Raw genomic sequence first — 72,089 nt, forward strand, 5'->3', positions numbered from 1 at the left:
TACTAAAATTTTTTTTTTTAAATTATCAACATCAATATTTCTTTATGATAGAAGTGAAGAAAATCTTCATTTCCTTAATTGAATATGTCGGACATACAAAACAGATATGTCTACTTTGTTTGTGACTTTAACAGTTTATTAAAGCCTGTCACGAATAATATCCGAAATAACACGACTTGACAGACAGGCTGAAATAGGTTTCAACATTTATCTTTGCAAAACAAACAATCTTTCCGGGTGTCTAATACATCCGATTTTTTATTTAAGAAAAATGTAAACAACGCAGTGACACTAAAATAACTAGTACAACACAAAACAATGATGAATAAACACAAGGGTCAAGGTTTTGTTGTTGATATCAGAGTCTAGAAATCAGCGTAGTACACACGTATTTATTTACTAAATTTCAAATTAGATTGCACACTTTTAAACCAGGTTTTATCCAAAATGTCTTACATAGGAAAATGCATTTACCAAGTCTGTAATATGACAGTCGTTTTTCATTCGTTTGGTGTGGTTGAGCTCTTGATTTTGCCATTTGAGAAAGGACCTTCCCGTTTGAATTGTCCTTGGAATTCGATTTATTTTTATTTTATCTTTAACCACTCTAACTAAAAAAAGGCTAATGTTTTCTGAAAAATTAAAGGTAATCTCGAAAGATAATACAAAGAAACAGTTTATTATCTGGCATGATATGTAGCATGAAATATATTTAAGTCATTCTCATTCACATGCATGACAACTCTGAACCTTATATTTCAAGACAAACTTTCTATGTCATCAATGTTTGTCAATCTTTAAACCTTAACGCCACTATGGTTCAAGGTTAACCCTTGTCCGGGTTTGATTTAACATTGATCCTCTTTAAATTCATATATTCTTTTTAACGTTTGTACTTAGTTTTATATTTTTTGAATATGAAAAGACATTAATTGACCTAATGAGCATCTGCAGCAGTAAAATTGGTACCGTTAATTTTAATCTAATAAGAGTGAAATTCTAATAAAAGTCTTAAGATTCCGGTTATGAAAATTAACATTACATAACTATTCTGCAATTAAGTATATTTGGAAATGTTGCACTTGATTATCATTGGTTTAAATTTACGATACAAAAAAATTCAAAATTCGAATTTCCTTGACGATTAAATTTTTCAAAAATATAAACTAAACTAAATGTATCAAACTATTGTTTTGTTTTGTTATATTTTGTACATGGAAAGTAAATGCATTTGTTAAACCGATGTGTACCATTAAACTTCAATCTGCTATAACAATTCAGTTCTATCAATTTTATGCACGAACAGGTTTTTTAATGTCTTAACAGTACAAGCGAACAGTACTTTTACCGTACGTTTCGTATTTTCATACTGTCTAGTGAATACTTCCTAAAAAGGTGACCGACATGAAACATCACAATAAAATTACTGTTTTAACATGATTAACCCTTTAATGCCAACTTTCCCCGAAGCAGCACAATTGTAAAATATTCAACGGCTTTGATTTTCAATTAGAGAGTGGCGTGAAAGGAAAACGGTTTTGTTAATATTTACCAACTTCTTTAAAATTCTTTTGTATTTTACTAGGATTTCCTTGAATGTCTGCATTATGATGTAATAAAAGTGAATTTAAACAAATGTATATTGGTTTTTACCATTAGATGAATTTTTATTGTGCCAATTAATCCGTATCAGATAGTATAACGATCTCAAAAAGGGAGATTAACTTTATATTTCGTAGTACATTAGATACAATTTTGTATTTGAAGGTTGATCAAATGTGAACAATAAATTATCAAATATTTTTCGGCTTATCTCAAGTACATTAGTCTACAATTGGGTTGCAAAAATTTACACTGTAATAAAGGCAACAGTAGTATACTGCTGTTAGAAAGTCATAAATCGATTGAGAAAAAAACAAATCCGGGTTACAAACTAAAACAGAGGGAAACACAACATGTTCTTGTGAATCCGCTGTTTTCTCAGTTTGGATATTTCTTATAATGAAGCAAAACTCAAGACGATAATTTTATTCAACAATACAAATTCGCGAAAAAAAACTTGGAAACCAGTGGTATATAATTTTATTTAATTATAAATATCATTATGCTCTGAATCGTGAATAGGTTCAGTTGTAGTAACACTAGTACTCAAGATCGAAATGCTTACTATTTGAACGAAGAGAAAAATAGGCAATCAAAAGAACTTATCCAATAAAATTAACACATTTATAAATCAGCAAAGATACAATATCATTTTCATGATGTAATTCCATTGTTATCATGGAGACAAAACGTTGATTTTATCAATCGACTCGTCCTGAGACGGAAGACATTTATCTATTTTGATTGCAATGATGTAAGACTACTGCAACATTTTCAGGTTTCTAAAAGTATAAAATTGGTTGTATTTCCTGCATATTCCGGATATGACGTAACAGTTTTCATGCAACCCTATTTACATAGTTTCTCTTTTCTAATAATGTTTATGAAACAGCTTTAAGCCAACATGTGTTATATATAATAGCTACACACTCGTTAATGTATGCATAAAATCCTTCAATTATGAAATGTGCTATGTGAAACATTTCTGTAATGTGTTGTGTGTACTATTGTTTGTGTTTTGATCTTTTTTCTTCTTTTTCAGCCATCGCGTTGTCAAATTTTTTTTGAATTGGCAGTTTGAATATCTCTTTGGTTTATTTCGCCTCTCATCGATAGGACATTTTGAAAGCATGAGCTAATTGAATCACTTGAGTAAAGGAGGACGTCGACACATATTCATTAAATTAAAGATCAGGGATTCTTTTTCCCAGTAAACCTGTATCTGCACGTCGAAGATGTTAAATTTTTCTTTTACTTGACGGCACGTATTGCGGGTGAAAGCGAGCTGATATAAATGTCTTGGCAGAGTGTGCACACACCATATTTTCTTCCAGCTAGTACCGAAGAATTAGTCTTAATGTAAACAAAAATCCTGACTTGATCACTTTTATATATTGGTGTTTATAGAGTCTTTAGTTTTTTAAATATACCTGCACTTTCAAAGTCTTCTGTTGTTTGCTCTATGGTCGGGTGGTTGTCGCTTTGACATATTCACCATTTCCTTTCTCAATTTTATTCTAAACGTTCAGGTGTGATAGTTCTTTTGGATCAACTTTTAACACCGAAATTTTCAGGATATATAGCAGGGAACAAAAACAGAACCATCTTGTACAGAAATATCAGCCACATTTGTTCTTTAAAACTGCTGATTGTCTAACTCGGTTAGCATTGAATTTAATCCTTTATTCATTTCGGTGACTTGTCAACAGCCAGAGTCTAAGTGTGGGGTTAGCATAAAAGTTAACAAGCTCTCTGATCATGATATGTATTCCCCTGTAATAAATCTTGTTGAACCCATCAAAACTGGGATACACAGTTTGTGGTATATATATTCCCTATTCTAATGCAATTATTTTGTATCAATGGTTCTGATTGGATGACAGTTAGCGTAAAATTCTCTATCTCCTTGTATGTAACCAAGGAAGCCGACATTTTGAATTGCTTTATGTATTGAAATGTTATTTTTACAATAATAAGCAAAACAACTCACATGTTGCAGCTAAAAATCTTCTTTTTATCAAATTTTATTACATTCTGAAGCGGCACAGAAGTCAGAAAACTCCCGGTGTTTATGTTTGACGCCGGAAGCATACCTATGACGTCACCTAGTGTAGGGACCAAAGAAGATTTTACACTGAAATAATGATTGAAATTTAATTATGAACTTGTTTTGCATTAGAATAGAGATAACTGTATTGCATTTGAAGCTTTGCGGACGTCCATCGGTAGCTTTACTGTCGAAAATACCCGTTTACCTGTATCCGCTACGCGTCGTCAGGTAAATTAAATTTGCGACATTAAATATACCGATGGACGTCCTTAAAACTTCAAATAAAATACAGTTATCTCTTAATTATTGCCCGCTTTTTTGTCGTCTAATTAACCAATGAGATGAAAGCTGTTTTCCTGCAGACTTTGATCAAGAACAGTATATTTCGTCTGAGAAAAACAAGTGTTAAGAGTTTTTATTCTTGTCTATATTTGAGATGTTAGTTATTCATTTTACCTTTGTAGATAGTTGTAGTCAAATTTATGTATAACTTGTACAATGTATAAGATATATTCACTTGAAGCAGTATGCGTGATTTGTATTCAATCAATAAGTTATATTCAACTGTACCATAACGTGTAATTTGTATACAATGTATAAAGTATCTTCAAATGTAAAATATTATGTAATTTGTATACAATGTATACATTATGAACAATTGTACCATAATATACAATTCTTATTCATGTTCAATTGTACCACATTGTGTAAAAGTAAATCTTCAAAAATACTGAACTCCGAGGAAAATTCTAAACGGAAAGTTCCTAATCAAAGGGCAAAATCAAAAACTTAAACACATCAAACAAATGGATAACAACTGTCATATTCCTGACTTGGGACAGGTATTTTTTAATGTAGAAAATTGTAGAATAAACCTGTTTTTTGTAGCTAGCTAAACCTCTCACTTGTATGACAGTCGCATCAAATTCCATTATATTGACAACGATGTGTACTTTGTATACACTGTATAAGTTACGTTTGATTATACCATAATGTGTGTAATTTGTATACAAATAAAAGTAATGTACAATTGTACCACATTGTATAATGTGTACACAATGTATAAGTTATGTTCAAAGTACATGTATCAAATTGTGTAATTTGTTAACAAATAAACAGGGTATGTTTTTTTTGTATCATATTGTGCAACTTGATGACATTGAATTGTACATAATTACACAACAGCGACATAAAAGAAAAACACATGCGAACACAAATAATTAAAGATCTATGTTGTCCCTTAAGAACATTATTTCTTACTCATTTTTGTAAGTATGTACATGTTTCTTAGCCATTGCTAGTCAGAAACCTTTGTAATTATGGTCTTTGTTGATAAATTTCGGTTTTATCAGTTGTAATTTTATAGTTCGTTTCTGTGTGTGTTGCATCTTCGTTTGTTTTTTTTTTGTTGCACTTCAGTGTTTCTGTTGTTTCGATGTTTTCCTCTTATATTTGATGTTTTTCTCTCTGTTTTAGTTTGTAACCCGGATTTGTTTTATTTCGATCTATATATGACTTTCAAACATTGGTATACTACTGTTACCTTTATTTTATACTAACATCTCAAATGATACATTACGTTCGTGTATCTTCCGTTTATATTGACTTCATTTAAAGGGGTGTGCTTCTAACCAAACCCTTAAAACGTTACTAGACCGACCAATAAAAAAGAGGCGAAAGACAACGAAAAGACATTCAAACTCATAAGTCGACAATAAACTGACAACGCAATGGCAAAAAATTAAATCACTAAAAGATAAACAATTACAGTACACAACATAGATCATTTGAGCAGGAAAAACGAACCACACAAAAACAAAGGGATTGATCGCAAATGCTTCAGAAGGGTAAGCATATCCTTCTCCACATCACGGTATCACCAGTTGCTCGTGTTAATAGACATTTGCGGAAACTAGGTCTATATATTGGATTACACTTTAGACTTACGATTACAGGTGACAAAAACATGGGGTCATCTCAAAATACAAAAACAAACCAACAATACAGATACAAAATAGCAAATGGTGTCTTCTATAAAAAAAAAAAAAAAAAGAAGATGTAAGCAGCACGTTAAAATTTCATGTGTCCGAAGCGCTTTTCTGGATTTACCATCAGGACCGAACAAAGCCGAATATTTGAAGACAAGGATTTATAAGGACCGAAGGTGTAGATAGATGAATGATATATATATATATATATATATATCAAATATCATTCATCTATAATAATAACAGTAACGGTACCAATTTTTCTACACCAGATGCGCATATAATAATATATTTATGAAGCTACTTTACTCTGTCAATTTGAAATATTTATAAATTTAGATCGTTCAGTGCTGTCTATTTGGTAATTTTATTGACGTAATCATTCTTGAACCATCATAAGTGTTGTTCCCGATAAAGTTTTAGAATTGTGCCAGTTCATATCGCACATTATAATTTGTATTTAAAGCATATGTTTGAACTCTCTGTTGTAATAAGCCATATAACCTATGTCATGTTTAACAAATTTTAAGAATGGTGCAAGCGTCTTAACTGATGTTTGGTTTGACTTTTTTATTGTATAAATTTCAATATTGTAATAGTTTAATCTAAGAAGACTTATAAAGATGATTCATTTAACATCAGAATCTTGCTGAGGAAGGATATCTGTAATCCGAAATATGTATAAATAATTACATTTATAGTTACCTTTTTTTGTATTTGGTGTTGTGTACACTTTTTTTAGGCGTTTATATAATTTATTAATTGTGTACATGCATCGTTACTCGTAACGATCCAGCGCCCACGTGGGGAAAATTGTTGACTACTATTCAGACGATTTATATATATATATAGCCCAGGTGGTCTAGCGCGCAGGTTACAGTGCAGGCGATTTGGTGTCACGATATCTCAGTAGCATGGGTTAGAATCCCGATGAGAACAGCAGGAGCAATAGACTTTCTCCGCGAAACAGAGTACTTTTAATGAAATGGTTAGTATACGAAAACCAGAAAAAAAATATTGTTCAGAGGATACTCTACAAACTCTTTCATTTGAAATAGTAATGTTGGTGTCGTTTTTGTTGTGCACGATTACAACTTTGTATCCGCAACTGTTCCCTAGCCGACTTAAGATTGTGATTTTGTTTAACAAATTCTTCTCGCCGGCTACACTTTTGTATTTTTCCTATCACTATCAATCAATTGAATAGATTTGCGTATAATCTTTGACAACGTCGCAGTAAGAGATCACGGGCTGATCAGGGGGTTGGAACACCCCTTTTCTTGCCCATCAATGCTTTTGAATAGGGACATATTGTCGGTCACCCCTTTTATCCTGGGTTGGAATCCCCTTTTGAAAATGGCTGGATCGACCCCTGCGTCGTCAGTGTACTCTATATTACAATTCCAGGAAAATAGTACCAGTCTCTGAACAGGGGTGAAGCTCATGTTTCGAGCATACCAGTCCCATCCGTGTTCATGGGGAATAATTATCGACACTGCAAAAAAAAAATACGTCCATACTTAATGATTCCCAAGATCTCGATTATAATAATTGCATAAAAGAAAAGCATCTCGGAACTCGTTTGTCATTTTTTGTTTGTTGCTGTTAAAAAAATAGATAGAAAGTTTTAGACTAAATTTGCATTTGAGTACACCTATTCGTACATTTCAACTGAGTCTGGCGAACAGTCTAAAATATATTTCCGACATAGAGAAGTTCGTTGATAACTAGATTTTTTTTTTTAATAGTTGTGATTTATTTCTATTGAAACCAAAAATCTAGACAAAAGTGTTTGTCCTGTTCAGGAAAAATAAAAGATTTCAAAATTATACACCATGGCAAGTTAAATCACGAAGAATACATAGCTCAAAAACACCCGTCCACTGTATTTCCTCATTCTCTTTTAAAAAAAAAGAAGAGAGGAAGTGTGTCTTGGCATAAACATGCTAACATGCTCCATGGTTGATTGCACCTTTTCTAACACAAAGTATTGCTGACTTTTTTCATCAATTTTACCAATCTACCTACTGCAACGAAACATGCGACATTTTGTGTGTCTTATTGTACATTTATTTTTTAAATAATATTAGTTCATTCTATCATCGTACAATTACAACATTTTTAATCTGGATAACACCGTATGCAATAATTAATGTTAACACATTGCTGCAAATATATTAAAAAAAAATGTTATTCAACTGCATAAAAAACACTACTATCGTTACATTGTTTTGGATCGAAGGTTTAATTTTACACTAGGGGTGATCTCAGGTGCTCCGGTAGGGTAAGCAGGTCCTGCTCCACATGTGGCATCCGTCGTGTTGCTTATGAGATAACAAATCCGGTAAATAGTCTTATTCGGTAGGTCACATTTATGATAGGGAAGGGGATTGTAGTTACGACGTAAGGGACATATCCGATATCATTTATGAAACGGTTATTCCATAACGGTCAACCAACTCGTGATGGCGTCCGTAAAATTTACGAAGAGATGATTTCAACTTCACCATTTGGAACTCTTGATTTAATAGCTTCCTTGTGAGCAACAATCCTCTATCAAAAAATTCATGATAGGAAATGCAGGCACGGGAATATTGTATCAATTGGGAGATATATACACCGTATGCAGGTGCTGCAGGAATGTTTCTACTTCGAAATGGAAAGTTCACAATTGGAAAGCTGAAGTTTTGTTTTCAATCGACCCTTATTGTCAATTTCTAGATGTAAGTCAAAATATGAGGCCGACTTAACTGTATCTGTTGTATCCTTTATCTCTAGTTCAATGGGATAGATGCGTTCGACATAGTCGACTAATTTTGAATTATTTAGTGAAAGAACTTCATCTATATAGCGGAAAGTAGAGTTAAAGGATATTTCTAACTCCTAAGAAGTTCCTGTATGAAGTCAGCCTCATAATAATAAAGAAACAAGTCGGCAAGAAGAGGGGCACAATTCGTTCCCATTGTTTTACGTTCATCATCATGAATTACTGTGGTTGTCCAAAATTACGCTCTCATTTAGTATCAATTCACAAATGACATCTTTTCGCGCTCTTAATATAAATCTTTATATGTTAGATAGGTCGTGTAATCATACCGATTGTTAACTACTCCTGGTTGTGACATTTCGACAGAATGTTTTTTTTAAATGCTTATGATGCATACATAGGCTCTCAATGCACCAGGTGTTGTTCATTTTTGGAATTCATGCAATTTGATTATTCTTATTGAATTTATGATATTTGAACATCGATAATATAATGTTTCCTCTAATTATAAATATATATTGACATTAGTGGTGACGCTTTATATATTTGAAGGGGTATTGGTGGCCGAGTGGTAAAGTAGTAGAACAGCTGTATTATTAGCCTGTTGAGATTGTCAGTTTTAATCCTGTTAGGGGCGGTGTACTCGACATGAGTCATCATAATCACTTTGTCTATTGAAGGTCGGCTATTCTCTCCAGTTTGCAACTCCAATAAAAACTGACCGACACAAAATAACACAATAGTGCTTAAATAGCACCAAACACCAATCAATCAATCAATCAACTACTAAATATTCGGTAGTTTTTGATCTCTGTTAGCTTTGAATACAACATTTAGGAAACGGTATTTTCACCTCAAGATGTCTTGTTGGTATAATATAAGTTACTTTCTAATATAATATTTTCAACACCTCAAAATGTGTTCATACTTTTCAAAAAGCAAATATAAATGTTTGTTGTATATTTTTTCTTGTTGTTGTTACATGATATAAGTATGTTTGAACCATAAATCAATGTAAGATGAGTAATAAGAAGCTCCGAAAAAAATATTAAAACCATCTCAAATTCGCAAGACAATTAGAAGCAGAAATTATTATAAGAAATTTCACCATCATAAAATATGAATAATAAAGTGATAGTAAATATACGAAAAAAGTAGGAGAGAAAACGTAAGCAAGTTGCAAGACAAATAAGACCATGGCTTTTAAAATACATAAAAAGATAGGACAAACGCGTACACGACATTAATATGATGTCAGAACTACAATGCCATAACTAAGATGAGAGAAACACGATCAATATAATACCAGAATGAAAGCAGGCGCTTTACAATTGTATACAGTTGTTGACATCTGCCGCGTTGTCGTAAAAATATAATATCCGGTCATAAGTTGCATTTGATGATGTTCCGAATGAAAGTTCAAGGAGATCGTTTTAGCTACGAAGAATATTATAATTAAAGCATATCTTTTACACTCGATAGCCTTTTATCTGTACATTATAAAATAATATACAAATCGGTATTAGATTGGAAAAAAGTAATAGTTAATATCAGGAGAGTCTTCAATGTATTTTGATTTCATTCTTTATTACTTTTATCGGTGTAAAATACCGTTATACAATAAGATCGCAGATGGCAACAGAGAGTACGCGTCGTTTGCAATGGTGATACGATATTCTTACACAGCAAGTTTTGCTCAGCTTCCCCTTCAATAAAAATCAACTATATCACCATTCCCTGTTAAGGACAAGACAGGATCACCAACGGATAAATTATCCCAAAGTGTTGAGATTATGCATTTCGACGCTGATAAGTTCAAAAAGAGGTCAAGTCCTTCTAATTAGGTATCTTTATGTTAAAATCAGATGCTTTGACAGAGTATGAAATCCTACTACTACAACCATGTAATTAGAAAGAGTAAGTTTCACATGTTCTATTGTCAAATTTATAGTATGCATTTAGGTGTAATACCACCAAATCATGATACGCCACATCCGGTTGCATACGAAAGTAGGTCTAAAAAAATATTCCCTTGAATTTGACAGTTGTAGAAAATTAACCCTGCATTTCAATGCACTTAAATTTTTCTGAGTCATAAACATGTATGTTGGGTGTCTGAAAGCATCATTCTTTTTTTATTTGATGGTCTTATAAAATATTTTGGAAAGTTAAGGTTACATAGTTGCCAAAGCAGGTAACCAGTAAATAACCTGGTAAAAATGTGATTGTTTACTTCCGGTGCAGGTTACTTTCTTATATGCAATGAAATGTAGTGTGAAATTTTCACTGTAGCACTGGAAAGGATTAAACTTTATTCATGCAAAGTATTTCTTTGGTTGAAATAAAGGTAAATTCTGTACATTTTTTTTAAAAGTACCAATTTAACAAAGACTAATAGGGAAAAATCAATGGTGGTATTACACCTATTTAGGGAAACTACATGTGCACTCGTGACCTTATTGTACTTTCATTTTTAAAAGTTATTAATAAACCAGTTCATACATTGTAAACATGGACTATTCGGAATGGATTGAGACACAGAAAGCACGTTTGAGGTAAAATTGCCTTGAAATGGGGGTTTACGGGTGTTTTCTAAGTCAAATGGGTGGACAGACAAAGCTGTATTTAGTTTACTGTGTTAAATTTTAAATAATACCCTAACAGTTTTGTTTATACAACATGTGAATTTTTTATTTCAGTGTTCACATGTTCTGAAGAGCATTCTGTTGAAAAATCTTATATGTGAATTGGTCTGCAGATGACACTTCAGCATTAAAGTAAGTATCAACTATCATCATGTTTTTTGTGTTTTTTTTGGCCGCAAAAGTTTACAATTTGCCATTGTGCCATCTACATTTTGCACAGACAATAAATCATCTAAACACTTATTTGCCCTGGATTTATACACATCAGAATCCAGTCTCACATACTTAAACTTTATAATTCTTACCAATTATTTTTTGCACCAGCATTCCAAGGGACATAACCCTTTTTAAAAACATTTTGAGGTATTTTTTATTACTCTTTCTCCCCATTTTCTAATGTAAAATACAAGAAAGTGGACACTTTGTGTAAATCTATTAGAAATATACTGTTATGAGTAAATAAAAAGACTTTGATACCAGTAACAATAAATGGTTGACTGAAAGGGAACCGTTATTTGTCACACTAGGCGAACAGACTAAAAACTCGAGTTACACATAAGGGCTTCTAGAAACTTCCGTGTAGACTGTTAACATTTATAGAGACAGTTCTTTCAGCTAAAACACTTTAATTATTGATTTAACATTACATTTATATCATTTTTGTGGGGAAATAATCACATTTGTTTTATTTTTTAGACAAAAGATATCAAGTTTTGATGAAAAAGGAAGGAAGGAGGAAAAATGGACCAAAACAGACCAAAACAGACCTTCAAATGAACTCTAAAAGGTGCAATAAAATTGTTTATCATCTAAAAGTTGTCTTTTGTATTCTATTTAATTGTTTGAATGCATAGATCATGAGTTTTTGATCAGATATTAGTCAACACTGCATTTTATAATGATACACTGAAATTTGGATTTGTCGTAGAAATAAGACTGAAATTGCCGTAGGATATGGCCTTACATTATAGTGATTTTCTCTGAAACTATAGATCTGACTGAGACAAAACTTGGCAGTTATGCTTGAAATAACTTGCAATTGGAGGGAAAAAAATTACATTAAGTTTATTTGACATTTAGGTGTTCTTTAGGGAAACTACATGTGCACTCGTGACCTTATTGTACTTTCATTTTTAAAAGTTATTAATAAACCAGTTCATACATTGTAAACATGGACTATTCGGAATGGATTGAGACACAGAAAGCACGTTTGAGGTAAAATTGCCTTGAAATGGGGGTTTACGGGTGTTTTCTAAGTCAAATGGGTGGACAGACAAAGCTGTATTTAGTTTACTGTGTTAAATTTTAAATAATACCCTAACAGTTTTGTTTATACAACATGTGAATTTTTTATTTCAGTGTTCACATGTTCTGAAGAGCATTCTGTTGAAAAATCTTATATGTGAATTGGTCTGCAGATGACACTTCAGCATTAAAGTAAGTATCAACTATCATCATGTTTTTTGTGTTTTTTTTGGCCGCAAAAGTTTACAATTTGCCATTGTGCCATCTACATTTTGCACAGACAATAAATCATCTAAACACTTATTTGCCCTGGATTTATACACATCAGAATCCAGTCTCACATACTTAAACTTTATAATTCTTACCAATTATTTTTTGCACCAGCATTCCAAGGGACATAACCCTTTTTAAAAACATTTTGAGGTATTTTTTATTACTCTTTCTCCCCATTTTCTAATGTAAAATACAAGAAAGTGGACACTTTGTGTAAATCTATTAGAAATATACTGTTATGAGTAAATAAAAAGACTTTGATACCAGTAACAATAAATGGTTGACTGAAAGGGAACCGTTATTTGTCACACTAGGCGAACAGACTAAAAACTCGAGTTACACATAAGGGCTTCTAGAAACTTCCGTGTAGACTGTTAACATTTATAGAGACAGTTCTTTCAGCTAAAACACTTTAATTATTGATTTAACATTACATTTATATCATTTTTGTGGGGAAATAATCACATTTGTTTTATTTTTTAGACAAAAGATATCAAGTTTTGATGAAAAAGGAAGGAAGGAGGAAAAATGGACCAAAACAGACCAAAACAGACCTTCAAATGAACTCTAAAAGGTGCAATAAAATTGTTTATCATCTAAAAGTTGTCTTTTGTATTCTATTTAATTGTTTGAATGCATAGATCATGAGTTTTTGATCAGATATTAGTCAACACTGCATTTTATAATGATACACTGAAATTTGGATTTGTCGTAGAAATAAGACTGAAATTGCCGTAGGATATGGCCTTACATTATAGTGATTTTCTCTGAAACTATAGATCTGACTGAGACAAAACTTGGCAGTTATGCTTGAAATAACTTGCAATTGGAGGGAAAAAAATTACATTAAGTTTATTTGACATTTAGGTGTTCTTTAGGTGTAATACCACCAAATCATGATACGCCACATCCGGTTGCATACGAAAGTAGGTCTAAAAAAATATTCCCTTGAATTTGACAGTTGTAGAAAATTAACCCTGCATTTCAATGCACTTAAATTTTTCTGAGTCATAAACATGTATGTTGGGTGTCTGAAAGCATCATTCTTTTTTTATTTGATGGTCTTATAAAATATTTTGGAAAGTTAAGGTTACATAGTTGCCAAAGCAGGTAACCAGTAAATAACCTGGTAAAAATGTGATTGTTTACTTCCGGTGCAGGTTACTTTCTTATATGCAATGAAATGTAGTGTGAAATTTTCACTGTAGCACTGGAAAGGATTAAACTTTATTCATGCAAAGTATTTCTTTGGTTGAAATAAAGGTAAATTCTGTACATTTTTTTTAAAAGTACCAATTTAACAAAGACTAATAGGGAAAAATCAATGGTGGTATTACACCTATTTAGGGAAACTACATGTGCACTCGTGACCTTATTGTACTTTCATTTTTAAAAGTTATTAATAAACCAGTTCATACATTGTAAACATGGACTATTCGGAATGGATTGAGACACAGAAAGCACGTTTGAGGTAAAATTGCCTTGAAATGGGGGTTTACGGGTGTTTTCTAAGTCAAATGGGTGGACAGACAAAGCTGTATTTAGTTTACTGTGTTAAATTTTAAATAATACCCTAACAGTTTTGTTTATACAACATGTGAATTTTTTATTTCAGTGTTCACATGTTCTGAAGAGCATTCTGTTGAAAAATCTTATATGTGAATTGGTCTGCAGATGACACTTCAGCATTAAAGTAAGTATCAACTATCATCATGTTTTTTGTGTTTTTTTTGGCCGCAAAAGTTTACAATTTGCCATTGTGCCATCTACATTTTGCACAGACAATAAATCATCTAAACACTTATTTGCCCTGGATTTATACACATCAGAATCCAGTCTCACATACTTAAACTTTATAATTCTTACCAATTATTTTTTGCACCAGCATTCCAAGGGACATAACCCTTTTTAAAAACATTTTGAGGTATTTTTTATTACTCTTTCTCCCCATTTTCTAATGTAAAATACAAGAAAGTGGACACTTTGTGTAAATCTATTAGAAATATACTGTTATGAGTAAATAAAAAGACTTTGATACCAGTAACAATAAATGGTTGACTGAAAGGGAACCGTTATTTGTCACACTAGGCGAACAGACTAAAAACTCGAGTTACACATAAGGGCTTCTAGAAACTTCCGTGTAGACTGTTAACATTTATAGAGACAGTTCTTTCAGCTAAAACACTTTAATTATTGATTTAACATTACATTTATATCATTTTTGTGGGGAAATAATCACATTTGTTTTATTTTTTAGACAAAAGATATCAAGTTTTGATGAAAAAGGAAGGAAGGAGGAAAAATGGACCAAAACAGACCAAAACAGACCTTCAAATGAACTCTAAAAGGTGCAATAAAATTGTTTATCATCTAAAAGTTGTCTTTTGTATTCTATTTAATTGTTTGAATGCATAGATCATGAGTTTTTGATCAGATATTAGTCAACACTGCATTTTATAATGATACACTGAAATTTGGATTTGTCGTAGAAATAAGACTGAAATTGCCGTAGGATATGGCCTTACATTATAGTGATTTTCTCTGAAACTATAGATCTGACTGAGACAAAACTTGGCAGTTATGCTTGAAATAACTTGCAATTGGAGGGAAAAAAATTACATTAAGTTTATTTGACATTTAGGTGTTCTTTAGGTGTAATACCACCAAATCATGATACGCCACATCCGGTTGCATACGAAAGTAGGTCTAAAAAAATATTCCCTTGAATTTGACAGTTGTAGAAAATTAACCCTGCATTTCAATGCACTTAAATTTTTCTGAGTCATAAACATGTATGTTGGGTGTCTGAAAGCATCATTCTTTTTTTATTTGATGGTCTTATAAAATATTTTGGAAAGTTAAGGTTACATAGTTGCCAAAGCAGGTAACCAGTAAATAACCTGGTAAAAATGTGATTGTTTACTTCCGGTGCAGGTTACTTTCTTATATGCAATGAAATGTAGTGTGAAATTTTCACTGTAGCACTGGAAAGGATTAAACTTTATTCATGCAAAGTATTTCTTTGGTTGAAATAAAGGTAAATTCTGTACATTTTTTTTAAAAGTACCAATTTAACAAAGACTAATAGGGAAAAATCAATGGTGGTATTACACCTTTAACCCAGGACATTTCAGGTACAGTAAATCTCAGTGTATGACATCAGAACATATGATGCATATGGTGGACATAAAAAGACCTACATTTAGGTAATGATTAATCCGATACATGTACTATGAATTCGAAAGAAATTATATCAAGTTATTATCAACTATGTACGCTTATTGTAAAGTTCACCTGAAAAGCTAACCAAACCTTTAAACAGACTTATTTAGAAGGGATATAGTTACGATACTGTTGTCAGATATAATTAAAGATGGCCTATTTTGGCTTTAATATTGATGCACTTATAGGGTCATAGCATCAGAAACACACACATTTATTCTAAATCCAGTTGATGGCATGATAAGGGTTATGTTCTTCTTATATATTTTAATGATGGTATAATACTAAACGAAAAGGACTGTGCTTGATATTCATATGATGAAGACATCATCTTTCAATCAGTTTAATTGATTTTAATTAAGGTTTGGAGATTGCATATCAGTAACTGCTAGAAGTCCTTTGTTAATGTATGTATCATTGTCATTTTGCTTAGTTTCCTTTGTTATATATTCTGAAATCGAACTTAGACTTCTTTTAATCCGAGTTAAACTATGCGTATTGCTGTGCGGTTTTTTATTCTACATTGGCTAGAGGTAAAGGTCTGAAATCTCACAAAACATGTTTAACCCTGCCGCTTCTTAGCGCCTGTCCCAAGTCAGGAGCCCCTTGCCTTTGTTAGTCTTAAATGATATTTAGTTTTAGTTCATTTATATGTTCGGAGTTTAGTATGACGTCCGTTTCCTTGAACTAGTACACATTTTTAGGGCCTTTCTGAAGCATGCATCCGGGTGGGGAATTTTCCCGCTGAGTTGAAGACCTTTTTATTGCCTTTGCTGTTTGCTGCTGTTTGATCGGGGTTTTGTCTCTTTGACACATTCCGAAATATTAAAGCCAGAATTTTCTATTTTAAATGACCTGACAACAGTATCGTAACTAGACGAACCTGGTCAATATGAAACATCAAAAGCAAAACCAAAAAATATGTTCAGCTACATCAAAAGCACACGATCTGATAACACTGGTGTTGCACCTTTGAAAAAAGACGGCAAACTAGTTACAGACACTGAGGAAAAGGCGAACATTTTAAATCAACAGTTCCAATCAGTATTTACAGATGAAACAGATGATAACATCCCAGACAAAGGTACAAGCCCCCACCCAAAAATGCCAAAAATAACAATCACTGAAGCAGGTATTACTAAATTACTGTCAAACATAAATCCACATAAAGCTTGCGGCCCGGACAATATCAATGGCAGAGTCCTTAAAAAACTAAAGGAACAAATCTCACCAATTCTTACATTGATATTTAAAAAGTCACTTGATACTGGAGAAACACCTAAGGACTGGAAACATGCTAATGTAGCTCCAGCTTTCAAAAAGGGGGGAAAATACAAACCCGTAAACTACAGGCCAATATCCTTAACCTGCATATGTTGCAAGCTAACGGAACATATCATTACAAGTAACATCATGTCTCACCTTGAAAAACATCACATATTATACGACTTCAACACGGCTTCAGAAAATCAAGGTCGTGTTCAGGAACTACATGCACGATCAAATAATAGTAACACACAAATTGACTTAATCATAATGGACTTCGCTAAAGCGTTCGACAAAGTCTCACATCGTCACCTCCTTTACAAACTCAAATTCTATGGTATTGAAAATAACACACTAAATTGGATTCAGGCATTTTTACAGGACATCACACAAACAGTAGTCATTAATGGCATTTCCTCCACCTCAGTACCCGTAACATCTGGTGTACCACAAGGAACAGTAGTGGGCCCGATACTGTTTCTTATCTATATAAATGACTTACCGGAATACCTAGAACAAAGTAAACTTAGACTCTTTGCTGATGACAGCATAATTTACAGGGAAATAAAAACACAAGATGATTGTCATAAGCTACAACTTGACCTTGACTCAGCAGCTCGATGAGAGTCAGATTGACTAATGGCATTTCACCCTGATAAATGTACAAACCTTTCCATCTCTCAAAAGAAAAATAACTACCGGCATAATTACATCCTCCACAATCACATTCTCGAATCAGTTACATCCGCAAAATATCTAGGCATTACCTTACAATCAAATCTGAAGTGGAACAAACATATAGACAACATAGTATCAAATGGGAACAGATCACTTGGTTTTCTAAAATGAAATTTTAAAATTACAAACACAGAAACAAAATCAAGAGCATACCATACTAGTAAGACCCAAACTGGAATATAGTTGTAGTGTCTGGGACCCCCATATGAAAGAACAACAGATACAATTAAAATGTCAATTGTTCTTGAACAATTGAGAGGTCTTTCCTTTTGTAATGTAAAATACATGTTCCAATTAACGTCGAATGTATTGAAAAGCTTAAAAACACACTGAAAATCCTTTAAATAAGGTCAAAAACACATAATTCGCTATATGGGACATGACCTTTGACCTTTTGACCTTTGTCAAGGTCATTGGTCCCCAATGTCATTGCTGAAGACCCCATGGGTCTAGGACCTTTGGTCATATAGTAAAAGCTGATTTTGCGTTTTCAGATACCTAAAACAAGAGTTATGCCCCTTACAGAAAGGTCAAATCTCTTCGGTCAAAATGTAACAAAGTTGCGCATGAATGACCCAAACATTTTCCACTATACAGCACTTCTGAAAGTATTAAGGTTGCTGAGATTATCCGCTAACAAAGTGTTAGGTCAAAGGTCAAGGTCAACATACACATTTGACCTTGAGGTATTTTTCAAAGTCACATGAATTGATGATGAGTGGTGAAGATCCTAGGTGTCTACGACTTACGGTTTCTGAGTTTTGTTGGCCAACCGACACCGGTTAATTTTAATAGGGGCATAACCCTACCAATGAGTTGTTGAATCTTTTCGATCCAAATGTGACGAAGAACCAGGGTCTGGTCCTAAACAAATTTCACCGTTCGTTTTTTTTTTTACCTATTACGGTTACGGTGTTGGAACGATAACAAGGTTTTTTGGTTTCGGAGGGATTACTCCGAACCAACAAAATATTTCGACTAACAGGGTGAGTTCCGGATAGGTATTCATGACACCGATACAAAGTGTTAACATGAAAGCGACACGTCTTACGGTTAAGGCTGCTAACTTCGTCAAAGTTTGGCGGAAAAGTTTTTGAAAAAGGAAAGACCTTAATAAGAAAAGGTACAGAGACGCGCTGCTCGTTTTTACACAACAACTACGATAACACGAGCAGTGTCACAAACATGCTAAATCAGTTGAAATGGCCACCACTAGCTGAGAGACGCTTAAAAACCAGACTTATTTTATTTTATAAAGTAATACATTGTCTTGTGGCCATTCCATCGCATATTCCTGAACAAACAGACAGTAGAACAATACAAAATCATACTCAGACATACAGACACATCCAAACTTCCAAGGACACATACAAATGGTCATACTTCCCGCGAACAATTATTCAATGGAATTTACTACCACAAACTGTAATTGAAACCACCACTGTTGACAGTTTTAGAGATGGGCTAACACCAGCTGTTCTCTCTAGCTTCAAATAAACAAATTCAAACAAAACATGTACATATATTTTTAATCACAATCTGTAAATACAAACACTCCAATTGTTATAAAATCTTTTTATAAATTTTGTATAAATTTTTGTCAATCACGCATGCGCAACAACATGTATTCTTCAGTATTGAAGCCTTGTTGGCCTTAAAGAAGAAGAAGAAGAAGTAGAGTAGTTGGTCGTGATACTATGCTTTAATTGTGCACACAATTCGGTTAAACTGTATAACAATTTCAAGAAACTGACCGAAAGTGATATAATGAAGTAGCATACTTCAGAGAAATTATACCAAGAATAAGTACGCCTCAATAGTTAAATGATAAGATCATTCACCTTGAGCATGAAGAATTTGTATTACCTCCTCCACTCAGCACGAAAGAAAAATTTGCTGCACTACTGGATATAGATTACACCACTTGCACATTATTTCTCATTCAACTTCTACATAATTTCTAAAGATATTAACTTCTCAACTTCTCAACTTTACAAATGCATCAGGTTTGCAAATCAAACCAGTTCAAGTCATATCCACGAACATTCGTCTCCTGTATATTAACCAATAGTCGAGCTGGTCGCATAAGGTCTTTAGAAGAATTTTCTGTCATCTACTAATGTTAAATTATACCATTTTTAGTATATCAAAGAAGATTATCCTGCTATTATAATTATATCTTAAAAAGTTTATTTAGAAAAAAAAACCTCCTTAAAGATTCCAAGCTATCTTAGACACTTGCTATTCGATATTTGATTCATCGAATTGATTTTAGAATATTTTTAATGAGTTAAATTTAAAGAACCTTGTGTATTTAATCCCATTAGTGCAGCAAATTCTCTAGTGATTAAAAGAACAGCAAGCCATTGACAAATGAGACATAATATTTCATTTGTCAATGTTTTTCTTGTAATTTACTGGTGTATGCATAAGATACTTTTCTTTAGGTTACAGTTGCAATTAAGACAACATCACGAATTCTTGTAACGTTGTAATTTTATTAATGGCTGTATGTAAATATATTACAACCTAATGGAAAGGTAAAACATGGCAAACACAATGTAATCACTTACAAATATCGTTAGATTTTGTGTTATTTTTCTGATCTTAATTGTACAAATCTAACGTTATACTGTATTGAACAAGTCAATATCACTTTCTCAAATCTCTATAATCAGATGGTCGTATTTTAGGAGTGGGAACAAACATCAACATTGTATTCGCCAATCAGTATTCACAGTAATTTGTTTGATGAAGATTTATTTTTGTTGGTTAGTATCAATGAGATGATATCGGAGGCAGGTTTATATATTACAATGAGCAATATTATACCTGATCTATACACTATAACGAGATCGAAGGCAGAAATCGATGTGTTTATTGTCCATTAAGTATCAATATTGCACTTAATTTGAAATAATAGGTGGTTCTGATGTGTATACGGTAAACGACTTGCAGATTATTAATTTTACAGTTAACTTAATTTCTGACGAATTACTTATTATAAAATTGGAGGAAGCTCGTTCTTAAGTTCTTTATTTAATACATTACTTAATTATCAAACAATTAAATTAATGGAATAGTAGTTGAAGGAAGACGTCATACAGTTTGTCTAATATTCAATTTATAGACGAAGTAAGAAACAAAGTGGACTTTGGAGATCCTAAATAAACATACACGTATAGTTTGTTGTTGTTTGTAGACGGCTATGAACAATACCAGTAACACAAACGCTAACATGACGAATACAAGTTTGGATATTCCAGCATATTTGACTATACATTTAGGAGACAGGTATGTTAGTACCGTACAGTTGATAGTCCTGAATGTTATATACATTGGAATATTTTTATCCGGGACTATTGGAAATATATGTACATGTATTGTGATAGCACGGAATCGGAACATGCATACAGCAACAAATTACTATTTAGTGAGTTTGGCCGTTGCTGATTTATTAACATTGGGGATAGGTAAGTTGTATTTTCATTTTATATGTTTGCAATTGTCATTGAAAAAAAAAGAAAAATCTCGACTTCTGTTTAGACGAGAAGCATGTAAACATGTAAACCAATTTTGTTTATGATAATGTTATTGACAACAGGACACATTATTAGGCTTTTAACTACATTTTCTACAATTATCCCCTTAAAGATTTTTGCACGATTACACCTTCGGGAACAATTTACAATGATTACATACTAGAATAGTATATGCCTGTCATTATTGAAATGTATATGCCTAATGCGGTACTAAAATAGCAAACGCTAAAAATATATTTTATATTTTATATAATGTTTTTATTAAATTGAACTGAAATTAAAAATAAGATGTTATGGGATTGCTGACGAGACAAATCTCCACAAAACACCAAACTTCACGTAAGGTAAGAAACTATAGGTCACCATACGGCCTTCAACAACGAGGAATTTCATACCACGAAGCAAACTATAACAGGTCCCGAAATGACAAATGTAAACAATTGAAACGATAAAAACTAACGACCCAATTTATCAAAAAAGTAATAAACGAAAACAAAGTGTGATATACAGCAACAAACGGTAACTTAAGAATTAGAGGCTAACTTTCAGATGCAAACACCGACAAAAACCCACTTATATAAGAATAAAAAAGGTATCAAACGTTGGCACAGAACCCGCTTCCTGAAAGGTAAACTAGTCAATATTGAACATTTTCTAGTTTCAGTCGCTAATTTTAACCAATATGGTTTAGTTTTTTCCTGCAACTTACAATATAAAGTAATTGTTCTTGGTGGTACCTGCTACTAGGTTATCTATGGTATTAACAAGAGTAGCGTCACTGTAATGTCGACAAACAACCAAATTGATGAATGTAGTTGGTAATCGTTCTTGAAGAAGTTTTCAATGAAATGTATGCATTGTATGAATTTCTTACCATTGATGCAAGTTGTTTGGGGTTTTTTTTTTTTTAGATCTGATCGCGTATTTCAGATTAAATAAATATGGCGGTTTTTTTTGTACAATACGACAAATTTTCAAACTTTATTCTTGACGGGTGTATCCAGTTATGGTAGGGTGTAATTAGGGCTATACACATAGGTTAATGGCAATATACATGTATAATGGCGATATCCCAGATATTAGACATAAAACTAAAAATGGTCAACCATAATTTTCTCTGGACAATGATAAGAGGAAAATATGTGTGGAAAAATGCATTCATTAGACACTCTTAATATAAAAATGTGTAGATGCAGTATGATTAATTGCCGATGAGACATTCATCCACCAGAGTCATTTATTTTTGTGAAATATCCGCATATGATGACATAATTATGATGTAAAGAAATAGGCTTAAATTCGGTCATGTGTTATATAATGTAGAGCAGTTGTACCATGTACATATGTACGTGGTAGACAGTTGTGGTTTGATTGTACTTGCCTTCTGTTTAAAGGAATGATTTGAAATTTCGTCTGGTTGTATCATGCACATGATGTTAGCAATTTGCTGATCAAGCGGACTGTCACTTACTTTATGTTAAGCGAAAATTTGAATTTTATTTCACCAGCTGACTGAGCAAAAATTTTTCCTCGGTGTTTTTAAACGTTTGTGGTTTATTTTAAGCCGCATCGTATACAACTCCTTGATTTCATTTATCAAACAAGTTAAATATAGTGTATTTCGCTACGATAATGACTTTTTTCGCTGATGCGGGGTAAAACAAAATACTTGACTGAAATTGTTCATGATTTCAAGTTCCTGGTGAAGATACACCGAGAAAAGCTTTTTCGGAAATACCACATTTAAAGTGTTTTAGATGTCAGACCAACATTTCAACCATTCTTATTTGGAACATATGTAAAGGTAGCCTCTCTTGATAAAAAAAATAATAGTGCTTTGAATTTATTTTCTACTTAATAAACCAATATATTCATATTTGCAGAAATGAAACTTTTGGTAACAGAGAAATATATCTAGACCATTTTAAGTTAAAATTTACTTGTCTACGAATTTGCATGAAAAATTGAGGGATAATGCGCTTAAAAGTATACTTACTTCAGATTTCTAGAAAACCAGGGGTTATTTTAGTAGTAGTTGCCTCCCAAACGGTTGTGTTTCAATACAAGACTTGAAACAGTGGTTGAAAATTGGCACGTAGAAAAAAGATATATGTCAAATTAAGGATAAACCTGGTTTAAATCAAGTTTAACTTGAGCTAAATTATTTAGAAGGCCGTAAAAATTGAGAGAAAAAAATGTTTAAATAATAAGGGATTTTTTTAAATAGGTGGTCTGACACCTATATATCTATCATGAAATCGTTTAGAAACCTTGAACTTTACGAATAAGATAGAGGACCTAGACAAGTACTGCTATACATAACAATTAACTTTTATAGGTCACATTTTTTAATGAAAAGTTCGTTTAACATTCTCTTAATACATGAAAAACATTTTTACTAGATAGTTATGTCATCATGACTTTATGTTACGTGCCTTGCCCACCGTGTAATGAAATGTAATTTGTGATCAGAACAAGAAACCAGTGTGTTGTCTATAACATTACATTGTTAAATCATAACCATTGTATGTTATAGATTTAGGATAATTAACAACTAAAATACAAAAAAATAGCAATTACAAATACAAAAATCATCTTGCATTCTTTATTAAAAGACTTATCTCAGTATTAGATCAGAATTAGATTACTGTGATATGTATTATCATAATTGCAAGTATAATTGTTGTTATTGTTGTGGTCTTAATTTTAGTTTTTAAGTGTGTTTTGTTTTTTGGCTGGGAAGGAAGAAAAGAGTTAAGCAACGCTCAGTGTTAGTTTAAGTTTCTGTGCCCGAGTTTAGTCAGACAGATTTTTCATTTTTTTATTTGGTGTTGGTGCCGGGTATTGAATGTTTTAATGTATTCAATGTAGAATTAACTTGTTCAAATTGTAAAATAGAGAGTTGTCTCATTGGCACTCACACCACATCTTCCTATATCTACATGGACGCTTATCTATTGCTGAGGGTGGTATAAGGCCCTGTTGATACCAATGTATAATAAATCTAAGAATCGGGTATATCATCTGTTAATTAGATAATCGGGTAAACTATCAGATAATTTAAAAGGCTATTTTCTTTTTGACTGAATCTTTTTTAATCCTAGAAATAGAAAACAAGAACTATCTTTAAAAAAGATATCCGACGTATTTAGATTTGAGTATATGTTTAAAACTATCATTTCGAAAACCTTCAAAAGCACAAAGATACCATTTAAATAACGTTTTCTCTGTTTGTGTTCAGTATTTTCGGTTTACATACACCAAAACCCGGCGGAAATCTCACATGCGTAGGTGCGTTCTAAAAGTCATGTACGTTCGTACAACAAAGTTTACATTAAAAATTATATAATTGTCCCGAATAAACAGCTGTCACGGATGTAAAGAGCTATTGGAGAAACAATTATTTTAATAAAAATATAAATCTTTGTAAGATCTAGTTCAAATATTTATAGTTTTTCACTTGCTTTCCATCACGATATAATTAACGAGACGTTTTTTCAAACACAACCAAATCACCCACCATGACAGCATTTTGTCCATCACAGAAAGGATTTTCGAGCACGTATTCTGTTGTCATAGTTAAGCGTCCTTAAGTTCAAAGGGCACAAACCGAAACTATATATATACCGACTACGTCGGAAAAAAGACAACGAGACAAACCGGTTATAATACTAGGTTGAATGTGAGTTGATTTTGATTTGTAATATTCGAGAAGAATTCGGTCAGATTCCATATGTATCGCAGCTATATTGGTTTATAGGTCATGTCACCGAAGACAGAATTACTTGCTGTCTGTCATACTTGCTTTTGTTTCTTGTTTTTCATGCATTAGGCTGTCAGTTGCTTGTGTGAATTGTTTTTATGTTGTCATGTCGGGATCTTTTATAATTGCTTATTATACGGTATAGGTTTCCCCTACAGTGGAGACCGTACCTGTGGATAGTTGTCTCGTCGGAAATCATACCATATTAGGTTTTTATTTTAGTTTAAACATATTCAGTTATAACAAATTATTGTAACTAATATTAATCTTTCTACTTTGCGGTTGCGAGTGCTGACTTGTAGCGGCATTAGCCTGCTCTTTTTCGAAAGATTCTTTTTGTTTTATTGACGAGATCGTGAAAAACTTCTCTAAGAAACGCTCAACAATTTTGTCTGTTAAAAAGCAAAATATAATTACAACAAATGTATGTTATTGTTAATTCATTTGGTTTTTTTTAATTATTATTGATAAATGTTTGATTATCACCTTGTACTTAGAGTTTATGCTTAGAAATACTATCTTAAACATAAATGACGTTAAAGTACGCGGTCAATAACAAAATTATATATAATAGGTAAATTAGAAAGTCTCAAATTCTTGAATATTAATGACGAAAACCAAAGCTGATATAACAAGACCTTATATCAATTAGAAATTTGAAACGTTACATATTTATTATATTATTTGTTGTTTCGTGAAAACCAGTATTGGTTCAACAACAGGGATGATCTAAATCTTATCAAACCAATACACCAAATTTGGCAATAAGAAGTTTTTACGTATTGCCATTATTCAAAATTGTTCCTGTGAATCTGTCAATCAAATACTCGTTTAAGTTGAGCAGCACTTTTACACATGACAAATTTACTCTGTTTTAAAGTACAGACATGCTACAAGTCTCTGTCTGTAGAAATATCCACTAACAACCGCCGTTGAATCGTTGATACATGTAATTTCATATTTTTTTTAATGATGATAATTGCTCTTGAACATCAGTATTTTTGTTTAAGGGTTTAAGAAAAAACTTCACGAAGAATAGAGTTGTATCTGCAATTTTAAAACATTACCTGGTCTGTTAGTCAATACATTACTTTCAATCTCAGCTTTCTAGATGATTACACAAATGCAGCAATTTTCCAAGCCCAACGCATAGTTTTATTTGTTGAAAGCTTCGACGTTTGTTTATCTTGCGTAGCCTTTTCTTTTTGGATTAGCGCAAGTTTCTCTTCTCAGATATGAAAATCACGTATGAAGTTATTTCTTATATCAGGTTCCTTTCAAATTGCAACCAAATATGAAGAACTGGATCTCCATTTACTGTACTGTATGGATACTCATATTTCAAATACCGTTTACTTAGAAATAAATGGGTTTGCCGATTCCCTACAAAACCTCTCCATTATATAAACAGTAATTAATTTCACACGCATTCACATCTGGGCTTCAGATTTTCTTCGAAACTACTTATTTGAAGTATAGGTAGATACTGGAAACGCCACTGAAGATCTGTTAGAGTAAATAAATACATGTATATCTGTTCCCTCGTGCAATAGTGAAAACACATTCGGCTTTCTTGTCCCTTTCAGACAAAAGGTATCTGAAACGGACTTCACCAAGACGCTTATATGTATTTTGTTTTTGTTTCGTTTGTTGGGGCTTTTTACTGTACATGTAGTCGTCATTCCTATAAAAACCAAATGTGCTCCTCTTCTCGCCGACTTGTTTCTTTTATTTGTTCAGATTAGGCTAACTTTATACAAGAGCTCAACCCGGAGAATTATTACATGTAACTTTAAAATTTACTAAATAGATGATATAAAAAGAGATGTTTAAATAGTTTAAACATATTTATTTATAGTGGATTGGGAAACAAGTTTTGCAATTATATTAATCCCTTTCCACGTTGCGGATGTTACAACTACATGTGTGATTGCCAAATAGACAACTCTCCGCAAGAGACCAAATAACAGAGAAATTAACAACTTGGCTTACTACAAGTTTAATTAAGTTACCATTTAGCGCAAAATTAATGATACCACAGATACATTTTTTTCGATACGGTTTTGCAACCTGTATGAGTACAGACCATGTCTTATTTTGGACTCGGGACTTCGTGAACATGCTATAATAAAATTGTGCTCAACATCACAGAGTGGATCATTTAATGGAATGAATAAAACAAATATAATGCAACGTATGTACGAAAACCGTCACGCAGCTTAAAAGTTTGTTCAGGAAATGTACATGTAGGAATACAAACAGGTCTACAGAAAAATGTGGTATAAATTGTGTAGATTCATCTTAAATTCGCAAGACAATTATATAATAGTACCAACTTACATGTTAAAACACAGGTTAACCAGAATTATAACAAAACAAGAAGGTGTCCATAGTACACGGATGCCCTACTCCCACTGTCATTTTTTTCTGTTCAATGGACCGTGAAATTGAAATCAAAACTGTAACTTGCCATTGAAATTAGAAATATCATATTATAGGGAACATGTGTACTAAGTTTCAAGTTGATTGGACTTCAACTTCTTCAAAACTACCTTCACCAAAAACTTTAACCTAAAGCGGGACAGATGGACGAACGGACCCACAGACAAGAAAACATAATGCCCCTTCTATCGTAGGTGGGGCATAAAAACTCATTTTGATACAGTTGCCGACCATAAAAAATGGACTAACGCCTACCCTAGCATCAATATAATCCTGAAAGTCTTAATGACTTTTCTGTAATTTATAGATCTGATTTTCTTATAAGGAAAGAAATTATAAGGAATGAGTTTGTCAAGGTTCGCAATCAGCTAAATCATCATCTTTCAAGCTTTATATCTATTAAACTGGTGTCCTTCTCTCCTTATGTCGCGATCTTCTGGTTTTTCCTAAGCTGTCCGATTGAGATATTGGTTTTAACTTGTGAACTTAATTATATTCGACGTTTTATTTCTATTTATAATCCATTCTGAATTATAAAACCTAGACAACTAATTCGAAGAAGATATAAATTTATGGAAAGACATTTTATTTGGCAATCCCAAATGCTTACAGTCGTTGAAAAACATTCTTTTTCGTAATTATTTGGTTATTCGAATCCTAGAAATGATGATATTAGTTAGAAAAGTGGTCATAAGATAAATTATTTTTCATTCTATCTGATGAAAATATCGTTAAATGTACATGAAGCTGCACGTTATTTATTTGGTATAGGATCAACCCAATGCAAAGAATGTCTATGAACGCAATAGGAGACTCGATAAAAATATGCATAATTTGATGTTTAAAATATAAAGAAAATAGCAAAACATGTTTAAAGACACTAATAGATACTATATCTTGATAACACTGTCTATTTTAAGCATACTAGTACTGTCCAGGAAATAGTGGTGTGGTTAGAATTCCAGATAGAGTAAAGCGTTCAAGTCACAATTTGTAAAATGTAAACCATTATAGGTCAAGGTACGAAAGACCTACGTGTAACATTTTCAACTCAGGATGAAGGTATTTAAATTTTAAAATGGAATTGTTAGGTCGGTTGGGTTTTCGGCCATGTTTTGAAATTCTTTAAAATTTCCTGATTTTTACAGAGACAGTTTCTATGAAATCGGTATTGTAAATTTAGAAAGGAAATTAAATTCCTATAGCAAACGATAAGCATACTAAATACCTGTCAGCAGGTTGATATTGGTGCTATCATATTAGTCATTAAGCTGTAATCTTATTGGATATTTATAGTATCCAATGATATCATTTTCTTTGAAGATCTCTGTGGAGGATCTTGAAGGTCAGAAGCTACTAATTGATTTAACGTCCCTAGTAATCTTTGTAGCAAACCTTGAACCAGGGCAATGCAAAATGTAGCATTAAGTAAGATTACAATTTTCCATTTCGATTAATTAATACAAATTTATTGCTAAATGTTTCAATGTTTTAATATATTTGACCGTTCGCCTCGAATTTGACCCTTCCGTTATTAGATCCTTTCGATTCATAAAACTTCTTTATTTGATTGAAATAATTGGTGGAATTCCGATATAATACAAATGAACAATGAAATCACAGTTTCAATCTCGTTATAGTAACATTGGAACTCTGATTTTGTAAAGTGCAAATAATCTGTGTTTTGAAAATACAAAATGTGACGAAAGAAAATAGTTTTGCCAAATCGCTGTATGTCTATATTTCAAAAGTCACAATTTCAACTATTCTTCAAACACTAACTTTAGTTTTTCCATACCATGTGAATATTATTTTATAGGTTCACAACCAGATTTCTGAATATGCATTAACTATTTGGCGTTATAAGGAGCACAAAATTCAGTGATTTAATTAAATTATTGGTCAATTAATCTGCAAGATTTTACTTTCGTAAATATATTTAATTAGCACATGCATAAATAAAACAAGCTCCCCAAAATACAACACGATAAAATATCTATTTTTAACACGTTATCTGTCTTTCTATTAAAACAAAATACTAAAAATAGCCATAGAACGCCTTAGAATATCGAACCTTATTACCGGTAGTCGGAATTGGGTTGAATCAATAGAATTCCTATTATATACGATTACATTATAAACGTAACGGTAGATCAACATTTGAAAAATGAGAAAATGTGTCCTTATATTCCGGTTCTTTAAATAGATCGGTAATTGTGACACCAGAGAAGCTAATGTGGGTTGATCTGTGTCTGGCCAGACGAAGGAACTGGCTTTTTCGATCCAGCGTCTTACAAGTAATGCAAGGAAATAGAACATGTAGCTGGTCTAACTTCAGTGTAAATGATTTGACCAAGGCGCACAAAATGGAAGGAAATTTCCTATGACAGATAAAATTCGAAAGTTATTTTTTTTAATATCTGAAATGTTTGTTCTTACAATTATATATTATTTTGGTACTTCTTTTCTCATTTAGATCACATAAATTCAACTTGCGACATACAAATAGTAAATAGCAACTATTTCAATATACACATATATTTTTTACGTAAAATGTGTTTTAAAGTGAACAAAATTATCTAGAATATTTACTGAATGCGACAATGGGTGAACAACTGTTGGAAAAAAACAGGGAATTATTCGGTGGGGCCAGATAGATTAAATTCCCTCAGATGTTGTCAAAATCACCAACTTTTCTACATGTAGTCGCCTTTTGAATTTTGACATCGATGTGCCTGTATTATATACTGCATGTTTTAGGAATTTTACTGTTTTCATAAAATCCGGATTTAATTCAAAATCCCATATTATTTTTGAATTTTTTAAATATATTTGTAATCAGATTGTCCGATTAGTATCTTAGATGAATGATGGCGGTGGGAATGCGAAGCGCGACGAGCGCATGTTAATTTAAAACAGTTGCCGTGTAATATTTTTTGAACCGTTCATCTCATGCTTTCCAAATTTGTGTATGTTGTTACTTTTGAAAAATTGGAGGTCATCATGACAAGTTCGATCTTGAAAGTTTTCACTTTTCATTCTTAGGAGGTATGGTCCTTGATATATTAAGAAACAACTTGTGCAATTACTTATGAACCTTTCATCAAATGCTTTTTATATTCTAATGTGTTGTGACTAATATCGAAATGGAGGTCAAGTGTGCTATTGACTGTTTTCACGTTTACCATTCAGAACATATGATCCATGATTAAAAACTTGAAACAGAACGTAGCGGGTCAAACAAGTTTATGTGTTCTGATGCGGCGTTTAGTTAGACCACAATTCAACCAGGGGTTAACTTTTCTTAACGGGTGAAATAGAAAACTACAATTAATGCCTGTCAAATGAATTCCAAGTTGCGTATTTAGTTGTTTGTCGGTAATTAGCTAACAAGTGTTGTGCATGACTTTTAAATGGTTCTGGAGACGTATTCCGGTGCTGCATTCGTACGGTTCTGTGACCGTACCTGCCGTATATTGATGTATTTGATTGGTTATTTTCTTCCCATTTCTTACAATTACATCACACGACTAGACTTGATCAGATTTTAAGATACGAATAATTGATTGTTAACAATATTTTATTACAATCTCTAACGACATGAGTATCTTAGCCAATAACTGACCTAGGGACTGATTTTCACTATGGTATGCAGCATTGTCACGGTCATGACTTGCCATGATGAGTGATACCAGGTCAAATTTAGAAAAACGTTACTAAATTATACCTTAATTTAATCCTGATACATGTACAATATCTTGGAGTGTTGCAGAGCAGTAAACCAATGTTAAACTAATGTCTGATAGTATATACAGGATCAATTAACATAGTCTGTTGTAAATGATCAAGTAAATTGATTTAATTTGTTGCAAGATCGAGCAACATCACTAGCTGTTAAAAATGTTCACCTCATGTTATGTATTTTAACATAGTGTTCCTTTTGTTAATCAATCACATTATTTCATTAACACATTTGCGAGCCCATACTATCTGGAACAGTAAACAGAGCAGCGTTTTAACAGTCTGTAAAATCAGTTAGATTTCTACCTACTGATCAACAATACTAAAATTCAGTTAAAAAACGACACGCAGAACCGATCTTTAATAGAATAAAATGTTTGCAGTTACCGAAATGTAGTACTAGTATTAGGTCCGCTTTGATGAAAAGCTATTAATGCTTTAACGTTTGCATGCATCACTGGGTTTTAAATGTTTTGCACAGGCACTCGTCTCAGAAAAAAATTTCCTATATACCTTTTTATAACACAAGGTACTTAACTCGCGATTTAGAAAAATGTCAGGCGGTGACGAAATTTCATTTTATGCCGATTTCCCGGCTGTCAACCCCACTAAAACTTGCTATGTCGTAAATTTAAATTGATTTATCTTCACAATGGTGTATAACACGCTTACTTTTGTTGTCGGAATCATCAGTAGTAACCCTACCCAAGTATGTCAATCGTAATTATTTCGTGTACCGACACAAAATTGGCAATAAAAGTCTCGCAGTAAATGAATTTCCATTATACAAATTGTTTCAGAAAAAAACTGTTAGTTTTCGTATGAATAGAACTTATCATCCAGTTAGTAAAATTGTATAAGATACCGTGAAAAAAATCTTACAAGTGTTATTTGTGGTATGTTTAATAAGTTACTAATTTTCCCATGACGTCAATGTCATTCAGACTCTCTCTTGACTTTACGTATGAAATGAAACAAGATCAGATAACTCCGAGAATCATTTAGACTTTCCCATTAAATTGACCAATCGGTACCGAGATACATAAAGAGACGTGACGCGTTTATTGCCAATTAATAGTCGGTAGGCGAAATAACGATCGACATACTTGGGTAGGATTGCTACGGATAATTCCGACAACAAAAGTAGGCATGTTATACACCATTGTGAAGATAAATCAATTTAGATTTACGACATAACAAGTTTTAGTGGGGTTGACAGCCGAGAAATCGGCATATAACGGAATTTCGTCACCGCCTGACATTTTTCTAAATCGCGAGTTAGGTACCTTGTGTTATATAAAGGTACATTAGGGGGGGGGGGATCTGAGACGAGTTCCTGTGATGGTTAGGCATGCACTTTCCTGATGAATTTAACCAAGAAAAGCACTTTAGATGAACAACATTTGTATAGTTTTGTTTTTATTCCACTAATTAAACAAGGATGTTTTACAGTGAGTTTAATTGTTTAAACCTCGAAATTTTATAATAAAAAGACACTTGACTATCGCAAAAAATGTATTTGAGCTGAAGCGAATGTGTTTGAATACTGTCTCGTCGATGTATACCTTTGTCATATTTTTTATTTGTATTTTTCTGTTTTACCCGCCTTCGATAGTACATTGTAGGGAGCATTGCAGTTTCTGTTCTGTGCGTCCGTCCATAAATCCAGTAGTCGCGTATAACGTTAAAGTTTTCGTCTAAGGCTGGTTAAAATCTTAGTTTGAGTGAATGTTTTTGTTAAAGGCACTTGTATTGAAGTTATGGTAATACATCAAAACATTGTTTATCATGAAGAAAGCTTTCTTATAAAATATATGCAATACTATGTTTTTGGTCTTTATTTTGCGGATCACGGAACATGGAAATGTGGTGGATCGTCTAACTGACCCATGTCGTTGTAATTTTGTGTAATAAAACTCACTACGCAGAGTAGCTTTAAGCCACCTATTATCTTCTGCTTGTAAACAATTGAAAAATCATGTTTTTGCCATTTTTTAACCTAAATCATGAGACATTATATAAAAAATTAATCTCGTTTCGTCATATTTCATTTACTTTAGATGACACATCAGTCAAACTTTCGTTAGATCAGTTGTATATTAAAAAATACTCGTATATCAAAGAGTTGTAATTAAAAGTTGTACTGCTGTCAAGAAAGTGGCATAAAAACTTGATTATTCAAGCATCGTGGGAGTCTGTTTATGCCAAAAAGGTCAAATATGACACTAAAACAAATTCATTTCTTTAATGGAGTAAAAAGTTACGATTAAAAAAACAGCTTGCGAAAGATTTTTGATTCAAACCCTGTCAGAAAGATGAATCGTTAACAAACATGCCTTCATTTACAACAACGTGACACATTTAATTTTCGCGCCAGTACTATGATCAAAAATTGTCTTTTGTTGAGAAGGAAACATATCATATTCTCTTATTTAGGTTAATAATCAATCATCACATTATTGTTTGAAACTCAGAACTATAAAAAATCAGTGCAAGTCGAGATGTACTTTAAATTGTTGGAGTATAGTCTTGCTGTTTATCAGTATACATTAAGTAATGTATGTGGTATATTGGTTACACGTGTACGTGACGACAACCAAACTGATGTCACATTTATTTACTATAATAGCAATACCAAGGTCTGTCATGTTTGCGCAGCACCACCGCTCTTTCTTTTATTAAAAATACCAGTCAGTTTTATAAAATGCTAACGATAACCTTAATTGGTTTACAGTTTCAAAATAAATGCTATTATCTTAATTTATTACATTCAACTTATTGTACTGCGTTTTCTTTGATTTCACGCACATCGCATTTATTCTTTTTTTTCCTTAAAGTATAACGGCTTTTACAAAGTATCTAGACTTTGAAATGTTACCCATTTAGTCAAAAGAGTTATAATATTTTGAAAATACAATAATTCGAATCAATTAAATCATTTTATTTAACAAAATACTAATTTCTCAACCGTCTTAATTATCTGTTTTATGGTTTAAATTTTTGATACCTTGTAATGTATCATAGAGATTGAAAAACAATCAAATAACATTCAACTGAATAAAAAAAGCGTTAATTCATTTTTTGTAATGAAAAAAAAAAACTATGAAAAAGAAACTAAAACAAAATTAGCTTTAGCATCATTGGTTTCGTGTCAATAATCATTGATGTTTGCAGACAAATTTTGCCTGGCAACAGCGCAAATACGGACACCTTCATATAAAAATGTGCATTCCGCATAGCTGAATTGACGTATGCCCCTTTCTGATCCCAGTTTTTACGATAATAAGTCAAAGCTGACCTTCGGGTTCTTGACTATTTTGAAAGTACATGACTTTTTGTGAATATCATTGATTTCGCGCTATCAATATACGATATATTATGATAAATATTTAAAATAAATCCAGAAAAATTTGAAACCGAATAGATGTTATATATATATATATTTTTTTTTTATCTACAACGGTTTGAGTATGTATAATATTTCTCTATGAACCTATTCTGTAAAACAGCTTTCAGCAAATAATTTTTTTTTTAAACATGAACGTTCCGAAAATCATACACATGTTAGTCTTTTAAAAATATAATCTAACTTTAAAAATCATGTAAACATGTATATTTGCTCAAAGATCTACCTTAAAAATTAAAAAAAGATCGTGACTAAAATCCATTATATAATTAGTCGTGTCTAAAGAAAAGAAAGGGCAACCGTTTAGTTTTTTAAACATCGAATCAAATTGATAAAACAATGTTGTTAACCGCAGTTAAATTGCGTCTGTAGCAGTATGATATTCGGGTTTACGTATTTACTTTCTTTTCCTGTAAATAACAGCTGTTTGTACTGCAGTGTTTAAATATTATCAAAAACACTTTATCTGAAAGTTTTAATTATTGTAAGAGCTTTGTGTCCTAAATAGTTCTAAATAAAACATTTGAAATATCTCGAAACGTCGATTGCGCATTCGTTGTTAATGTCTTCGACCTTCAACTAGGTATTGTACACGCCATCCAATTTTAAAAGTAATTAAACATGTGACGTAATTTATTAGAATTCATAACTAGTGCCGTAGGAGTAGGCTTGACAGTTTGTGGGGATGCAAACATATGAAGTTGACAAACAAACAACAACAAAAAACGCACATGTGTATTCTTATTTTTATTTGACTGGAACCTAAAAAATGCCTATACCAATTTAGGAATTTGACAATTGTTTTCCATTCGTTTGATGTGTTTGAGCTTTTGATATTGCCATTTGAATAAGGACACTCCGTTTATATATATCTATATATCTTTATTCTCATAAACCAAAGTACAATGGTACAGAGACATATACAAATAAATCAACATAGTATAAATTTTAAATACAAATGTAAAATAGACATAAATGATTACCCAGGAGATTCTAGGCACTTAATAATAATTCTTATAAACTTCCACAGATTGTTTAGTTCAGACGGGTTGCTACTATTCATTAGACCTTGAAATTTTAAAATATTTGGTCTGTTTATAAAATGATGCTTTAGTAGCAGTTGTCTACTATCGTCTATTGTCGAGCATTCTAAAAAATATAATGGAACTCGTCGCCAATGTTACCGGAATTGCTCAAAGTACAAATACGATTTTCTCTCTGAATGTTTTACCATCTACCAATTTCGATAGGAATTTTTGTGTTCAACGTTCTAAATCTACAAAAAGAAGCAATATTTTTTTCATCTAAAATATCAAAGTAGGTTTCGAAATTTATACTATTTTTGAATAATTTATAATTTAGAGCTTTTGGAGAATTCTGTACAGTAGCATACCATGTCTGTCTGAAGTGGTCAGTTAATCTTAATTTAACAGTATCATACAACCAGTTTTTACTTATAAAATATTTAGTGTTCCATATATTTGATAGCCCACAATTATCAAGCACAGATTTTACATTCTTACACCAAGCTATATTTCCATTATAACTACCAGTAACAAGATTGTATAGAATAACAGGAAGTTTCTTATTTTCCCCAGTTACAAGCTTTTCCCAATAATAATTATTAATAAAACGTAATTTAATAAAAATATCCAGTGGGAATCGGCCAAGTTCCCCATATATCATGTAATCAGGCGTTGATTTTTTAAGATTAAGCAGTAATTTACAAAATTTTAGATGAACACGTTCTATAACAGAGGTGTTACCTATTCCCCAGACTTCACACCCGTATAATAATATAGGCTTAACTACTTTGTCCAATAATTCTAGTTGACATTTAATATTTAAATTATATAATCTCCCCTTTTTTAGAATATCGTACATAGCCCTTGTTGCTTTATCAGCCTGTGCCTGTTTTGCTTTTGTGAAACTTCCTGTTCTAGAAAATAATACACCTAGATATGTAAATTCTTCTACAATATCTAACTCAATATCAGCATATTTAAAACTAACATTTTGTAGTGGTCTACCTTTAGAATAAATTACTATTTTGCTTTTAGGGACATTGACTTTTTGATGTTTCCTCGGAGTTCTGTATTTTTGTTATTCTACTTTTTATACATGAACACTAAATAATCCCATGTACTTATTACGATTTTCTCATATTTTTCCCATTTATTTATATAAATAAACTTTATTCGACCTCCAAGTCCAAAATCTGCCGAAAAATTATCAAAACACTTTGCGTATTGTTATTTTCCTTTTCCTTTTCCTTTTGGAATACACTGGAAAGTGTGTGGGGTGCACACATATGGAGTCAGTAACCTGCAAAGAAAAAAACTGCACATGTGTTTTCTTAAAAGCCCTAACCCCTTAAAGATACACATGTACAAATCATTAAGACTGTTTTTTTTATAGACTGGAACCTGAGAAAATGCCTATACCAAGTAAGGAATATGACAGTTGTTATCCATTCATTTGATGTGATTGATCTTTTGATTGTGCCTTTTACTTAGGGACCTTCCGTTCAGAATTTTCCTCGGAGTTTAGTATTATATTATTGTTATTTTACCTTTTCGTAGACAAGATTGCGTGATGTTGCTATATTTCATCTTAATCTAAAATGCATCTCATCGGAAAAATTTATTCTGATGGCAAGATGACTTCCAAATAGTCTGATACACGAAATTAAAGTATTGCGAATGTAATGGTATATTCAAAATATTCTATTGTTGCTTTAATATGTATCCTATTGATATCCATCAATAATATTCAAAATGATGAACCTCATCATCCGATAAAAATAATAATTTGTTCATTCTAAATAAATGAGTAACATGTACATATTAATAAATTGTTTACAAAATAATCTTCTTTATATTACGAAATCATCTTAATTCTCAGATAATTGACTGTCGGGATCGACCAGGAAATAATTCATCAACGCATTTATACAAAGGCGGGAATGTTTAATCAACTATTATCGGTATATGACTTGGGTTATTAGGAGGTCATATCTACTTTTACCACCTGTTATCGGTTAGTTCGACTACTCTGCCCTTAAATTGACCGGGACTAATTTGATAAAGAGCTGTCAGAAATACATGTTCTTTCGACGAGAATGTATCTTTAAGTAAGTATGTTGACCCAGTATAATCACACAATGATATGCAAGTATTTATTTGTTTTATTTTTTTGTCCGATGTAGTGTTAAATGTGATCGGTCAGAAATAGATGTCACTTTTTGAGCCTTCCACATAAAAAAAAACACCTCGAAATTCCAAAAATAGTGACTTTTAGTATGTTTATTTCAAATGATATTATCTTATCAATATTATCATTTTCGATTTTGAAAAAAATGATTGGGAGATAGTACACCAACAATATTATAATAAAATATAAAGCTTGAAGACACTAATACAACAAAATAACAAATAAATGGATATCAATGTTAATGGACTAGATGCGCATTGCGACAATAAATGTCCTTTAGAGATGTTCGAGGCCAAACACATATAAAGCTTACAAACTAACAAGGACAGAGAGTATAGCCAATACTGAGCAAGGATACAGCTTTGCAGGAGGAAGATATTTTTCTTTCTTTTTTAGCCTCTCAAAAACTATGAAGTGATCATACCATAAGCAAAGGTTTGAATCTCCACATGCCTAGATAAGATGCTGATACATTTTAAAGAATTAAACAAACCTGCATTTCACACCTTACTCCTAAATGGACAATCTTCTATCAAAACATGTTACAGACTTTTATTTATTTGTGCATTGTATGACAAGCAATTATTCTCACCCTTTTTGGATCACCTTATCTTGCTTCCTGGTATTAAAGGAGGTTGGTATTACCTAAATTAAACCACATCTTGGTTTATTTTTGCCTTCATTTTGGTGTTGTTAGTAAATAGTGATTTGGATTCTTTGTTACACTTCTAATGAACATGCAGTTTCCTAAATATTTTTTTATTTTCTAGCTTGAAAAGATTGCTTGGATATATCTTGAACCCATACATTGGTACAGACATCCCCCGGCTGGCAGTAAAAATCTTTCGACATTTAATGTCCGTTTGCCAAGCTTTACCTTCGATAATTAATTTGTCCCGTATCAGACTAACTCTTTTCCCATTTCTTTTCGCGTCTTTCATGACAGGATATAATTTTCTTCTCCGTTTTTAAAATTTCGACAGGAAATTGTAAGTTCATCCAACACTGATGTTTTTCTTTTAACTTTGGCCCTGCTTCGTAAACTTTTCGTAGGTCACCAAAATATACGAATTTCGCTACAATAAGCCTTGGTTATGCAAGTCGGTTGAATACCACACTCTCTGCACGTTATAAAAACTTTGCAGCAACTCCCTGAGAGATCACCATGTAACCTTCAGAATCTACCTTTTGTATTAATTGTTTATTGTTTTCTGGTCCTGAATGTGTATGAATTAATAGCAATAGGCATAAATTAATCAACAATAAATTAATGTGCTATATTTTTAGAGCCTTAATTTGCAATAAACTATCACATCTAGTGCATGAATTAATAGCACTAGACGTCAAGCAATCATCTATAATAAGTTGATGGGCAATATTTTTAGATTCTTAATTTGTTATAAACAAGGATACGGGTAATTACCATCTAACAAATACGTGTCTAAAAAGTGAGCAAATTTTGTTACGTAACATTTGTATGTCATTTATCTGAACACAACACTGTTTGGGGAAAATAACATGGTAAATCAAACAGTATGATGTGTTCCTCTTTCATTGCATCACACATTAACAAATCTCCTTAACTCGTATAATTGATATTCACATATCTTTGTTATCGAGCACTTGATTTGTTTATGTTACTACGCAACATACCTTTGTGATTTTTATTAACAATATTATAATACATCATGTGCATAATAATGACTTAAAAAGTAACCATTGACCAAATTGTTATGCGGTTATAAATAATCAAATTGATTTGTTTATTTTACTTTATAATTATTATCAAGTCGTAAATAACACAATATTGACGTCAATCAGCGTGTCGAATCAGTTAAAAAAAAATATTGTTGATTCTTTTAAAGATGTTAAATGCAAACTAGGAGATGATATATTTGATTAAAGAAGATATATTCCAATATTATTGATGCTTCTATACATTAAACAGTCTGAAGATCATATCATGACACTGCATCCCTATAGTCGCCTACCTCATACCATTGATGTTTATTATTTATGTATTATCTAGTTTCATAAAACTACCGCAAATAAAGTGCAGCTTAAACAACACTTGTGTAGTTCTGCATTCATGAATTTTGATTAACCATTATACTCTTTAAATTTTCAAAATGGTCGAGTCATTTTTTTTATAGTATAAAAAGCACATTTAAGTGATACAAAATGAAAGGACACAATTTCAACTTTAGGTACTCACTTAATGTAATTGAATGCATTCTACGAGACGGTCGTGTGTAATTTTTGTTTTGTTTATGTCTTATTTGTGTCATCTGTCATTCTTTTATGATGGGTCTAAGAGCTTTTATTGTGTTGTTTAGTTTATCTTGTATGTTTTTGTTTGCTTTGTGTTATGTATGTCCTGACTTTGAAAAGTTGGCTAGACTTTGAAATTTATATCAATTAAGCAATATCATATATAATTTATAAAAGATCTTCTTTTGGGGTTTATTGTTTGCACAAGGGACAGTCCCGATAAAACACAAACATAAAAATACACTTAGCATTTTTGGTTTAAATTTGTTTTTGTTTCCATTAAAAACAGAGGAAGTTCGTTACAGCATAGATGTAATACATCTATGGTTACATTTTGATTTAATACAATGATTTCGTTATTCCTTAAAAGACATAATCTCAATGTGTCACGACCAAATAATTAGAATAGTTGTATATCAATCAGAATCAAACAGAGTAAAATCATTTGATTTTCTCTTCACAACCTTGCATATGGGATTATTCCACCTATAGCATTATTACGGAATTTGTTTTCTTAACCTATTGGTAATCGCAGTTTTGTTTTTGCTATTAGAAAGACCACTACCGTATAATTGAATATGTCTATTTACCTATTGCTGTCAAATCATTTATCATTCTAATTATTGGTTTAGATGTGTTGATCTCTTTACCATTGTCTGGTTCAATATCATCCCAATAAATATGCTTCAGGTTATAAATCATTTGCAGAATAATGACAGTGGGCAGTAAGCAATTGTTCACAAAGCTGTCAAGAGTAATATACAACATATCATCATTTGAATGTGTCCTTAATAAAACTGATAATTGACAGTGTGTGAATGAAAACCAGAAGTTTATGTACGTCGGCAGGCAGAACCAATCAAAACATCGGACTTCAAGTATCTTGTTCAATTTGGGACTTGGCTGTTGTCAAACTTTTTCTCTCAATTAGTGTCCTGTACCAAGTCAGGAATATGTCCATTCGTTTTTGATGCGTTTTGTTATTTGATTTTGCCATGTTATTATGACTTTCCGAATTGATTTTCCTCTAAGTTCAGTATTTTTGTGATTTTACTTTTTGGTACTTAAAGTTTAAAACTTTTATCACTTCTAAGATGCTAACCACTGTGAAATGTGAAGTCTTTCTGTTTATTAGCTTGATTTGTTTTTAAAGTCTCAAAAGTATTTGTAAAGCTGTTAAGTAAATATGGTCAGTCTTTGCGGTAGTATTGGAGAAATTATTACGACGCGTTTTAATGTCATGGAGGTTTAGCTAGGTATAAAACCAGGTTCAATCTATCATTTTCTACATAAGAAAGTGCCTTTACCAAGTCAGGAATATGACAGTTTTTATCCATTAGTTTGATGTGTTTGAGATATATTTTTTACCATTTGATTATGGTCTTTCCGTGTCGAATTTTACCCGGAGTTCAGTATTTTTGTGATTTTACTTTTCACCATATTGTAAAACAAAATATAGGCAAATATACTGACAGAGGCAACAAACATTTTGTTTAATAATTTTACCAAATCATGTTTGATCCTCATATAACTACTTCATATGATACAATACCTCTCTGAAAGCGAAATTTAAAACCCCACAAATGACTTTTTCTTTTTGTTTCTTTGTGATACAATTCTTTCCATCCATACCGTTTTAAATTTTCCTCAGAATTCAGCATCTCTGTTATTTTACTTTTTCTCCATACTAGTAAGCCGAAACTAAGCAATGCAGATCTGAATCAGCCCATACTGTAGGCAGGAAAACGTGACCGTGTTGTAACCTGAGCTGTAACCAGATAATTTCACGTCAGAAAGTCGCCTTACTGTCTTTACAACATCAATACAAGTAGACGGGATTGATTGCTAACCATAAATGGCAAAATCACAACGCCAGGTCAAGTGTTGAAATACACAACGTCATTTGCGATGCATGTTAACGGCCATAATGTCAACCTATGATAAGAAATTTGAAAATGACGTCAGTCATTAATTCGACTTTCGAAGTGCAAACTTATTTTTACACATTGAAGTAATGAATGGAATTTATCTACATACATTTGTTTAACAAAAAATGGATATTTGAACATAGGAATTAAAAAGAATAATCTAGCGTTTCTTTTCTTAAGTTTGCCAGTATAAGAAGTAGGTTAATGGGTGAAACATAAAGTGCTTACATATTACAGCTCTTTACCGTCAAGTTACTTTAAAAAATTTGAAAACAACACGTTTAATAATTTCATGCATCGCAAGCGCTTTTCTGGATTTATCTTCATCAGGAACGCTCAAAGCCAAATATTGAAATATAGCTATCTCGAAGTTTCTGATTAAAGTGTGATCAAAGAATTGTACGACAAACGGTTGGACAGACGAAGGTGATTGCATGCGATATTACCAACGCTCCTACAATTTAACTAAATAGCACTCCTGTATCTACCATACAGGTATCTAAAAACATTCAATATCTTTCTAGACAGAACATGTGAACACATAGTTGAACATTTATTATTACAGATAATCAATTCAAGGTAAAACAGTTAGACATACAATATTCAATATGGCTCCCGCTGGCAAAATTCATACCAATTTTAATTTGACTGAATGGGGAGGGGTATTTAAATAGTTTAACTTCGAATAGATCAACTTTACATAAAGATATTATGAATATTTCACTGACTTAATGGTTGACTCCTCTATGATATAACAATTACTCTTTGAATGGCAGAAAATATACGAATGGCAAATTGCATACATCTATCCAGACAATTGAAAGGTCGCCACTGGATATTACCTTTTTTTGACACACACATAAATGTCATAACAATATTTAGAAGCTTTAAAAAAAAATGACAATCAATCAATTAAAATAGAACATTTTTAGATTTTAAAATGATTTTTATTCAAAGCGGCATAACTATAGAATCCAAAAATATAAATTAGCTGCTAATGAAAGATAAGCAAGAAAAATAAAATGCTTCTACATCTGTACTGAAATGATTTATAATAAACCTTCCTTCAAATTTTTTGTTGATAAATTTAGGTTTTAACTTCCTCAAATAATGTTATCCTACGATGCATTTGTCTAGTACTTTATGTTGTTTTTTTTGTCATATAGCTTTTTAACCTTCAACACTAAAACTGACGTTATGCTTGACTCTGTGCAACTTTTCCGTTCTGGTATCAGAAACCAAGTGCATGTCCGTCACATCTGCGTTTACTACCATTTACAGTGGCCAATGCAGCCATATTATTTTCATTGTTTTGCATCCTGTTACATTGTACCCCGGAACATTTTTTTTTTAATTTTCATTACTATTTACCTTGATATTGATTTTTTTTATTGTTTATGATCTCAACTGTTGTAAAATCCTATAGTGAATGAAATACTTGTATGTATGTCTTGTATTTACTGGCACCCTCAACTATTCTTTTGCCTCAACCTTGTTCGAATACCGATATAAGTTATAGATTCTATATTGACAGAACATACAACATTTCAATGGAACCAACAGAAAAGTAATTTAATTATATCTTTATCTGTGCATTGGATTTTATTGTATTGTTTCTTAATAAATCAGGAACTCCTCTTATTAGTTGTATGTCATTCTGTATTTACTTTACAATTGAAAATAAGACAACTCAATTATTTATATTACGAAATGAATTGTGTGGACTTTAACAGATTCGTTCTAATTACGAGCAGCGACGTAACTGTATTATGATTATGAAAACTTGTCAAATCATTCCATCCCTGCTGTTTTATGTGATTATATTGCTGTTTTCGAATATTACAATATTTTCAATCAACTTGAAATAAAGTACACGAAGCCGTTGATGTGACATTGTAACCTAGCTAGATAATTTTCATGTATTTTCAGTCAGATGTAACCCAACATTCGAGGCTTTGTAGTATTAGTTTGTATTCATTTAATCAGCAATTTAATATAAAATTAAATTAAGTAATAGGAAAATGTGAATAACCGGTATGATTGTCAAAGCTTTGAGCATTTTATATCCTCTTCGAACTGTATGATTCTCAAATTGATATTTAATGTTGTCTACACTATACAGAATAAAGGATTCTTAAATAGTTCCAAAAACATCACTAAAACAAGTTGCAGCAAAATTTTCTCGAATAATTCAACAGGAGATTCAGATTTTTATCATCACAGTGCATGGTTCTCAAATTTCTGATTCAAGTGATTTTGTTGATTAAAAATTATGTTTTATAAATATTGTTTCAAGCAATGAGACTATATCACCACCAAGTATTGTATCAACAAGTATTGAATCACGATGAAGACATTTCTCTACGGTTATAGTCTTTTTCTTTTATATTGTCTAGAGATATTTACATACATATCGTGATATACATATTCACATTTACACATCGTTGTCATACAAGTGAGAAGTTTAGCTAGCTTGAAAACCAGGTTCAATCCACTTTTTCCTACAAAAGAAAAAACATGTGCTAAGTCAGGATTATGAAAGTTGTTATCTTTTCGTTATGTGTGTTTGAGGTTTTCATTTTTTCCAATTTGATTAAGGACATTCCGTTTTGAATTTTCCACAGAGTTCGGTATTTTTGTTTTTTTACTTTTTTTACATGGCCACTGCATAATCCCATGTATTTATTACAATTTTTCTATATTTTTTACCATTTTTTTTTATAAATGAACTAAATTCGACCTCCAAGTTGAAAATTTTGTCGAGAAATTCTTATTATTAAACAGTTTGCGTATGTTTATTCTCATTTTGAAATACATTGTTCAGCTATTAAAAAAATTATCAAATTTTGATTAGTCAGATCAACAATAATTTCAAATACATGATTCTAAATGGGATGTCCCTGAACCAAACGTAACTAAAATGAATATTTTCAGGGTTTTTGTTAGAGGGTTTTGAATAAACTATATACTTACAATTTCAGAAATATATGGGATAAAAGATAAAGCTTTTTAAGAGTCAAGTTAGAATTTCATATGTATCAAAGTCTACACATAACTATACGAACTTATTCAAGTAACCAACCCACTCGCATTAGCAAGATAACTTCAAAATTAGTCTGTTCGATATCAAAGTCTGTGTGCACTATTAAAACATATATAACAACCCTACTTGATGTTTAAAGAATATAGTTCCACAAATATGGAATTCAACCTGACTTTCGTGATGGGCTATTGAAATGCGATCTCAATATCATTTTCTGTAGATTAAATGAGTGGGTAGGTGGACTTGAACGTGAAGAAATACGATAGAATATCCGTCTCGTCAAAGTATTATCTGCTGATATGTTATTATTTGATAACTGAAATATTTATTTATATTTGTTTATTATAAGCCTTGAGTTCTAAATTGACCAATAAATCACTACAGTCTTTGGAGAATTGAACATGTATACCACAATATTGTTTCTTCTTCTCTAATCATCCTCCGAGGAAACATTAAATTTTGTTTTTCATAAAAATCAATTTGCAGTACATTTTAAAACTTTCGATGATAGGAATTTAATATTTACATTAGATAATGTGAAATATCGTTTGAATTTCAGCCATTCCTTAAATGACTATTATCGTTAAAAAAATGATCTGTGCAGAATTCCATATCCCTTGAGAAAATTGGTGACCGTGAAATGTTTATTATCGAATAAATATCTTTGTAAAATCAAAGTTGATATTTAAATATCAAATAAAAAAATCAAAGATGCCTCACTTTTAGTACGCCAGACACGTGTTTCATAAATATGAATTGTCAGTACTTCAATGCGTGTGGTACAAGAGCATGCCTTTAATCTAAACGATACTGACCAATTAATACGACACCTCCGGGGGCCTGTTTTTCGAAGCTGTCCTAGGATTATCATAAGAATTCTCATAGGAATAGAAAAAAAAAGGATAATGTTGGGATCTCCATACGACTTGTCACAGCATGCACACCGAAGCTATCTTATGATTTTCATAGCTAGAATGTCCTAACTGCTGTATCATAAAAAAGAAAATCACAAAAATACTGAACTCCGAGGGAAATCAATCGGAAATTCCCTAATAAAATGGCAAAATCAATTGACAAAACACATCCAACAAATGGACAACAACTGTCATATTCCTGACTTGGTACAGGCATTTTCAAATGTAGAAAATGATGGATTGAACCTGATTTTCTAGCGCTAAAACTCTCACTTGTACGACAAACGCATCAAATTTAATGATATCGACAATGAAGCGTGAACAAAACAAATAGACGCATTAGGTAAAAATGTCACAAATAAAGGTAAAAAGTCTAATTCGGTATGTCACATTCGTGAAAAGGGAACGGGATTGTAGTAACGATATAAGAAACAAATCCGATATCATCTACATAACAGATATTCCATAACGGTCGACCAACTTGTGAAGGTGTCACACCACCAATTACTCCATCCAATTTAGAACGTATGTGAAAGTAGGCCTACTCGGACAAAAAATAGTGCATTTAATGTCATCGTTTACTTTTGAAATGAAACTTTTGGTGAAAGAGAAATATATTAAGACCATTTTGAGCTAAAATTTACTTGTTTATGAGTTTGCATTCAAAATTGAGGATTAAAGCACTCCATAGTATACTATTTTGAGATTTCCAGAAAATCAGGGGTTATTTTTATCGGTACCTCTATTCGGAAGACCTCTTCTTTCTTATATGATTTTAAACATATGTTGAAAACTGGCATGTATAAAGCTGATACATGTACGATTTAGGATAGACCTGGTTTCTATGAAGTTAAACTTAAGGCGGCTCGAGGGTACAAAATTTCGGCAAAAAATTAAATTTGTTTTTTCATTACAAATCTTATTTATTATACTATAAGCTATTACTTTATGCTACTGGTACGACGAAAATCAACCAAAAAAATCGATTCGGTTTGGCCCCAGACGACTTTTAAAATGTTTTTATCATTGACAAAGCTCCAAATTATCTCCCTTTGGTGCAAAAATGCCATTTTTTGGCATTAAAATTGAAATATCTTTTTTAACTCATCGATCACCTACATTTTTTATTATTGTTTTCAGATAAGCTTTACATAAACTAAATAATTGTAAAACTTTAGCGATTTCTGTAATTAAGTTCTTTTTTTATTTCGATATTACCTTTATTTCTCCTATTAGTTCAACAGAAAAAAGGACATTAACAAAAATGAATGCTTCTTTCGGAGGCAGATTGGGAGCTTAAATAAACGGTAACCCCATTTTTTTATTTCATTTTTCTATTAAGTATATGATAAAGTTCATTTATAAAAAAATATAGAGAAATCCTATATTAGGAAGAAGAAAAAATTAGACCCGCGAGCCCCCTTAAGGTAAAATAATTAGACAGCTGTGAAAATTGCAAAATTTGGTTGAACAATTAGGGACTATAAATTGGTGGTCTGACACCTGAAGGCGTCCCTAAAATTAACGAAGTGATAATCACAGTATCGTAAAGAAAAATAGGAATTTAAAATTTAAAAAATGCATCGAATTCATCATAAGGAAATAATTACAAGATTATTAACTAGAAATGTAATTAGTATTATTATCATAAAGAAAATAAATAATATTTATCGAAGTAATGATACATTGAAACTTTATACAACAAAAGCGATAACACAAAAATGTCAGGGAGACAGATTAATATAAGGGAAACCATTTTTCCGAATCCTTTTGTATTAATGCATTACTATACTTATATGTAGATGCTATGTACATGATTTTTTTTAAATAAAACTTGTTTAAAGTAAATATTTACCATAGCAGATTAACACAATGACGAAAAATTTAATATTGTTGATCTAATCTAACCGCGATGCAGTATAAATATAATCCACTTCTCGTATTTAGTGACCAAACAGTAACAAAATGACATATGGCTATTAAATTTTAAATAAATCAGGACTGTTTTCGTTTTTTGTAACATTTAAGTTCAGCAATGAATTTTAAATGACTTTCCAGTAAAAACTAACATAAGCATGTACGAGTCAAATTTTGTGAATTGAAAATACATGTATAAAATTGAATGCAATTAAAAGTCAATAACATATGACGTTAGAATATGATTGTGAGTCTAAATTCAATTAAGTTGAAGGACTGAAAATGATGTCTAGTTTTAACACAACTACCTCTTGAGTACATATGAAAGTTTGGGATGAATTGGAGTCATACTAGAGAACATGAATTTGAAATACAATGACCCTTTTACAATGTCAGCATTATCGTACGTTGAAAAGAGTTTGGTGTAATGATACTCGTTTAAATACTGAAGCTGCTTCATGTGTAGCAGTATGACAAGAGTTATTTTCCAGAAAACTGTAAAACGGTAATTTTAACACTTTTGACAACTTTTAACATATTCACTGAAATGTTTATCGGTAAATATAAACTAATACTCGTAACTTTAAAAAAAAACACCACAGGCATGGCCAAATAAAACAACACTGTCGTGGAATGTTTACGTAATGCCATGCTCTATTCACTGAGAAAAACTTAAGGTAGTAACATATTTTATCTTAACTTCTTGGTGCTTTTTTCAAGTTTTTAAAGAATAAACAACAGCAGTTTAACAATTCTTTTTATGAATTTTGGTCGATCTACATTATTGGAGTCTTATAATACTATATTGTTTTTTTTTTCATTTCAGCATGGCCGCCGGAGTTGTACAGTATTTGGGAAGCTTATCCATTTCGTTTTGGTGGTGAATTTTGTATTCTCAAATCTTACATTCAAGAAGGGACTGCATATGCTTCAGTGTTGACAATTACAGCATTCACAGTTGAGCGCTATGTAGCAATATGTCATCCATTGAGATTTCAAGGATTTTCAAACCTTTCAAGGTCAATCAAAGTTATTATAGCTGTATGGTTGGCTTCGTTTAGTTTCGCTCTACCATATGCACTTTATGGGAAACAGTTTTATTATGTATTAGATCCAAATACAAATGAGCCACTTGAAGATTCGCTCGTTTGCAGCATTCCACTTGAATATTTAGAAATGATGAAGATAATATTTCAGGTTTCAACTTTTGCATTCTTTTGTCTTCCAATGACAATTATACTTGTTATGTACATTCTAATTGGAATAACTCTGTATAATTCAGACATGATAGGGGATACTAAAAGTTTTTCCAGGTCAAGTAAAACGAGCGCAGCCTCAAATTCATTAGGACAACGAAATAGTAATCATGTATATGACCCAACCAAAGCACGAAAATCGGTTCTGAAAATGCTAGGTACGTATATTATTAAATATGGTTTACAATTTAGTTTCTGATTTACTCAATAATTGCTCCATTTATGGTCATTATTATTTGTATCTGTGCGTCCGTCTGACCCGCTTGAAGTTAAAGATACCTGATCTCTAATTTGATACACATGACACCCGTTTCGTCTACATACAAGGTAGATGAGCAGTGCAAACCAAAACAAAAAAACTGTACACATTAAAACCACTAAACTATTTAAATTAAAAACAAATATTTTAATTTGGCAATATGATGTACGTGATAAAATGATCGAAAAATTAAGTTAAACGACGATAAAACAAGCATTCTCAAACTAAACAGAAGATGTGCAAGTGCAAAAAACAACTTCGTCTTTGTTTTGTGTTTTATTACAAAGGACTGATACAAAACCTTTGACAATGATATTATGTACCTCAAATCATTAATAAAAACCTATAAAGATGTGTTGGTAAATCATTAAAAGGTAACATAAAGATTATCTTAAATACAAGGAGAATATGTAAACAGTATTTTTGATCCAAGGTTCAGAAATTATAACTACATTTTCTACCTTTCTAGAGCCACAGCTTATATATTCATGATTCATTGTTAAGCGTCCAGTGCATAGAATAATTTATTCAATGAGAGAATAAAATTAAATTAGTAAAAATTTTCTCTCATTGGAAAAAGAGGTTACACTGGATTTAGAAATATTTTTTGTACAGAAGAATGCAAACGCCTGTTACATTAAAGACTTAAGGACGATGTACTTAAGAGAAATTTAAAAAGTCGAGAATTTTATATTGATACTATAAGTCGGAAGGGCTTTGATTAAGTAATAAGATAATCTTTAGAAATAGTGATAGATTGTAAAGCTCCCTTTCGAGATTTTTGGTTTTTTTATAAGTTGGCGGGAAAAGGCTGACACGGACTTGTCCATTATATTTGCATAATTATTTGGTTCTCGAATCGAAAGAAAAGAAATCAAGAATTATGGCATGTTACGAGCTATATAAGTCTTATTTAAGAAGAAAATGGATGTTATTGGGCCAATTGTTTTACCCTGTATCGTAGGGAAAAAACGAAAGATTCTGAACATACATTCCTAAACCTCACCTAAATACATCCTTAAAGCAACCCCAAAGGCAGTATCAGTGTACCGGGAACACCACATTCTTCCTATTATGCATTACATCCCATTTTGATCGGATGTGGCTGGGAACTTCATTAACACTCCGTAAACCTAAACGGACACACAAAAGTATATGGTCCTACTGCACGACGGTGTTAATCCAGATGACTGTACTATACCTCACAATAAAGGTGTGATAAGTAAGTTCAACAAAATATTCTAATGTATAGTGCTTATAAAATCATTGTGTACGTGTGTCTTTATTGTATGATAATTTTTATTTTTGGCATAGTTTATGCAAGTTAATTGTTCGTAGATTTAAAATCTACAATTTTGTTTACCACATGTATGAATCACCTTTTCATAATACTAAAATGTCTACTTATTTTACATTGCAGTTGCCGTTGTAATAGCTTTCTTCTTATGCTGGGCACCGTTCCATTCACAAAGACTGATGACATTGTATATAACCGACTGGACACCAGAGCTACATACCATACAAACAACGCTATTTTATATATCTGGTGGGTCGCCTATTAGTTTTCTCCTTAAGCGGTTTCGTTCCTAGCATCTTAGCAAATCACAAATTCTGTTTTATCTTTTCATAACTACAATACATCCTACCCTTAACAATTCAAAAAAACAACAGTAAGTTCTAAGTTTATTATAGTTAACGCGTTATATCCTTCTTTGTATTGTCGGTTTGTCCGACATATCGCCTATACAATTTTTCAAAAGGAACCATGCATATGACGACTTTATAACGTCTTAATTTTATTAATCGCCAAATGAGAGGAGGATTTTTAATGTATCACACCTTTCGTCTCTGGATAATAATAGATACTTAATGATCAATAGTTAACCAAAAATACAGATCAAGTTGGCCTTTGACGTTTAAGGAGAAATTTTCTTTGAATTTCTTATTATTCAAACTGGTGGGTTTTTTTGGGTTTTTTTTTTCTTTCTTTTCGGTAGTTTATGTACTAAAATAAACAATTATCCAGCATTAATTACAATGTCAATTTTGATGTTTTAGGATCATTCACCATTGAAAGTTATACCCATTCTTTATATTGAAACAGTGGATTTAGTTTTCTGGTGATAATGCTTGAAAGTAGATTTTAAATCTTAGCATAATGTCAGGAACAAGAATTGTGCCCAATTTATATTTACCGTTAAAGAGCTAGCCCCTCGATTATCTGTAAAAAGGGGAGTTTTGATAACTTAAGTACAACTTCTTTTTTAATTTGATAAGATGTCAAAACCCTCAAACTTGATGAAGTGTCAAAATTTAACACTATATAGTATTTGGAATTTTTTTTTTAAGGGGATTTGATTATTTGTTAAGGGAAAAAACCGAAACACTCCTACCGGTTTATGAATAAAATAGTCGTTCCCTAAAACAGAACTTGATATGGACAATGCCCCCCCCCCCCCCCCTTTTCCCCTTTTACGCTCTGCCATTTGTATTAGTATAGTTCCACATATTTTTGATTTGAAAAACAGTGATGTTGGCATACAACTTGAAATTGTAACACTGTATGTAAGACACAAATGATAACTCCGCCTTGAAAGAAGATATTATAAATTTAACACTATATATGTATGATGATATAACTGCAGGAAGAGATGGCTGCACAAACTATGATCTCTTTATGTAGCTAGTCCAAACTAAATGACTATTTTCAGAATATTCAAAACAAATCTAAATTCTTTGGCCAAGCACACCTTCATTGTGTGTATGCACATTCTTCAAAATATAGAAGATGTACCTCCAAAACTGTAAGAGGAGATAGCTGGACAAACAATGAATCCTAATCCGGATGGACAAACAACACGACATAGAAAACCTAAGACTGAGCAATACGAACCCACCAACGATAGTGGTAATGACATTGGTACGAATAGTATTTGTGATTACTAGGGCACCCAAATCTAGATAATCTGTCTTTATAACTTCAACGTAAGTTTGATGATGTCTATAATGTTTAGTTCAACCTTCCCTCTGGGAAAAACGTGTTAAATATGCATGGAATATTGGCAACTGCACGTTTAGAAACTAACAATCATTATTAATCTCTCTTGTAAAGTCTATCATCATGTCAGTCCACTAAAAAAATTATATATCAAAGAGCACATTTATAGACATTCATAAATATTTATAGCTGCATACTTTACCATTAATAGCAAAATCGCTACTAAGAAAAATAAGTCCCGGACACTGAACTCCACGAACTTAAGAACTCTGTAAAGGAAACGACAACGTTAAGCTTCAATTATACATTTGTATATCTACAGAACAATTAAATCAAATGTATGTATCTTTTCAGGAGTTCTGTATTTCGTCAGCTCAACGGTAAATCCTATATTGTATAATTTAATGTCCAAGAAATTCAGACAAGCCTCAAAGAAGACATTGTGTAAATGTTGTTTCAAAAAAGAGTTTAGCTCAAAAGCAAGTCTTTTTGGTAATGGAACATACAGGGACAGACCATCACAGTATTCCTACAGCAGGATTTCAAGGAATGGAATCATCCAGAGCCGATCAACTACCCTGCATGAGACGTCAGTAGCTGATATTTCTGTGTAATACGACGATTATTATATTTACCTATATAAATGCAAGCATATGTAAAATGCTGCACATACTTATTATTGAAGTGAATTGACTTCATTATTATTTCGTGGTGACCATTTTTTCATAATTGTTTGAGTAATTCCGATCATTTAACCTTGTTATATTTATTCTATCTATTATTGTTTTCAAGATATCAAACAAATACGTGCATTACCTTATATTTAGCCATTGCGACCAAGTTTAAGGATCTAATACATTTAGTATGTATGATAGGTATGAAACGGTTTTTGAAACCTATGAATGAATGATGTTCATTAATTTGAAATGTGCACTACCCGTTTTAGAGGTCGGTCATTTAAAAACGTATCAACCGTATCGTATACGTTGACGTATCCTCATCTGCAGATTTATCAACAAATATTATGTGATCCCGAGCTTAAGAACATTAAAGTTTTGTTTCATTTAAAAAAAAAACCTAATTGGAATCTCTTCGAAACAATCAAACATTCACTTTCAAAATTTGCTATAGTGGTGTTTTGTAAAAATAATAATAAGGGGGTCTATCAACTACTTTTTTTACATGCCCTTAAAAAGGAGCCAATGTAGAGCAGGTACACGAATATCGTACACAATCCTTTAATAATCTAGTTAAAAAATATTTCAAGATCATACATGAATAAACACACAAAAAATTACAATACTACTTTTATACATGTATTTTAGAACTTTGAATATTGTTCATTTGCGATGTTATCATAATAGGTAATAGAAACACGAGTTGTCTTCAGATGTCATATAAATACATTTAATAAAACAGTACTGCGTATCACTCTATTTGTCAAATAACAATTTGGTTCTCCGTGAGCACAAGTTAGCACACACATAAACGATTTTACCGTAGTCACTCCTATCATGCCTGTAAACTTTTACAACTATACGGAATATCTTTAAAAGTGGATTACATGTTCCACAAAAACTCGATATTTCGTAATTGTTTTGTTAATTTTTGCATTACAAATTAATCAGTTGCTCATTTACATTATTGAAAGTACATAAAATTAAAGCTCGAGATCACATACTGTTTTTTTATAAATCTGCAGATGCGGATACGTCAACGTAAACGATACGGTTGATACATCTTTAAATGACCGTCCTCTTTTTGTAGATACAATACAACTGAGCCCCCAAGGATGACTGAAATATTGTCAATTAGGTCTTCCTCCGACCGGTAGTAAAACCCTGTATAGTTTTGGTTCCGTTTAGCTGTGCGGAATGTACAAGTACGCAGCAACGTTCAATCAGAATGAGGACGTTAAATATAATGCCGTGTGTTTGGAGAATGCCACGTTCTCTGCTCGATAAAACTCCTTGCACCAACTCTTAATAGGGGTCTGTATGTGACCTGTTGCAAGGCAAAATTTCTGTACTTATCCAAAATATAAACCCTGTTTATCCAGTGGTAGTCCAAACTCAGACCTTCAACCAAGAGGGTATTTATTACTTTAGTCTAGACCTACCAAATGTATTCATTCGTTCTAAACATGCATTTGATATATGCCACTGGATTTTAAGCAACCACCAATTAATAAATAAAATATACCGATAAGGATTTTCTATGTACAAAAAAACCCACAGAAATGCAACTCTTTCAATTATATATCTTATTGACAGTTCAAAATACCAGTATTTCCAAATTGTAAAAGAACTTTTCTACTTACATTGTGTATTTGCGATTTTCCCAGTTGCCTATCAACACCAATATATATTAACTCAATCTAAAAAAAAGTTGAATAGATTGAAGAGTGTTTTTTCCTACATCTGACGCGATTAAAGAGCGCATTTCTGGCGTAATACCCGACGACCCTTACTCCTGTTTACCTTTTGCATGCATAATCCTGCACAGATATTCCACACTGATACAACTTATTTCAAGTATAACAATTTCTTTCTTTTGCAGGCATAGGCACCATGTGTAGATTATTTTCTTCAAGTTTATGTGGACATTGCACGCTTTTTTTGCATGAATGATGCGAAGGATTTAAACATCTGACAGCAAAGCGCACAATTTAAAATTTTGATCCAACCGGTGAAGTTGACATGGGAATTTAACTTTTTATGTGTTGTAAAGACATTTGATTTTAAATCACAAATATCACCCACGTAGCATGCTTTCAATTTAATTTCATTGCAAAGTATTTACATTTTTTGTCACTCACTTTCGATAGCATATATTCACATTTAATCAGAAACAATGCAAGGAGAATGTTATAATTGGAAAGTTAACAATTTAATTGCAGAATGTCAGTGACTTATCAGCTGAATTCGTTTGTTTTTTCAAGTGCCCTTGTCGGACTGAAAATGTCTAATCGTAGGATTTACCAGTTTAAAGCCGTTATTGGATATCAGATTACAGCTACGTTTTCCGAATTGATAAAATGGACAGTTTGAAAGGATTGCCTGTTTGTGAATTGTAGATACGAAAATCGGGAAATCTCTATAACCAGCTTGGAGTGACATGATGAAAGTTAAATGCACGTTTCAAGTTTCCATTATGTTTCTATCATTTCATCGTAGACTTACTTAAATTGATATTGTATCGGTCAATAAAGTCTGAAAGAATTAAATTTGGTATCCTTGGCATTATGACGTAGAAAAATGTTCCTATGTACGCCTATATATAAAGCATTAATACAAACAACTAAAATGGGATACGTATGTGTGTGAACATAACATATATTCAAAAGACGTCACCTAAAAGTAAAGTTTTATTTTAAACCATGTGACTACATTTAAAGGGGCACTAGCTGCCAAATTGATCTTCACCGATTGGACTCAAATTCTCATTTTTGATTTAAAACAATGTAAAACATTTATCCAAATTATAAAAAGCCTCAAATAAACAATATACCGTGCATAGGCTGGATAATATTGTATCTTCGTTTCTTGTTATTTTGGTCTACACGTCAAACTGCCAAGTTGAACTCCGATTGCCATATCAGCGATATAAACATAAATATATATAGAAATAGAAAGTTGACTCGTGTATTTGAATTCTAGATCTGTTTAATTCTGTATTATAGATTAAAAGGATATGTTATTCGTAGGTTTTTCCTGTCGAAGAATGTTTTTTTGTGAATCGAATCAGTCAATCAATTGATTTCTTTTGTTTCACTTTTAATGTTGGCATTCTTATCCTTAGAATTATTGAACACGCAAAATGCATTCGATATCCATCTCTAGTTAAGGGATTAAATTGAAGTTCTCATAAATACGGATTAAATGCGGTCGAATTATTCACTTGCAAGTAAATAATTCATCCTCAATGTTTCTTATCTTATTTTGACAAAGTTGAACTATGATTGTTTCTCAAAGCGATATCACTATTTCACTTTCATTAATGATTGAACAAATCATATTTTTATATTTTTCATATATCTCGTAGCTAGTGTCCCTTTAAAGCAAATATCAATATACATATACGCTAAAAATAACTAAAGACACATAAATATATTTACGTTCTCTCTTCTGCAGTTTTTAAATTGTAAAAGAAAGAATATTCGAGATAAAAGAGGGACGAAAGATACCATCATAAATCAAAAACAAAACTGACAACGCCATGGCTAAAAATTAAAAAGACAGACAATAGTACACATGACACAACATAGAAAACTTAAGAATAAGCAACACGAATCCCATCAAAAACTAGGGGAGATCTCAGGTGCTCCAAACGGGTAAGCAGATTCTGCTCGACATGTGTCACCCGTCGTGTTGCTCATGTTATAACAAATCCGGTAAATAGTCTAATTCGGTAGGTCACATTCCTGAAAGGGGACGGGATTGTAGCAACGACGTAAGGAACATATCCGATATCATCTGCATAACGGTTATTCCATAACGGTCAACCAACTCGTGATGGAGTTCGTAAAATTTACGAAGGGATGATTTCTACTTCACCATTTTGAACTCTTGGTTTAATAGCTTCCTTGTGAGCAGCAACCCTCTATCTAGAAAATCATGATAGGAAATACAAGCACGGGAATATCGTATCAATCGGGAGATATATACCCTGTATGCAGGTGCTGCTGGAATGATGCTACTTAGAAATGGAAAGTTCACAATTGGAAAGCTGAAAGCTAACAAAGTCTGTTTGCACTCACTACAATTTCATTTACTCTATCATTCACAAGTCAATACTACAAAGGCATAGTTGGAACAGATAGATAATCGATGCCATAATTTTGTTTGGCGAAACATACACTAAGGATAACTCCAGGAGTCAGTACAATGCAAAGCACTAATTATATATATATATATTGTATATACAACTCGTCTAAACATCAACCCAACAATGTTAGATTTGTAAATTTGCTTTCGCAAATCATTGCTGGTGATCCGATGGATAAATCTGTTGTAGAGTTGTCACTGACTCAGACGTACTTATATATATATATATTATAACATCTCCATGCCTTATATATCATATACTGTAGTACGACGCTAGATTAAAAACTGACGAGGAAAGGTAACACAGGGCCACCGAAAGCTTTATTATTGTGAAGCCCAGGTGGTCGAGTGGTCTAGCGGGACGGCTACATTGCAGGCGATTTGGTGTCACGATATCTCAGTAGCATGGGTTCGAATCCCGGTGAGGGAAGAACAAAAAATTTGCGAAAGCAAATTTACAGATCCAACATTGTTGGGTTGATGTTTAGACGAGTTGTATATACATAATGTACACGGCCATGTATCACCATCGTTGCTGGTGATCCGATGGATAAATCTGTTGTAGAGTTGTCACTGACTCAGACGTACTTATAAATATAATTATTTTCTGTGACTGTATCTTGCATTAATTTGTAGGATCCTTTACTATAGATAATTGAGCTGATCTGTAACCATAACATCTCCATGCCTTATAAATCATGTACTGTAGTACGACGGATCATATAAACCGGAGGGAAAATATGATACAAGCCCAAACGAAAATATAAAAACAAGTCTAAATTGAAAACTACGTTCAAACCTATGATTGCGTTGGATAAAAACCGCAATTTTAATACGTGTGCATGTAAAACAAATTTCGTTGTAGACGGGTCTAAATACAGCACAAACAACATTTTCCAAAAGACCAAAAAAGTGAAAAAGTATATTAAAAAAAACGCATTTGACTAACAGGTTGAACAACTGATGTTCTTTAACCCTGCTGACTGCCATTGACGATTGCCAAATAAAATTGATCACGAGATGTAACAAAATGGATCTTAATATAAATTTAATACTAAACAGAAAACAATAAACTTGTGGCCCAGATGTTATGCCACAAACATAAGGTGTCAATATTTTTTTTGTACACCAGATCTAGATTTCGACAATATATGTCTCTTCAGTGATGTTAGGGATCGAAACGGTATTTGGAAGGCCATATAATTTACCCTCAATTTAAGATAGACTCTTGAATTTTAAGAGTCAATATAGGATGAACGGATCATATAAACCGAAGGGAAAATATGATACAAGCCCAAACGAAAAAATATAAACAAGTCTAAATTGAAAACTACGTTCAAACCTAGGATTGCGTTGGATAAAAACCGCAATTTTTATACGTGTGCATGTAAAACAAATGTAGTTGTAGAAGGGTCTAAATACAGCACAAACAACATTTTCCAAAAGACCAAAAAAGTGAAAAAAGTATATTTAAACAAAACGCATTTGACTAACAGGTTGAACATCTGATGTTCTTTAATCCTGCTGACTGCCATTGCCGATTGCCAAATATCGAAACATCAAAGAGGATTAGCTTGCATTTATTTCGTTAACAATAAATCCCTTCAATTTAAATGTCTTGTATATATTATGCATATATTCTGCAATGGCGCATAATCCCCTGAACATTCGCGCTCAGAAAAGCATATCATTGATATATTGGTTTAAGCTTATGTTTCTCAACTATTTATCAAGATTATCAAATTTATCAAAATTTCGTTTTCTACTTGGCTATCATGTGTAAAATGATCCAAATGTTCGGTAAACAGGAAGTTGTTCAGTGATGATTTTGAAACGCATCACACGATATAACTGACTTACATAAACCCTGAAACCAAATTTCAGAAATCCTTGTCAAGTAGTTCCTGAGAAATTGTGACGAAACATATGTTCACTGACATGTATGATTCTGAATATTAGCTCTAAGGCTTTGCGTAGAGAAATTTCCATGCTCTATGCGAGTTAAAAACCCTGGCAACAACTCGTTCAGGCTTCCATCGGTAGCTTGTTGCAAGGCAAAATTTCTGTCCTTATCCAATATACCCTCATTTTCAAATTGCAGCCTTAATTTACCTAACATTTATCTTGGACGACTTCTATTATAGGACACAACTTTTGTATTTATTGTAAATGTTTTTGTTTATTGCACAATTAGTCATAATTTTAAAATACAGATTGAAAAAATTAGTTATTATACCTTTATATAAAAAAAAAAAAGAATTAGCAACGCAAAGATAAATGTTGTGTTAGAAAAGGATAATTTATACTTTCAAAAAAGTTCACTGAACCAAGCATCATAAAGTTATCCCTCTTGAAGACGGGATATATTATGGTGCACCAATGTACGTCTCCGTCCGTCCATCAACTCCTCGAACGATAACTCAAAGTTGATTCAATGAGTTCTAATGTATTGTGATTTGCCTCTTTGTGTCTAAGATTAAAATAAGAAGGCTGCATTTTATTTTCTGATTTGTCGTTCGAGAGTCCGAAGACTAACTGTCAAATTAAGTAAATTTTGACATGTTTTATCGATCTTGGGCGTCCATCCAATAGTGTGAGAGACAATGCGTGGTTTTGTTGTGCTGTTTTTATGTGCTGTCCTTGGTTGTTTTACGTGTTTGATTTTATTCTGTGGTTAGCCAGCACTTCGGTGTTGACATGGATAATAACTATATGGTCATATTTATAAATTTACTGTATGGAAAAGTAAATATTATTTTAGATACTAAGGGTTTTCTTATCCCAGACATAGATAACCTTAGCCGTATTTGGCACAACGTTTTTTTTGGAATTTTGGATCATCAGTGCTTTTCGACTTTGTACTTGTTTAGCTTTCTATCTGTTTTGATCTGAGTCACTGGTGAGTTAAATGTAGACGAAACGCGCCTCTGGCGTATACAATTGTAAGCCTAGTGCTTTCGATAACTATTAGCATGTCGAAATGTACTACTGTATTTTTTATTTGTATATTTCTCTGTTCTGATGTTTCTTGAATTTTTTATACGGAAGTCCTGTCATGTAATGTGATCATTTGAGTGTTATATATGCAACAGTGCCATAAAAGTGCGAGTTCTGGCCAGCCACAAAACCAGGTTTAATCCATCATTTTTATCTTAAAATGTCCTGTACTAAGTCAGGAAAATAGCAGTTGTTATCTTACATGTCATTTCTGTGTGTGTTGCATTGTCGTTTGTTTTTTGTTGCACTTCAGTGTTTCTGTTGTTTCGTTGTTTTTCCACTTATAGTTGATGTGTTTCCCTCGGTTTTAGTTTGTAACACGGATATGGTTTTTTTAATCGTTTTATGACTTTCGAACAGCGGTATACTACTGTTTCCTTATTTTCCATCACTTGAGAACTATATAAGAAACTGATTGTACAAATAGTTATCAAAGGTACCAGGTTTATATATTGATACGCCATACCCGGGTTGCAGACGCTCAAATCAAAATAGTTAGAAAGCCAAACAAGTATAAATTGAAGAGCATTGAGGACCCACAATTAAAACAAATATCCAAATACGTCTGAGGTTATCTATGGCAAAGTCAGGAATATGATCGTTGTTATCCATTCCTTTGATCTGCTAGTAAAACTAAATAATTTTTAAAAATAACTTGATAAGTCGTTCAAGAGATGAGTAATGTTGACCGTTAGATATTAAAAAAAATGTATGCCATACACAAGCTCTTGAATCAAAGGAGTAGGCCCGGTAAGGGCCGATTTTGGCCTCAAATTTCACGTTCATCGAACGAAAGATTTTGGACGCTTTTTAAAAACTTAAGTGTCTATTAAAATTGATTCAATTAGTTTCTGTAAAGAATTTTAACTGATTAAGTAATTAAAAACGCTCCGATTCAAGCTTAAAAATGAAAAATCTATCAAATATGTTTAAAAAAAACGTCCCTTTTCAGATGGTTTTTGTCAAAAATGAAAGTGGCCGCATCCGTGTTCATCCTCACCCTTTATATATGTTATGTATTATCATCAAATACAACTTACATTTCAATAATATGAATGAACACGAATGCGGCCACTTTCATTTTAGACGGAAACCGTTTAAATTTAACTAAAATGCTCAAGTTTTGAAAATTTCAGTAATTTAGCATGACTTAATGATGCTAGTACCCGATATATGTGCATTGTTTTGTCAAAAACAGACCATATTTATGTAGCAGAAGCATTCTTCTTTCCAGTAAATAGCTAAAAGATTACATTTTCATACTTTTGTAAAACTGCTATATTTTGGGGCCAAAAAGGGGTCTTACTGAACCTACTCCTTTAACAAAATCAACACTATTGTAGGGACTTACGAATAAAGACTCAATTTTGATTTCAAAGGTTGTTGGTTGTAATTCACAGCTGGTATTCATGTTTTTTTTTCTAGTTTCAATATGCGCAATAACGACGTATCCTTCGCGCTTGACGCTTTTTGTTTACACATTTGCTGCATTGTTGTCAGTTTATTTTTAATCTATGAGTTTGACTTTCATTCTGGTATCTTTCGTCCCTATTCTGCTACCTTTCGATACAATCAACAATTATACTAAAACTGTCTGTGTTCTTTATTTGTAGCCAATAGCTGTTCATTTCTCAACATGGAATTCATTATCAAGCTTCACAAAATAAATCTTTTTAAATATAAACAACATCGTAATCAATATCTAACATTGACGCGAGGACAGATCTGTTCCCAAAAATTTGTCAAGAAATCATTCATCCAATAAGGCAAATTATTTGTGTAAGAGTTTCTTTTGATAACTTTGTCACAACAGAATGACAGGTATATGTTTTACTAATTTATTGTTTTGTTATAAGTCAGGCTGATAAACAGTTAAACCGATAATATCAACAAAGACATACTGTTTTCACTTTAACGTCATTTAGATAATTAGCCTTTAATATAGTGTTGTCTAACACTAATATGTCACCTTTAAAAACAACTGTTGTGCCAGTCTATAATAAATATATACAATAAAAAAAACTTCTTCCAGTTTTCCCCATTCCCGTTTCTCTGATAACAAAACTTAATGAATAACAGAATCTGATCTTGCCTTTTCCTGAAAATACCCCTTAATAGATTCCAATGAACACGCACTAATATATAGCTTAGTAGCAATATACCAACTTCAGCTGCATATGGGATATAAATTTCAAAACTTTTTCGGTATTTAAGAGCTTGCAGCTGCTAATAAGACTTTCTAAAACGTCACCAGTGTTTGAGCAGAAAGTTGATGAACTAGGGGAATGTCAAAGAATATCTCGTCCTTTCTCTATACAAAAAATCAGCAAAAGATAGAAATACCTTGTTGATGAATATTCTGTATGAACCTCATAAATAATACACGATGGTCTTGAAGGATAGATTGTAGATACTGACATTGTTTTTTTCATACATCATTTAGGCGAGTGATTTTTTCCCAAAAGACGTCTAGTTAACGACTTTAATGTACCCACCTAACAAACGGCTACATTATATATCATTCGAAATTTTATTGCCGATACTTTCTGTTTTGCCTGGTCGTCAATAACTCGTACGGTGCAATTTTCGTTAAATCAAGGTCAAAGGTTTAAATTGATCATTCCTTAATTTTGCCAGAATTAAACAAATTGTCATTTTCTGGAACAATTATGGAATTTTGTTTCCAAAAGTTTTATAAACCTTACAAAACAAATGACAAAAAAATGGTATATTTGGCAAATATTAGTTTTCATTAAAACTCTAAATAGAAATATATATATCAACACACGAAACCCATCAAAACTAGTCTCAACTGATCGTATGTGTTTTAGAACGATAAGCAAATCCTGTTCAGCTACTATTGCTCGTGATGCTGCTCATGGTAAGTTCTTACTTGAACATGTCCGTTGTCGTCTGGGCCGCAGTCCTTTTGCGCCAATTACTGTTTTTCAGGGGTATCATTTGCGCCAAATTTTGTTTTCCAAATGTATCTATTGCGCCAATATTCGGCGACACATATATTCTATAATTACAGTGGTTTATTGCTGTTTGATAGTCATAATTTCATTAAGCGAAAAGAAATACGAATAACAAACTAAAACAGAAAGAAGCACATAAACTCTGAGAGAAAGCTAGTAATAGTCAATTAACTCTATGTTCCGTTTTTCGAAATACTAAATTCAAGAGAGCGTAGATTAGCGATGTTCAAATTTCGTAAAGCGAGTAAGACAAACAAAGGCAACAAGCAAGAACTAGCGGATAAGTATGAACTATAAAAGCAGCGATGCAAAGGTGCGAGCACAGGGCAAGCGTCTCCTTTATACATGCATAACTCGACAGCCATGCGAGTCAACTCAGACATAATGTTACCATTTTCTTTGTGGATTTCAGTTTACATTATACCTCCATTTATAAAGAATTGAAACACATCTTAGGAAATATTTCAAATACAGAATTAAGTCTTTGCTTTTCACTAAAGTACAAAACATTAAAGATTTAAAAATAAATTGATATCAACTATTAAACTCACTGCATGGAATGCAGTTCAACAATCTGATACAATATTATAAGATTCACAATCACTCTCAAGTTGCAGTTATTTTTACTTTTCTTCTGTACACTCCTTACTCTTTTCCGTTTATTCTTAAGGGAAGTGAAAATTGTGTGCTACAAGCAAAATATGACTTCCTTATGATGTAATATTACCTTTCCGTATGTGCCATTAAGAAACGCCATTATATCTTTGCAAGGGATAATTGGTTTACGTTACGAAAAATGACATGGAATCAAAACTACATTCATTAAATGATAACAAAGTTACTCCTACAGACAAACCTCAAATTTCACTGCAATTTGCCAAGATAAAAACAAATCACCTCAAATACAGTAAGACCGTATTTAAAATCGTCAGATAAAAGTACTAACTTTGCTGCTTTGATTACGTTTATGAATTAAGTTTCATCAAAACGTTTAGACGTTCAAAGCCATTGATATTTTGACTTACATCGAGATATTGACCATGAGGGTCGGTTGGAACCCAAACTTTACGACAAAAGAGAAGATTTCAGCTTCCCAATTGTGAACGTTCCATTTCTATGAAGCACCATTCCAGCAGCGCCTGCATACGGAATATATCTCCCAATTGATACGAGGATATCCCCGCGCTTGTTTTTCCTATCATGATTTCCTTGATAGAGGATTGCTGCTCACAAGGAAGCTATTAAACCAAGAAGACCAAATGGTGAAGTTGAAATCATCCCTTCGTAAATTTTACGGACGCCATCAAGAATAGGTTGACCGTTATGGAATAATTGTTTCACAGATGATATCGACTATCTTCCTTAAGTCGTAACTATATCATCCTTCCCTTTTCGCGAATGTGACCTACCAATTTCGACTATTTACCGTAATAAAATAAGTAACACGACGGGTGCCACATGTGGAGCAGGATATGCTTAACCTTCCGGAGCACCTGTGATATATATATGAATACAAACAAGATGCATATATCGTCGTTTTCAAACATAAAGGGGACTTTGAGATTTAAAGTTGAATGCACGAAGGAACTGTAACCCACGCAATATTCCAAACGTTCAAATCAAATAATAAAGTGCACTCAGGAGGGTGCATAAACATATAAGGGGCCCTTCAGTCAGAAACACCCCCGGAAATTTATGTATTTCTATTTTCAAAATCTTTATTGAAATTAAATCACTCCGAATAGCTCAAAAGTATTCGGTATCTCAAAAGAATCCGGATGTTCAAGCCAAAAATAATCTGAAAGTCAAAGAAAAGTGCTGCTGACATGACGTCACGAACCAAACTTCATTAACTGTCAGAGGAGCTGATATGACGACTGCACAGTTATTGCCATGTACACGTAGTAGTTTTTTTCATATATGCATACTTTAACATAAAGACTTTAATAAGCAATAAGAATCTGTAAATAAATATTATTATTTTGTTATCTCCCACCAATAGTCCTGGTCATAGCTCACAGATACAGGTTAGTCAGTTAGAGCAACACGACGAGTGAATCATGTGAAACATGATCTATCTAACCTTTTGAGCTACCCACAATTTTGTGTTGCTCGGTATTAAGGTTTCTACTAGGAGATTGTTATTACATAAACAATTTCAGACTTGGTTGATGAGGTTTCCGTATCTTGCCTGCGACACAAACTCCTCACTCACAGCACGATTTTGTCCGAATTGCAAATCCTAGCTTTTTTTACCAAGATTAATTTAATTCTTAAATTTTACAGCAATACAACAAAAACAAAATGAGCTGGGATTCAGTAAACTTAATATATCTAAGATAGCTGCATAGTTTCATGAACATCTGAGTTGACTTAGTTTCATGAAAATCTAAGTTGACTTGAAAAAGTTATGTCCGAAATTGCAAATCCTAGCTTTTTTTACCAAGATTTCCATTCGTTCGAATTTTCCCTACGAAATGTAGGAGTTCAAACTAGATAAAAATAAATATTCTTCAGTTTCTATTTTGATGCCAAGACTGGTACATGTACGTTATCCTAGTTTATTACAACTGTGGTCAATAAAAACTCAGAGTTTGTTGACTCTGGAATAATTGCCAGTACAAAATAATGTCGTCAGCTTCAAGATCAGAATAAAATAAAAATTAGGAAATTCCTTTACTTCAATAATAACGTTTTATTGTCCTTCCCGTAAAGAGTTCAATGTTTTTTCCTAACTATAAATGGAATCGGGTTTAACTTCTTCATATAGGCTTTCGAATGCATCTTTAAAACCTAAATAACATTATGTTTTAAGTATGCTTTACCCTTTTCACTGATTTTCAATTTCTATCTTTAACCACTTGCTTTATTACTTTATGTCTAAATATAAATTGTCATGTCAACGCTTTATTTTTCTCGGTGACTCCTTGAATATGTAATTTATCTGTTCAATGTTCTGCTATAATACATAATAATAGGTTTCGGTTGTATAAGAAATCGTCTTTACTCCAATTTCTCTACCATCCTTTAAGTTTTTTTTATGACCGTCATTTTGTAATGAAGATAAAAAAAACTAATTCGGAAGTTTTGTTGAAAAAAGTTTTAAAAAAGCGTCATTTGAGAGAGCAGAAGCCTTTCACCAATCCCTACGATAATAGAGCATTCCAAATACAGGCTCTGGTATTATTTTTAGTGCTATACTAACTTATTTTTTCTTATAAACTAATAATATACGTCTATATGAATATTCTTATTTTGTATTTGCAAGTACTCAACGAACGTCTTTAAAACTCCGTCAATTTGTCTTCTATTATCATTGTTACAATCAAGGGTAAGTGTTGAGCCTTAAGGGTGACACTGATAAGTATATTTATGTAAAGCATGCTATTTTTCTTATTATCAAGACTATCTGTTTTAGTTTGTTCGCGATCGCGACCTTTAGAGTCAATTTATTGTCTGACTGAGATTGTAAGTACGAACATTTTGATATTTTAGGTTTTGTGTCAGAATAATATTATTGTATGCATTTATCATTGTCATATCTTTTGTTAAAGCAAAGCCTTGATAGTCCCCTTTTCCTATTACCTGGACTATCTCCTTCGTTTGCTGGAAGCCGCCATTTATTTAAATTGTGTGCGCATGTGCCGCTGGAGGAAAAGAAGACGAAACACGACCTAAAGCACCGTGGACAATCAAGCAATCAAATACCAAAGAAGTACCCACTGATACCATGGGGCACTAACATGTAGCCGTCCCGCTAGACCACACGACCACCTGGGCTTCACAAAACATAAAGCTTTCGGTGGCCGTGTGTTAACTTTCCTCGTCCGTTTTAATCTAGCGTCGAACTACAGTACATGATATATATGCAAAAGCAAATTTTCAGATCTAACATTGTTGGGTTGATGTTTAGACGAGTTGTATATACATAATGTCACAGCAATGTATCACCATCATTGTTGGTGATCCGATGGATAAATCTGTTGTAGAGTTGTCACTGACTCAGACGTACTTATAAATATAATTATTTTCTGAGACTGTATCTTGCATTAATTTGTAGGATCCTTTACTTTAGATAATTGAGCTGATCTGTAACAATAATATCTCCATGCCTTATATATCATGTACTGTAGTACGACGCTAGATTAAAGCTAACGAGGAAAGGTAACACACGGCCACCGGAAGCTTCATTTTTTGTGAATCCCAGGTGGTCGTGTGGTCTAGCGGGACGGCTACAGTGCAGGCGATTTGATATCACGTTATCTCAGTATCATGGGTTCGAATCCCGGCGATGGAAGAACAAAAAATTTGCGAAAGCAAATTTACAGATCTAATATTGTTGGGTTGATGTTTAGACGAGTTGTATATACATAATGTACACAGCCATGTATCACCATCATTGCTGGTGATCCGATGGATAAATCTGTTGTAGAGTTGTCACTGACTCAGACGTACTTATAAATATAATTATTTTCTGTGACTGTATCTTGCATTAATTTTTAGGATCCTTTACTATAGATAATTGAGCTGATCTGTAACAATATCATCTCCATGCCTTATATATCATGTACTGTAGTACGACGCTAGATTAAAACTGACGAGGAAAGGTAACACACGGCCACCGAAAGCTTAATTTTTTGTGAAGCCCAGGTGGTCGTGTGGTCTAGCGGGACGGCTACAGTGCAGGCGATTTGGTGTCACGATATCTCAGTAGCAAACAAAAAAATTGCGAAAGCAAATTTACAGATCTAACATTGTTGGGTTGATGTTTAGACGAGTTGTATGTATATATATATATATATATAGATTACTAAAAAATCCAACATTTCCGGTATGAATAGTTTTAATTCACTAGTACTTTCATGTTTAAATAACAATCTTCAGGTGAAACTATACATGATTAACGTAACTATGTAACGGTAGGTATGTAACGTCATAGTTGTCGTTGAGTATATAAAGGGAGATAAATCGTATTACACTTAGTCTATATATAGAAGTATGGAGCGTCATTATTACACAATAGAAAATGCATAGTTTGCATTCAATCGTGATTTAAATTTTGAAATAAAATGTTTTTCCTTTACTTCTCGTGTAATGTCACAACCCATATTCATTTTATAAAATGGGAATATTTTAAAAAATCCCCCTCCACATTCGTCTAAATGTTTGCTTAGGGGGATTTTTCTGTATTGTGGCTGCCTTATATGTTGTCTATGAATGCGCACTCTTTCTGTTACACTGTTCCCTGTTTGGCCGATATAAATTTCCTGGCAACCATTACATTTAATGCAATAAATTAAGTTCTCGGATTTACAGGTAATGTCTTCGTTGGTAAAAAGTGATAGACCATTAGGTATGTCCATTCCCTTGCCGACATGGATATACGGACATGCTCCACAACGACTATCTCGACATTTTGACACACTGAATGTTCTTTGTTGGTCGAATCGTGCTCGGGTCAATAGTCGTTTAAGGTTTTGTGGTTGCCGTGTACTTTGTAGAAGTGTTTCTGTATTAATTAAACGGCGCATCTTTTCATCCTGATCAAGAATAGGTAAATGTGCCTTTGCAACGGGAATAATTTTAAAGTTCCGGGGATTATGTGTAATAACGAACGGTATTTTATCGTTGTTATTACTCTGCTCCTCGCAGGTGGAGCGTAGTTGGTTGGTTGGGATCTGTTTTGCCATTTGAATTCCCCTTTCTATTAAAGTCTCCCACTTACACCAATTAAAGTCAACCACAACTTAACTAAAGGCGAAAAGTCAGCACTCCAAAATCTAAGAAACGATAAAAGCATAGTAATTAAGCAGGCCGATAAAGGTGGGGCAATAGTAATAATGGATTCAGACTACTATAGAATTAAAGTTGAAGAACAACTCAATGATTCGACATTTTACTCAGAAATTCCTGATAATATAGATCATCTAGTCAAGAGAAGAATGAATACCGTACTGAACAAATACACAACGGCCACTACGGAAAAAGAGTATGATTACTTGAAAAATTTCGAAAGGAAAACGAGTAACTTTTATGGCCTTCCAAAAATCCATAAATCAAAGGAGATCCAATCGGCTATTAATTCTCAGCAAAACGAATACATAAAAGTGCAAAAACCGACGGATCTTAAACTTAGACCCATCATTGCAGGTCCAGCAAGTCCCACTCACAGACTAAGCAACTTTTTAGACATAATTTTGAAACCATTGTGTAAATATGTACCGAGCTATTTAAGAGATGATATAGATTTTCTCTCACACCTGCCAAAAATAGCACCGGTTCACGCTCGTTTAGTAAGCTTCGATGTCACAAGCCTATATACGAACATTCCACACGATTTAGGAATAGAGGCAATACAATATTGGGTTGCAAAACATCGAGATGCAATACCAAATCGATTCACTGTTGACTTTATACTCGATTCTACTAAACTAATTCTTGAAAACAATTCTTTCTATTTCAATGGCAAGAACTATTTGCAACATCGGGGGACAGCAATGGGAACAAAATTTGCACCAACCTATGCAACATTAGTCATGGGCTTCCTTGAACAAAGACTGTATCAAGAAGTTGAAAATAATTTTGGAGTTGAATTTGCAAGAGAATTCGAATTATCATGGAAAAGATACCTTGATGATTGCTTCATTATCTGGAACAAATCCGACGAAGAACTCCAACTATTTTCGGACATACTAAATAACCTTCATACCTCCATAAAATTTACGAAGGATGAAAATTTTAACCAATTACCGTTTCTAGACATTCTTGTTATTAAAGATGGCACTGAAATTAAAACCGATATTTTTTACAAAGGTACTGATACTCATCAGTATTTAGATTTTAATTCGTGCCACCCATCTCATACCAAAAGGAATATCCCCTATTGTTTAGCAAGAAAAATATGTACAGTAGTCGAGGATGAACATTTGAGAGAAGACCGTCTAGAGGAACTACAATCATTTTTGATCAAGCAAAACTATCCAGAGACTTTAATAGAAAGGGGAATTCAAATGGCAAAACAGATCCCAACCAACCAACTACGCTCCACCTGCGAGGAGCAGAGTAATAACAACGATAAAATACCGTTCGTTATTACACATAATCCCCGGAACTTTAAAATTATTCCCGTTGCAAAGGCACATTTACCTATTCTTGATCAGGATGAAAAGATGCGCCGTTTAATTAATACAGAAACACTTCTACAAAGTAAACGGCAACCACAAAACCTTAAACGACTATTGACCCGAGCACGATTCGACCAACAAAGAACATTCAGTGTGTCAAAATGTCGAGATAGTCGTTGTGGAGCATGTCCGTATATCCATGTCGGCAAGGGAATGGACATACCTAATGGTCTATCACTTTTTACCAACGAAGACATTACCTGTAAATCCGAGAACTTAATTTATTGCATTAAATGTAATGGTTGCCAGGAAATTTATATCGGCCAAACAGGGAACAGTGTAACAGAAAGAGTGCGCATTCATAGACAACATATAAGGCAGCCACAATACAGAAAAATCCCCCTAAGCAAACATTTAGACGAATGTGGAGGGGGATTTTTTAAAATATTCCCATTTTATAAAATGAATATGGGTTGTGACATTACACGAGAAGTAAAGGAAAAACATTTTATTTCAAAATTTAAATCACGATTGAATGCAAACTATGCATTTTCTATTGTGTAATAATGACGCTCCATACTTCTATATATAGACTAAGTGTAATACGATTTATCTCCCTTTATATACTCAACGACAACTATGACGTTACATACCTACCGTTACATAGTTACGTTAATCATGTATAGTTTCACCTGAAGATTGTTATTTAAACATGAAAGTACTAGTGAATTAAAACTATTCATACCGGAAATGTTGGATTTTTTAGTAATCTATATATATTTCTATACACAAGAACATTTATTATAGTGATCTTTATATATATATATATATACATATAGTAATTACTATGCGCTGCAGGAAACTATATGCACCTTTCTTCCATACCTCTAAGGTTTTCCTATTGTCAATATAATGCGTTACCATCATGTCTGCCATGTTTCTATTAAAATTCAAGTACTCAGGTATATTGTCATTAATGAGCAGCCTTTTCGTGTGGCGATAAAATACAGACGGATTTCCGTCGAGCCCTTTCGTGATATACACACATTAGAATAGGTCCTTGTCGAGCGTTCTCCTAAAATTGCATTTTAATCATGTTCGGCATGTATCTGTCGAATAGTTCAGGTAAAATAAGTATCTAGTTTAAAACGCTGTTTAGCAAGTACGATAGAAGTTAAGTGGCTATTTTTTACGAAGTATTCTTACTCTTTCTAACCAGGTATTTACAACTTAGGAACCCTTGATTAGACCTGGTGGTTTTGGGTCATATGTTTTTCCTCTAAAAATTATGGTGTGAGTTATGTGTCCCGATACTGCTTCAACCAGCATCCAAACTTTTACCTCGAACTTTAAGCTTTTTGATGGAATGTACTGAAGCATGCATGTTCGACAATGCTTCACTATCAAAATTTCGTCTATAATTCTGTTCCGGTTTATAATGTTCGCCGGGTGTATTATTGATGTTAGTTAGATGAATAAATTTGAAAATAAATTTAAATCGGTTTCGACTAAACATTTTTGTTAATCATTTTGTCTCTTGACTTGGCAGTTTACTATTCCAATATTCAGTTATGGTCGCTTTTCTTACTTAACCCTTATTAAGAATGAGGGCAAAGAATCTTTTTCTGTCAGTCAGTGTCGTTTCTCCAACATTAGGCGAAGCGTGTAGTCTTAA

General features: G+C 32.5%; 2 protein-coding genes and 1 long non-coding RNA gene across 5 annotated transcripts; all 3 read left to right on the forward strand.

Annotated features, from left to right (window-relative positions):
- Positions 1-10,366: 10,366 nt before the first annotated feature.
- LOC139490938 (uncharacterized) lies at positions 10,367-14,946 on the forward strand. 2 transcript variants are annotated; one of them, XR_011656439.1, is made up of 7 exons: positions 10,367-10,754; positions 11,107-11,184; positions 11,749-11,839; positions 12,412-12,489; positions 13,054-13,833; positions 14,186-14,263; positions 14,828-14,946. It is a non-coding gene; the product is annotated as an uncharacterized lncRNA (long non-coding RNA). The 2 variants fall into 2 exon arrangements; XR_011656440.1 differs by having other exon boundaries at positions 13,054-13,144.
- Positions 14,947-20,478: 5,532 nt separating this feature from the next.
- On the forward strand, positions 20,479-56,099 carry LOC139490940 (pyrokinin-1 receptor-like). 2 transcript variants are annotated; one of them, XM_071278087.1, is made up of 5 exons: positions 20,479-21,269; positions 48,803-49,390; positions 50,912-51,037; positions 52,844-53,078; positions 55,049-56,099. In XM_071278087.1, exons 1-5 carry the CDS (start codon positions 21,005-21,007, stop codon positions 55,065-55,067), a joined length of 1,233 nt encoding a protein of 410 aa, XP_071134188.1. In that variant the 5' UTR covers positions 20,479-21,004; the 3' UTR covers positions 55,068-56,099. The 2 variants fall into 2 exon arrangements, with proteins under 2 accessions (XP_071134188.1, XP_071134187.1); XM_071278086.1 differs by having other exon boundaries at positions 52,844-53,099; positions 55,049-56,098.
- Positions 56,100-69,130: 13,031 nt separating this feature from the next.
- Positions 69,131-70,978, forward strand: LOC139492713 (uncharacterized). The gene has a single exon (XM_071280866.1). The coding sequence runs from the start codon at positions 69,131-69,133 to the stop codon at positions 70,976-70,978; it is 1,848 nt and encodes a 615-aa protein (XP_071136967.1).
- Positions 70,979-72,089: the final 1,111 nt, after the last annotated feature.

The sequence above is a fragment of the Mytilus edulis genome, chromosome 10 (assembly GCF_963676685.1).
Source record: "Mytilus edulis chromosome 10, xbMytEdul2.2, whole genome shotgun sequence".
Classification (NCBI taxonomy): domain Eukaryota; kingdom Metazoa; phylum Mollusca; class Bivalvia; order Mytilida; family Mytilidae; genus Mytilus; species Mytilus edulis.

What these genes read in the sequence shown, in the direction of transcription:
- LOC139490940 (XM_071278086.1), top strand. Translation starts at nt 21,005, where the DNA reads ATGAACAATACCAGTAACACAAACGCTAACATGACGAATACAAGTTTG. An exon ending in ATCGGTTCTGAAAATGCTAG is followed by an intron (nt 49,391 to 50,911) that starts GTACGTATATTA and finishes TTTACATTGCAG; the next exon opens with TTGCCGTTGTAATAGCTTTC. An exon ending in AACGCTATTTTATATATCTG is followed by an intron (nt 51,038 to 52,843) that starts GTGGGTCGCCTA and finishes GTATCTTTTCAG; the next exon opens with GAGTTCTGTATTTCGTCAGC.
- LOC139492713 (XM_071280866.1), top strand. Translation starts at nt 69,131, where the DNA reads ATGGATTCAGACTACTATAGAATTAAAGTTGAAGAACAACTCAATGAT.